This window comes from Apodemus sylvaticus, chromosome 8 (genome assembly GCF_947179515.1).
Source record: "Apodemus sylvaticus chromosome 8, mApoSyl1.1, whole genome shotgun sequence".
NCBI lineage: Eukaryota > Metazoa > Chordata > Mammalia > Rodentia > Muridae > Apodemus > Apodemus sylvaticus.
In genome coordinates this window covers 30417151-30489239 of record NC_067479.1, presented here as the reverse complement: position 1 = coordinate 30489239, position 72089 = coordinate 30417151, and positions in this window count along the sequence as shown.

The window sequence follows — 72089 nt, the reverse complement described above, 5'->3', positions numbered from 1 at the left end:
AATTATGAAAACTCATATAAGATTTATTATTTAAAAGAAGGGATGTTTCTGATTTTTATCAATTCTATAAGTGATCACTAAGAAATTCAACTTGTATTTGCACAGCAACACAGTATAGCTGGTTTGAATATTCATGTATTTTATAAAAAAATCTGTGCAATCTGAAATGATAAGCAAATTCTGACAATGAGCTATAATAAATGAGTATGTCAATAAATAAACTGGTAGAAATAAAAGGGGCTTGAAGTAACTATAGAAGAAAGAATATTACTTTAATGTGAAGATGATAAGTTGATAGACTAGCTTGATATTATTATAGGGAGTAGCCACCTTAAATAAGTGTACATTTTCATGAACACTTGTGTAATAATGACAGGTAACTTCATTAAGTCATTATGGAAGCAGAAGTTCTATGAGATTCTGTCTGAGGATAATAAAGGCTCATCAATGAAATTGAAGAACTCTATGCCCACATATGACTACATCCATTGTAAATGGTGCCCAGAATGACAGTCTAATTTTTAATTTGTTTGATAGGAAAAATATACTGTATATTTAGTTTCCAAGTGTACTCTGTTCTCTAGATTTTGCTGTGTTAACGATTACAATACATAGTACTGAAAGAAGTTAGCATATGAGTAGTCACTGATCAAAAAGAATAAAAATACTGCACAAACAAGATCCAAACAGTGGAAATTTCAATAGAAATGTTAATGCAAGAAGAAAAAATTCCCATGGAATCATATCCCTGGTCAAAAGCCTCCAGGAAACTGCTGGCTGCTGAGAGAGGAAGAAGACCTTTCCCAAAGATAAGGCCCTAACTGAATGTGCAGTTCAAAGTCCTCAGCAGTGAAGCTATATATACATCAAATAACAAAAGTAGTTTCAATTGGCATATTTATATAACAAACATTATTACAAAAAAAGAGGATCTCAATTTGAGAGTGACAGGGGATATGGAAAAAGCTTGAGAGACAGTTCTTGGGAGGGGCTAGATGGATGGGGAGATTGTGGTAATTATATTTCAATCAAAAGTGAATAAAGTAAAAATAAAAATATTTATACAAGAGGAAGACTGTCTACACAGAATACAAAGAAACTGCTGTCTTATTTAGACATTCTAGTACGTTTGTATCATGTCTGAAGTAAATTGCTGTTTATGTAGCCTATTAAATAAAATATGTACATTTGTGATGGCTATTCTTGGCTGTCATCTTCACTGAAGCTGGTATTAACTAAAGGTAATTCTGTGAAGAAATTATATTAATTCCCAATCAGTTGAAGTGGCAAGACTAGCTTTATCTGGGTCTTATGCAAAGATCCACATTTAGTATTGGCCACATCTCATGGAAGCCAATTTAAAATACACAAACAAAGCGTTTGCTCTTTGTCAGCTTGCTCTCAAGTGAAGTCCATTCCTTCACAGGCATTAAGGCCTATATCTTGACGGTTTTAGGATATACTGAATAGTAACAGAAATATCAGTTTCTAGGACTGAACTACTATTGTATTCTTGGGCATTCTCTTGGTAGACAGAATAGCTGGAGTATCTTATGTAAGCCATTACAACAAGTCTTATATATGTATATATATATACACATATATAGAATATACCATATATAATAGATAATAGATATTCATTGCATCAGTTTTATTTCTCTAGAGAACATTAGCAAAACAATATTATGAACAAAACTTGACCTTTAATATAACTCTAGTAACATCATGTATTTTATGTATTCTGTCATAGCATGTTACTACATGACAGGTAGTGCCCAGTCAACAGTGCTTTTCAAAGGAAACATACTTCACATGTTTGTTGAAGAGAAATACTGCAATGTCTGAGTATCTTAACCTATATAACAACCACCAGCTAGGGTAGCTTTTGAAAAATCTTGGGATTTGCACATTTTCTTTCTATCTCTTCCACATGCTTAAAAGCATAGGTTCTTAGTTTGTCTTCTGTTATTAAGTCTGTTTTTTAATAGAAAAATACACACCAGTGGTATAGAATCACAGTGCCAGGAGATTAAATTCCTCTGAGTGCTCTCTCTCTGTGGTCTGATCATGAGCATCTCTGTGTTCTCAACAGACCTTCCTTAACACTTGCTCGTGAACAATTTTTTCATATAAATATATTAATTTCATTTAATTAAGACCAAAAATAATGATGTAATTTTAATGTAGGATCATGGCATTTGAATTATTTTAGTCTTAGTATTTGAACTTATATATTTTGCAGAACAGGGGTCAGCTTGTAACAGTTGGTGATCCATCACATATGACAGTTGGACTTTTCAAAAGATAAAAGTAGTAAATTATGCTTTGTGTCTTGGGCTTATATATAGATAGGATGATTTTTTAAAGATTAACTTATTTTATGTATATGTGTACACCATTGCTCTCTTCAGACAAACCAGAAGAGGGCATCAGATCCCATCACAGATGGTTGTGAGCCACCATGTGGTTGCTAAGAATTGAACTCCGCAAGAACATTTGGTGCTTTTAACTACTGAGCCATGGCCTCAGTCAAACAGCATGATTTTTAAAAGAGTATGAAAAACTTAAAAATAAGATATATTTATATTTATAAATATATACCCATATATGTCATGTATATATGAAAGAAAAATAAAAAGTAGAAATGCTTGTGAATATCTGTAGAACTTCTCTCAAATAGCAAAGGTTGTGTTATAATTTATCAGAACAGAAAAAAATATCATGAGGATTTATAGCGTTATAGAAAGGTAGAAAATACAATTTGAAAAGAAGTTGTATTTCTTTTTATTTTTAAGGTTCTATATATAAAGTTAGGCCAACAATCATTATAATTCCAAGTCCAGAACACTAAGTTAAACATTAGACTTACAAATCATCTATACAGAAAATTCATTGTTTCCATGAATGAAAACAATTCAACAAACCACATTCAATATTAACTATATATGCAACTGAATATATATCCCTACAGCTAAGTATTAGGCAGGGAGAGAAACTACTCATCAAATTATAATTGCATGAGACAAAATACATGCAAGGTACTAAGAATGAAGCAGTAAGGATTTAAAGAAAGGTGACACTTTCCTCCTTTACAATAGCATCTATTCACTCAATCATATATTTTTTCATGCATTCATTCATTTGTTTGTTTATTGATTTATAATCTACTTCCTTTATTTGAAAATAGTACTGGCTGCACATCCTCCTATTAACTGAAGCAATTGATTGTTCTAGTATTCTATTTTCTTGCTTGAGGACATCATATATTCTAATAACAGATTTTCATCAAACCCATCCTTAGATTTCTTTTTCAAAAACTACCCTAACTACTAGTTTTTATATAAGCTGATATATAAGATATTGAGTAGTGATGTGTCTCTCTGTTAATCACTATCTACTTCAAAACAACTTCTCTACAGAGTCTTGAGAGAAGTATTAATTTATGGTGTATTGGTAAAGGAACCTGACTCCAAAAAACCAAATCCATATATTCCCTCTTCTCTCTCATATGTAGAGATTAACAACTGAATCTTGAGTTATGCTCTTTTAAAGTGAAGTGCCAATAGGATTATGAATATAATATTCAGATAGTGTGAAAGCAAAAAGGGAGATAATGAATGTAGAAAGGTCAAACAGAGTAACAAATGGGAAAGCAGGGTACAGCAAGGACTATAGGGAGCTTTGATTGACAGTAAAGTCCTTTGAAAAATGTCATATATAAGTCTTCTGCTGTGAAAACTTTATATATGCACCATAGGATTTCAAATAAAAATTCCAGTTTTAAGAACTGGTTACCTATATTCAAAATGTTGGTAGTCCCATAGGTAGGGTCCCATAGACTCCTTCAAAACTATTCCAAGATGATTTTGTCACTTATAATCCTGATTCTAATGACCAGGCACCACAAACTGGAGTCGTAGGACACAGAGAGATATAACTAGTTCAGGTCTATAACTTTCCTTCCTATGGGGTAGCATTATTATGCTGGAAGGTTTTATGTATTATACCAAATAAGAAAAGTAATGAACCTTATCCAGCTGTGAGCCCTGTGAGTTATAGAAATAACAGGCTTGGCAAGACACGTCACTTACAAAATAGTTGCATGAGCACTATAAGAGTTACCCACTATTCTCTGATAAAATAAAGTACCCAGTCCACGAGAAGAAACTCGTGCCTGGTACTTAACTTTAACAGACTCAAAATTCATGCATAGGTAGGACATAGGCCCTAGGAAAGAATTCAATAGCATATTATTTTGTAAAAAGGTAAAGGACTTATTTATTTAAAGAAGAGTCCATGAATTTGAAGGATAGGGAAAGGGAAAATATAGGAGGATTTGAAGAAAGGAATGACATTGGAAAAGGTAACTATGTGGGTGAAAGGTGGAGAAGCACCCTCTTAGAGACAAAGGGAAGGGGAGAAGGGGTGGGGTTGATAGAGGTATAACCAGGAAGGGTTACATTATTTGAAATGTAAATTAATAAAATGAATAATACGTTATTTTTTAAAATAAAAAATATAAAAGTTAAACAAGTATAGAAGAAATCATTTTAATTTCTTCTTCTTTAAAGCAGTTATCTAAGAATACTGGAACCTAAAATATACAAGGAAAGATCATAACTATTTAAAATAATAATTATTTCTTCTAACAGATAAAACAAAAGCCTGATAAAATTTGGGGGAATAGTTCTGTTTATTATTTTGCAAGGGCTGATTATGCTTTAAGAAACTCTGATTTAGAGAGTTTGTCTTAATTTTCCTTATTCTTATAAAGTTACAATGTTTATGTGAAAACCAAAACAGGTTGCTCTTTATATATTATATACTTCACATGTAATAGAAGTAGAGGATCAAACTGAATGAAAAGGTTCTAAGCACATTGTTTTATATCATGTGTGTCAGAAATGGATGGCATGCCATCAGAAGCTGATGCTAGAGATAAAATATTATTGGAAAAATATAATATGATATGATTTCTTGATAATAAGTTTTTAATAGTAGTAAGAATATTTTCTTAAAGGATATTTAGAGAAAATTCTATAATCTATACTCAGACTGCTTAGTCCATATTGTACAGTAATGTAATTTGCTCAACATTTACTTGTAGGCTTAAAGAAATAAAGCTTTCATTTACTTAGAATATTACTATTGAAACTTAATAGGTAGAAATTACTATGAAGAAATATGTGATCGAAATTACCTTGGTTGATGTATGATATTATGACTTTCACTTAACCTGTAATATTTTTACTATGTATAAATGAACATTAATGTTTCAAGAAAACCAACATGAAGTAAGAGGAATTTGGGATATTAGAGATCCAAATAACTTATATGTCTGTAGTGTATTTAAGCTAGTAATTTCGAATCTGATGACTAGGTAATGCTAACATGAAATTATTAATGAAAAATTACTAAAATCTCAAAACTACTTAATGTGTACTTTTGTTGAACATGATTTCGTGGTATTTCTCACTTCTCAAATATTCAGTTAAATTTCTGTCCTATAACATATTCAGTCTTAGGAAAAAGAGTGTATGCTCCACCCACCCGTGTCTCCCTGATCAGAATTCTTTGTGCTACTACCATTACCAGTTGCCTGAAACTTCCATGCCAGAATTCTCAATGGTATTGTCTGCACTCTTTCCTAGAGTCTATACCCAGGGCCATTATAAATACATACTTTTAATGCCAAATCTGTGGACCTGTTATTTCTAATTTTATTCTCTTTAGATTTTTGTTTTACACACACACAGAGAGAGAGAGAGAGAGAGAGAGAGAGAGAGAGAGAGAGAGAGAGAGAGAGAGACCCTGTTGAATTCATTCATTTTTGTTGTACACATTTATTTTTCTTTAGTGTTGGCTTCAGGCATGAGATCTAAGGGAGTTTATCCCTTAGAAGATTGATTCTCCCTCTTTTAGCAGGCATTAATTATCTGTCTATTTTCATCTATGGATAGGGAGTTGTGAGATTTCTCCAACCCACACTACAATGGATGCTTGTATTGTCATATATGTCTCGTTTTATTATTACCAAGTCATGAACGTCAATACCTGTTGTATATAAAAGACACAATCTTGTAACAGATTTGTTGGTCCTGTGGACCTAATAATCATTATTCCTTCTCTTCTATGATTTTCCTTAGCGTGATGTTGGGAGGTTGTCTTGTAGATGTACCCTGTGGAGTTGGGCACCTGACAATCAATTCTTCCCTGAATTTGACAAGTTGTATCTTTCTATCACAGCCTTCATCTGCTACAAAATGAAAAATGCTTTGTAAATAAGTGATAATATGCTTACAATGTTACACTAGATCTTGTATTGATGTTTTCTTATTTTAATTATGGTTTTGCATGCAGAGATTTGCCTATGTGCAAACATAAACTTGAACACGAGTCCAAGGGCTGTAATATTTTACTAGTAGCTCATTAGTGTTTAGATGAGAAAGAACCTGATAATCTTCATGGAACAACTACTGAACAATAGAGAATGATACATTTGAATAGTGTCAGGTTTACGAAACCCTGTCTAAATGAAGTCAGTGTCAAAACTAAGGTACCATTCCCACCCTATTGCACATACTATCTATATAGCTTTCCTGGTACTACCTTTATCTGAGACATGTCAGAGACATTTTAAAAGTCAAATACCCTTATTGCTCCTGTGAGTATTTTGTTCCCTTTCTTAGAGGAACCAATGCACCCTTACTTAAGTTCTCCTTCTTCTTGAGTTTCCTGTGCTGGGTGAATTGTAAGTTGTTTATTTTGAGATTTTGTGCTAACTTCTGCTTGTTAGTGAGTGCATACCATGTGTGATCTTTTGTGATTAGGTTGCCTCACTCAGGATGACACTTTCTAGTTCCGTCCATTTGCCTAAGAATTAAGCAGAGAGTGAAGTAAAGGCCACCCAGAGACTGCCTTACCCAGGGAATCATCCTATAAACTGTCAACAAACCCTGACACTACTAAGGATGACAAGAAGTGTATTCCAAAAGGAGCATGCAGTGGTTGTCTCCAGAGGGGCCCTGCCAGAGACTTACAAATACAGAGGCAGATGCTAGCAACCAACTATTGGACAGGGCATGGGATCCCCAATGGAGGAGCTGGAGGGTGGTCCAGAAGAGCTGAATGGGGCTTACAACCCCATGGGAAGAACAATGATTTCAGCCACCTAGATACCCCAAGACTCCCAGGGACTGAACCTTCAACCAAGGGGTACACATGGTTCCAGCCAAAAATATGTCAGAGGAAGGCCTTGTTGGGCATCAGTGGGAGGAATGGTCCTTGGTCAGTTAAAGGCTCAACAGAGGCCCCAACAAAGGGAATCTGAGAGGGGGAGGTGGAAGTGTGTCAGGTGCAGGGGCATATACATGGAGGCAGGGGGAGGGAGGAGAGATTTGGAGTCTTTGGAGAGGGGGGAAATTGGAAAAGGTTTTACCATGGCAATGTAAATGAAGATGATATTCAATTTAAAAAGAGAGAGAGAAAATTCAGATACAGTAGTTCTTGTCTGATTGGGATTTTCTTTATTCAAATATACAAGTAATCTCTCAGCAAATGTCATCTTCTTTGTATGATTTTATTTATTTACATTACTGTTGTTGTTTGACTCTGTCAGTCCCCCTCCCACAGTTCCTCATGCCATTATTCCTCCCCCTTGCTTCTGAAAGGGTGCTCCCCTCCATTAGGCCTCTCCGTTTCAGGTGGCCTCAAGTCTCTTGAGCACTAAGCACATCTTCTCCCACTGAGGCCTGAGCAGGAAAACCTCTACTATATTTGTCCCAAGGGCCTCAGACTTGTCAGTGCATGCTACTTGGTTTGTGGCTCGGTCTCTGGGAGCTGCATGGGGTCTATGTGAGTTAAAACTGAGGGCCTTCCTATTGGGTCACTCTTCCCCTTTAGCTTCCTCAATCCTAAATCTACCATGTGATCATGACTTCAGTTCAATGATTGTGTGCAAGCATCTGCTTCTGTCTCAGTTAGCAGCTGGTAGGGACTCCAGAGGACAGCCAAGCCTGTAATAGGGTCAAGCTTTGGTGCCCTTCCATGAGATGGATCCCAAGTTGGTTTTGTCATCGGACTGCCTTGCGTTCAGTCTCTTCTCCATTTTTGTCCCTGCAGTTCTTTTACAAAGGAACAGTTCTGGGTTAGAAAAATTGAATGTGGGCTAGTAACATTGTGCTTCTGACTAAGGCTCTGTGTATCTCCTGGAGGTGGACTCCTCTAGTTCCCTCTCCCCATTGTTGGTTATTTTGGCTAATATCACCCCTTTTGAGTACTCACAATCTATCACCTCCCAGGTCTCTGGTACTTTCTAGAGGGTTCCCCCACATCCACACCTCCAGTGCTGTTATCTCCACTCATTCTATTGACTTCTCTCCTGCCACCCACAACTGAACCTATTCCTCTTTTCCCCCTCCTACTCCCATATTCAAACTGGTTCCCTCTGTTCCCCTTGAATTGAAACATCCTCACTTGGGCCTTTCTACTTGTTACACTTTGTATGGTCTTTGGGTTGTATCCTAGGAACCCTGTACTTTGTTAGCTAAAGTCCACTATCAGTGAGTAAATACCACGTATGTCATTTTGGGTCTGAGTTACCTAACGCAGGATGATATTTTTAGTTCCTTTTATTTGCTTGCAAAATTCATGATGTCCTCGTTTTTAATAGCTGAATAGTATTCCAATGTGTAAATGAACCACATTTTATGTATCTGTTCTTCTGTTGAGGGATATCTATATTCTTTCCAGCTTCTGGCTATTACATATAAGTATGCTATGAACACAATGGAGCATATGTCCTTGGAGAATGGTGGGGAACAATTTTTGAGTATATGCCCAAGCTGGGTCTTCAGGTAGGTCTTTATAATTTTTGGAGGAACTATTAGATTTATTTCAAAAGTGGTTATGCCAGCTTGCAATCCCACCAGCATCACACATATAGACACTTGATCTTTGACAAAGTAGTCAAAAACATACAGTGGGAAAAAGAAAGCATCTTCAATAAAATGTGCTGGTCTAACTGGTGGCCTCGCCTGCATATAAAAGAATGAGAATAGATCCATATTTACACCATGTACAAAGCTCAAGTCCAATTGAATCAAGGAACTCCACATAAACCCAGATACACTGAATCTAATACAAGAGAAAGTGGTAATGAGTCTTGAACTCATTGGCACAAGGGAAAATTTCCTGAACAGAATACCAATGGCTCAGGCTCTAAGTTCAACAATTGATAAATGGGACCTCCTTAAGTGAAAAATTTCTGTAAGCCAAAGGATCCCTTCAATAAGACAAATTGGCCACCTACAGATTGGGAGATATCTTCACTAATCCTCCATCCAGCAGAGGGCTAATATCCAAAATATATAAAGAAATCAAGAAGTTAACCGCCAATAAATCAAATAACCCAGTCAAAAAATGAAGTACAGAGCTAAACAGACAATTCACAGCAGAGCAGTCTTGAATGCCTGAGAATCACTTAAAGAAATGTTCAAATCCAGTATTCATCAGAGAAATGCAAATTATAATGACCTTGAGTGAGATTTAACATTACACTGACCAAAATGGCTAAGATTAAAAAACTCAAGTAACAATACTTGCTGAATCTATGATTCTAAAGGGGCTCAGATCTTTAGAATCACAAATATTTTCTAGTTCAAGAAGTTCTTGTATAAATGGCCATTAATTTTATTCATAATCTTCAACAGCTTTATAGATACAACACACACACACACACACACACACACACACACACACGTATATATATATATATATATATATGTTTGTATGTGAGGATAGATAGATAGATAGATAGATAGATAGATAGATTGATAGATAGATAGATAGATTTGTGATTGTGGATTATCTGTTTGCGCCTACCAAATATAACACCCTAAAGAAAGACATCTGTGTTTTCTAGATTCTAAATTTTTACCAAATATGTTATAAAAATTAAAACCACTAAATTCAAAGTTTTCTACTTAACGCATTAGGTATTAACTTCATTTGTTCTTTTTTCATGGAAATTTATAGTGCTCATCTTGCTAGCTCGAGTGAAAAGGATGGCAGCTTATCTCCTTCATATATGTTGTTGTTACATAATACTAAAATATATATATATCCTCAATTATTTGCTTGCTTAGTGTACTTTCTGTGTGAAGATGAATGTATTAAAGATTATTACAAACTTTTACATGTTCAACTTCCTAATGAGCAGTAGTGTAGGTGATACAAAGATTAAAGCAAGAGGATCATTAACTTCTTAAATAAATAGGATTAGAACCCAAGCCCACTCATCCATTCTTCATAATATTTAGGGCTTAACATGTCCTATTAGAGTTGTCTCATGTCTTCACATTTACATATTTATATCTCAGTAAAACAGTACAATGTAGGTCATTACTTCTACAGCAGGGAACATGAGTCTGGATATTGGAGACTGATTAGCTGCTAGGCTATGCTTGTTAACATGCAGACCCCTGAGTGAAGATTACATTTGCATATTTCTTTTCTTGTCCTGGATGACACACATTTCTCTTTGCCTGCCTAATACTATTATCATGTTTGAACATTCTTGTCCTGGGAATTAATTTTTCACAGGTCTTTCTGTTTTGCTCCAATTCTTCATTCTACTTTTTATTCTTTTTAAATGTATGCCTATATAATTCTGTCATTAGCCAATTAATTGTTCAAAAACTACTGTCTTTTGATGTTCTTTTTATAAGTTTTAGCTTTGGGTTTAACTCCTCAGAGAGGATATAGTTAGGATTTGACCATGGTGTGCATTTCTCTCTTTAATATTTATGAATTTCACTGTTCCCAAGTTCCATTTCATAAGGCGTGTTTATTGTCTTAAACATTTAAAACTTTATTTTCTACACTTTAGGCTTTTGTGCTGCTTAGAGAAAATGTAACTTGCAAGCCATCAATCACAAGTATTGTACTACAGTGATGGTTTTAAAGTAAACAACAAGCACAGGAAGTGAAAAAAGAAGGATAACGATTCAAAACTAAGATTCATTTTAAGTAACAGAGAAGAGCAAATACAGCATTAAAGAATTCCCGCCCTTCTTGCTCAGTTGGGGTTTCAATATAGCTAGTGACTTACTCTTTCTTTTCACCACATTCATAACAAAATCTATGAAAATGATCTATGAAAGAACTCATAGATTCTCTCTAAAACAATATATTTAGACCTTTTATCCACTATGTTCAATGGAAACTAAAAACAATAAACACAGCATAAAGGGTGCTAGACACTTTTGTTTTGGATACTATGCCTGATTGTAATAATCTTTAATTCTTATCACTTTGAGTACAAAGAAATGTTACTTTCCAAAGATTATTCAGAAGAAGAAAGAAAGTGGAAAAACTCTCTGTCCACAGATATTAACAATAGATTGAGAGATATCAAGACAAATCAAGATACCTTGAAGAAAGATAAGAATAATTGTAGACTTGCAGAAATCATTACTGTGACTTTCCAGAGAACTCAGTTACAAAAGTCATGAGAACAAGAAGAAATTATGTGAAGTGTCTTAATAACTATGAAACATCAAACATAAGAGAAACCCTATAGGCTATACAATGAGGAAAATATTGATTGCAAGAATAGTGAACAGAAAACAACTTTAACAGCAGTACATGCCTGACACAATAGAATTGTATTTGTTTATTAGCAATCTTTGAGCTTTTATCCTTTCTCCTTTAACCTCTTTAGCGCCGGACACACAGACTATATTGTTTACTTAGTAAATGTTGTTCCAAAAATTCAGTTCCAACTGTTTAAAAAAGATAGTGTCACCGAGTTCAGGATACTATGAGGCATGTTAACTATTGAAATGAGACTAGTGTTTCTGGTGAAACATTCAGATATTGGGTGACTTCTATCTGTGAACTGTCCCTTAACCCTTGTCCTTGCTTATGCTTTGGTGGTAGATGACAATTTGCTCTGGGAATTTATCAAGCAAATCAGGAGAGATGGACAGGAAATGTCAAGGTTATGTTATATTTTCTATGTATCATGGGACATACTAATGAACTATATTTCTTATCTGAAGAAAGTAATAGTTATTTATGTGAAAATGTCATTCCAGCTATAACAATATATATTTCTGGCATATTTTTTGGCCTCATCTTGATAACTTGCTGGATTCTCCTGGGAGACAGTGCATTCTTTGGGTTTTCAAGCCTGATTTATTAGAAATACAGAAAAGGAAATCCATAAATCAACTATCCTTAATGCCTAGACTTTAAATTACTAGACCTGAAATATCTGTAGATAGAACTTTTGAGTCAAAGAACAGCTAAAAAATTAGTTATGATCATAAGAATATGGAATTGTAAGAAAAATTATTTCTTGGCTTTAGTAATTCCTAAGCTATAATGATGTACTCTTAATAATTTTGGATATTGAGTATTCATTTAAATACAAATATATTTATGCATTGTAAGAGGTGACTTTTCTAGCACTGATTTCCTTGTCATATGATTAAGGGTACCTTTATTATATATTTCAGTAGATAAATTGCTGACAATATCACTAGAAATATGTACCCTCTGGAAGTGCTGTGGTTAGAAACCCAGCCATCTAGGTATGGAAAATATTCTATTCTCCAATAGAGTTCCACTGAGGCTGCTTCTCCACTCCATTTCTATTTATGTCTCTGAACTCTTCAAAAGCCTCCCAGTTTCCAAACAAGTCTGAGAATATATATGTACAATATGCCTTTCAGAAATACTAAGACAAACTCAAAAGAGCAAGAATTGAAAAGAGAGCTAATAGCCACATAACATAAATAGAAATTCCTAGTAAAAAAAAATACTATAGAAATAAAAGTCTAAAACAAATCACAATTTGAAGATTATTCTTATACTTTTTTCTAGCAGAAATAGTCTTTCAGTATGCCAATAGAAGACATCCAAATACTATATACATTAAGCAATGATTGCATTTTGTTTATCATATCCCTAGTAAGGTATGTGTGTATGATGCTAATGGGAAAGCTTTGTTTTCTAATTCTTTCTATTTTTTTCTTAACAAGTGGCCTTCATTTTGTAATTATGCCCCTTGAAATAACTTATTCTATGGTCTGTACTTTGATGCTACATATTTTCTTACCTTTGTATCTCTCATATTTAGATACATTAAAATTTACTTCTGATGTTTCATGGGAAACCCCATGGAAAGAACAACAATAACAACAAGCCAGATGCCCCAGAGCTCCAGTGCACTAAGCCACCAACCAAAGAGTACACATGGAGGGACCCATGACTCCAGCTGCATATGTAGCAGAGGATGGCCTTGTCTTATTGGGCATCAATGAGAGGAAAGCCCCTTGGTCCTGTGAAGGCTCAAAGCTCTAGTGTAGGGGAGTGTGAGGGCAGGGAGTCAGGGGTGGATTGTTGGTTAGGGAACATCCTTATGGAGGCCAGAGGAGGAGGATGGGATAGGGGAATACTGGGGGGGGGGACCTGAAAAGGAGATAACATTTGAAATGTAAATGAAATATCGAATAAAAATGTATTGCATCATGCTGTACATCAGCCTATTGTCCTTCCTTAGATTTTCTTTATGATCACTACTAACAATTTTTTTCATTAAAAAAATTAATGAAATTTTTTATTTTTTTAGACTTCAGAGAGCCAAATAATCCTTTTAAAAATGGGGTACAGAGATAAACAAAGAATTTTCACCTGAGAAATAAATGGCTAAGAAGCACCTAAAGAAATGTTCAACGCCCCTAGTCATCAGGGAAATGCAAATCAAAATAACCCTGAGATTTCACCTCACACCAGTCAGAATGGCTAAGAGCAAAACTCAGGAGAAAACAGGTGCTGGTAAGGATGTGGAGAAAGAGGAATATTCCTCCACCGCTGGTGGGTAAAACTATTCTGGAAATCAGTCTGGCTGTTCCTCAGAAAACTGGGCATAATACTACCAGGGGACCCCACTATACCACTCCTGAGCATATACCCAGAGGATTCCCCAGCAGGTAATAAGACACATGCTCCACTATGTTCATAGCAGCCCTATTTATAATAGCCAGAAGCTGGAAAGAAGCCAGATATCCCTCAATGAAGGAATGGACACAGAAAATGTGGTATATATACAAATATATACACACTATTCAGCCATTAAAAACAATGAATTCATGAAATTCTTTGACAAATGGATGAGACTGGAGAATGTCATCCTGAGTGAGGTAACCTAATCACAAAAGAACACTGATGGTATGCACTCACTGATAAGTGGATATTAGCTGAGAAACTTAGAATACCCAAAACACAATTCACATGTCAAATGATGTCCAAGAAGGAAGCAGTAGCCCCTGGTCCTGGAAAGGCTCAGTGCAGCAGTGTAGGGGAATACCAGGACAGGGAAGCAGGAAGGGGCAGATTGGGGAAAAGGGGGAGGGAAGAGGGCTTATTGGACTTTTGGGGATGGAGACCCAGGAAAGTGGAAATCATTTGAAATGTAAATAAAGAATATATTGAATACAAAAAATGAAAAATAAACAAATATGATATTTTGTACAAAATTATAGGTATTGATTTTAAATATCTTGAATAGTTTTGCATGCAACTGATATTTGAATAAAATTCATGGCATAGGGATATAATCTATGAAAATATGAAACAAATGCAAAAATCACAAATATTGAATAAAGTACATTAAATTCCCACATAGTATGAAACCTTGCATAAATGATGGATGAATTCAAAATTATTTTAAACTTTCCTTTGTATCTTTTGCATGAAATACTAGATGCCAAAAGCAAGAATATACTTAATAATGTTATTCATATTAAAAATTACTGTAAACTTGATGACTAAAAGCACACAGGAGACCGGTTTGTGCAGTTTATTTTCCAAATGGAAAGTAGCACTGCTATTTGTTTATTTATTTAATTACTTACTTAAGTACTTATTTGTTTATTTAATATATATTTTGGTTGTTAGATGATCTTTTATTGAATTTATTCCCTAATGGCATATTAGCACCCAGCTACATCACTGTTGCTGTGTAGCACATCAGTAAGATGTCAGAGTTCCACGTTTCTGTCCACACACTGTACAATACTCAGGATTTCCTTAGGAATTCCAGATAGTTCCCTAGATAGCAACCAGTACTAAGTCTTCTGAGCAATGTTTACAATATCACTTAAAGTGATGCTCCACCGTGTCAATGTTTTTCTTTTGCCTTCTTTCTTTGGGGCTGTCCCTGGGGACTATGTAACAACAGAAACGGAGGAAATTCAAAAAAACCATCAGATCCTACTACAAAAGTCTATACGCAACACAACTGGAAAATCTGGAGGAAATGGACAATCTCCTATACAGATACCAAATACCAAAACTAAATCAGGATCAAATAGATTAACTAAACAGTCCCATAACCCCTAATGAAATTAAAGGGGTCATAGAAAGTCTTCCAACCAAAAAATGCACAGAACCAGAAGGTTTTAGTGCAGAATTCTATCAGACCTTCAAAGAAGACCTAACACCAATACTCTTCAAACTATTCCACAAAATAGAAACAGAAGGAACACTACCCAACTCGTTCTACAAAGACACAATTACGCTGATCCCCAAACTACACAAAGATCCAACAAAGAAAGAGAACTACAGGCCAATATCCAGTATGAATATCTACACAAAAATACTCAATAAAATTCTTGCCAATTGAATCCAAGAAAACATCAAAATGATTATTCACCATGATCAAGTAGGCTTCATCCCAGGGATGCAGGGATGGTTCTATATATGGAAATCAATCAATGTGATCCACTACATAAACAAACTCAAACTAAAAAACCACATGGTCATTTCATTAGATGCTGAAAAAGCATTTGACAAAATTCAGTATCCTTTCATGCTAAAAGTCTTGGAAAGAACAGGAATTTATACCTAAACGTAGTACAAGCAATATATAGCAAACCAGTAGCCAACATCAAAGTAAATGGAGAAAAACTTGAAGCAGTCCAACTAAAATCAGGGATTAAACAAGGCTACCCCCTCTCTCCATATCTTTTTAATATAGAAACTGAAGTTCTAGCTAGAGCAATTAGACTACATAAGGAGGTCAAATGGATACAAATTGGAAAGGAAGAAGTCAAATTATCACTATTTGCAGATGATATGATAGTATACATAAGTGACCAAAAAAATTCCACCAGAGAACTCCTATAGCTGATAAACAACTTCATCAAAGTGGCTGGTTATAAAATTAACCCAAGCAAATCAGTATCCTTACTATGCACAAAGGATAAGCAGGCTGAGAAGGAAATTAGGGAAATGACACCCTTCACAATAGCCACAAACAATATAAAGTATCTTGGGGTGACTCTAACCAAACAAGTGAAAGATCTGTATGACAATAACTTCAGGTCTCTGAAGAAGGAAAACAAAGAACTCAGAAAATGGAAAAATCTTCCATGCTCGTGGATTGGCAGGATTAATATAGTAAAAATGTCCATCTTACCAAAAGCAATCTACAGATTCAATGCAATCCCCATCAAAATCCCAACTCAGTTCTTCATAGAGTTAGAAAGAGCAATTCTCAAATTCATCTGGAACAGCAAAAAATCCAGGATAGATTTGGATAGAGACAGAAAGAACCATTTCATTTTTAATAGAGTTATTTGAGTCTTTGGAGTCTAACTTTGTGATTTCTTTGCATATATTGGATATTAGCCCTCTGTCAGATATAGGATTGGTAAAGATCTTTTCCCAATTTGTTGGTTGCCATTTTGTTCTACTGATAGTGTCTTTTTCATTACAGAAACTTTGTAATTTTATGAGGTCTTATTTGTCAGTTCTTGATCTTAAGTGCATAAGCTATTTGTGTTCTGTTCAGAAAATTTTCCCCTGTGCCATGTGCTTAACACTCTTTCCCAGTTTCTTTTCTATTAGTTTCAGTGTGTCTGGTTTCATGTGGAGGTCCTTGATCCACTTCAACTTGATCTTTGTACAAGGAGATACAAATGGATCAATTTGCATTCTTCTGCATGCTAACCTCCAGTTGAACCCTCACCATTTGCTGAAAAGGGTATCTTTTTTCCACTGGATAGTTTTAGCTTCTTTGTCAAAGATCAGGTGACAATAGGTGTGTGGATTAATTTTGGGGTCTTCAATTCTATTCTATTGATCTACCTGTTTGTCACTGTACAAATACCATGCAGTTTTTAACACAATTGCTCTGTAGTACTGCTTGACGTCCAGGATACTGATTCCACCAGAAGTTCTTTTACTGTTGAAAATAGTTTTAGCTATCCTGGGTATTTGTTATTCCAGATGAATTTGAGAATTGATTTTTCTCACTCTATAAAGAATTGAGTTGAAATTTTGATGGGGATTGCATTGAATCTGTACATTGCTTTTGGCAATATAGCCCTTTTTACTATATTAATCCTGCCAATCCATGAGCATAGGAGACCTTTCATCTTCTAAGATCTTCTTCCATTTTTTTCTTCAGAGACTCGAAGGAACCAAATAACTGTATTAAAAAAATAGGGTACAGAACTAAACAAAGAATTTTCAGCTGAGGAATATCGAATGACTGAGAAACACCTCAATAAATGTTCAACATCCTTAGTCATCAGGGAAATGCAAATCAAAACAACTATGAAATTTTACCTCACATCAGTCAGAATGGCTAAGATAAAAAAAATCAGGAGAAAACAGGTGCTGTTGAGGATGTGGAGAAAGAAGAACACTCCTCCACTGCTGGTGGGATTGCAAGCTGTTACAACCACTATGGAAATCAGTTTGGTGGTTACTCAGAAAACTGGGTATAATACTACCAGAGGACCCTGTTATACCATTGCTGGGCATATACCCAGAGGATTCTCCAGCATTTAGTAAGGACACATGCTCCACTATGTTCATAGCAGCCTTATTTATAATAGCCAGAAGCTGAAAAGAATCCAGATGTCCCTCAGTGGATGACTGGATACAGAAAATGTGGTACATTTACACAATGGAATCCTACTCAGTTATTAAAAACAACGGATTCATGAAATTCTTATAAAAATGGATGGAATTAGAAAATGTCATCCTGAGTGAGGTAACCCTATCATAAAAGAACACAAATGGTATATACTCATTGATAAGTGGATATTAGCACAGATTCTTGGAATACCCAAGACACAATTCACATATCAAATGAGGCTCAAGAAGAAGGAAGAACAGTGTATGGATACTATGGTCTTTCTTAGAAGTGGGAAAAAAATCCCCTAGAAGGAGATACAAAGTGTGGAGCAGAGTCTTAGGGAAGGACCATCCAGAGACTACACCACCTAGTGATCCATCCCATACACAGTCACAAAACCCAGACACTATTATTGATGCCCACAAGTACTTGCTGACTGGAGCTGGATATAGCTGGGAGGCTCTGCTAGTGCATGACAAATACAGAGGTGGGACACTCTCAGCTAGTCATTGAACTGAGCACAGGGTGCCTAATGGGGAAGCTAGAGAAAGGACCCAAGGAGCTGAAGGGGTTGCAGTGCCATTGGAAGAACAACAATATGAGCCAACCAGTACTCCCAGTGTTCCCAGGGACAAAACCATCAACCAGAAAGTGCACATAGAGTTACCCAAGGCTCCAGACACATAGGCAGTAGAGGATGGCCTTGTTGGATATCAAAGGGAAAAGAGGTCCTTGGTCCTGGAAAGACTTGATGATGCAGTGTGGGATAATGCTGGGACAGGGAAGTGGGAGATGGGTGATTGGGGAACAGGGGAAGGGGATATGGGTTATGAGACTTTTGATTGGGGAGGACCAAGAAAGGGGACAGCATTTCTTATGTAAATGAAGAATATATCTAATAAAAAGAACCATCTCAAACCTGTTCTGTCTGCACTGAGTGCACAGTTTCATTGTCTGTCTCAGATCTTTCTAATCACAGGTTGCCTTGGCAATATCACCAATTCTTATGAAGCCTGACCCAGGGCAGTAGCATTGGGGTCTAAGGAAGATATGGAGCTACATCTCAGATGGACCTTAAATATGATTTGATCTACATGGTTTAGATCTGATCATCTAAATCATGATCATGATTTTGACTGATATCAAAACTTCTAATATTCTGAACTACTGAAGAAAGTTTCACTATCACATCCTCAGTGCTAAAACTTCAAAGCAGAACTCCTTTTAAAACATTTGTACAGTAGATGACAGACTCTCTTGTTTATGTGATTATTACAAAAGAATCTGCTAACTGTCTTACAATCAAACCTTATTTGGCTATTTTTTATATTTCTTTTTTTTTTAATTTTTTTATTCGATATAATTTATTTACATTTCAAATGATTTCCCCTTTTCTAGCCCCCCACTCCGCGAAAGTCTCGTAAGCCCCCTTCTCTTCCCCTGTCCTCCCACCCACCCCTTCCCACTTCCCCATTCTGGTTTTGTCGAATACTGCTTCACTGAGTATTTCCAGAACCAGGGGCCACTCCTCCTTTCTTCTTGTATCTCATTTGATGTGTGGATTATGTTTTGGGTATTCCAGTTTCTAGGTTAATATCCACTTATTAGTGAGTGCATACCATGATTCACCTTTTGAGTCTGGGTTACCTCACTTAGTATGATGTTCTCTAGCTCCATCCATTTGCCTAAGAATTTCATGAATTCATTGTTTCTAATGGCTGAATAGTACTCCATTGTGTAGATATACCACATTTTTTGCATCCACTCTTCTGTTGAGGGATACCTGGGTTCTTTGCAGCATCTGGCAATTATAAATAGGGCTGCTATGAACATAGTAGAGCATGTATCCTTATTACATGGTGGGGAATCCTCTGGGTATATGCCCAGGAGTGGTATAGCAGGATCTTCTGGAAGTGAGGTTCCCAGTTTTCGGAGGAACCGCCAGATTGCTTTCCAGAGTGGTTGTACCAATTTGCAAGCCCACCAGCAGTGGAGGAGTGTTCCTCTTTCTCCACACCCTCTCCAACACCTGCTGTCTCCTGAATTTTTAATCTTAGCCATTCTGACTGGTGTAAGATGAAATCTCAGGGTTGTTTTGATTTGCATTTCCCTAATGACTAATGAAGTTGAGCATTTTTTAAGATGCTTCTCCACCATCCGAAGTTCTTCAGGTGAGAATTCTTTGTTTAACTCTGTACCCCATTTTTTAATAGGGTTGTTTGGTTTTCTGGAGTCTAACTTCTTGAGTTCTTTATATATATTGGATATTAGCCCTCTATCTGATGTAGGATTGGTGAAGATCTTTTCCCAATGTGTTGGTTGCCGATTTGTCCTCTTGATGGTGTCCTTTGCCTTACAGAAACTTTGTAATTTTATGAGGTCCCATTTGTCAATTCTTGCTCTTAGAGCATATGCTATTGGTGTTCTGTTCAGAAACTTTCTCCCTGTACCGATGTCCTCAAGGGTCTTCCCCAGTTTCTTTTCTATTAGCTTCAGAGTGTCTGGCTTTATGTGGAGGTCCTTGATCCATTTGGATTTGAGCTTAGTACAAGGAGACAAGAATGGATCAATTCGCATTCTTCTGCATGCTGCCCTCCAGTTGAACCAGCACCATTTGTTGAAAAGGCTATCTTTTTTCCATTGGATGTTTTTAGCCTCTTTGTCGAGGATCAAGTGGCCATAGGTGTGTGGGTTCATTTCTGGATCTTCAATCCTGTTCCATTGATCCTCCTGCCTGTCACTGTACCAATACCATGCAGTTTTTAACACTATTGCTCTGTTGTATTGCTTGAGGTCAGGGATACTGATTCCCCCAGATTTTCTTTTGTTGCTGAGAATAGTTTTAGCTATCCTGTGTTTTTTGTTGTCCAGATGAATTTGATAATTGCTCTTTCTAACTCTGTGAAATATTGAGTTGGGATTTTGATGGGTATTGCATTGAATCTGTATATTGCTTTTGGCCGAATGGCCATTTTAACTATATTGATTCTACCGATCCATGAGCATGGGAGGTTTTCCCATTTTTTGAGGTCTTCTTCCATTTCCTTCTTCAGAGTCTTGAAGTTCTTGTCATACAGATCTTTCACATGTTTGGTAAGAGTCACCCCAAGATACTTTATACTGTTTGTGGCTATTGTGAAGGGGGTCATTTCCCTAATTTCTTTCTCAGCCTGCTTATCCTTTGAGTATAGGAAGGCCACTGATTTGCTTGTGTTGATTTTATAACCTGCCACTTTGCTGAAGTTGTTTATCAGCTGTAGGAGCTCTCTAGTGGAGTTTTTTGGATCACTTAGGTAGACTATCATGTCGTCTGCAAATAATGATAGTTTGACTTCTTCCTTTCCAATTTGTATCCCTTTGACCTCCTTATGTTGTCGAATTGCCCTAGCTAGTACCTAGGCAGTCTCAATTTTCTTCAGCCCTCTGAGATTTGCATCAGTTTAAATAAAAAAACATGACCTACACTTATGTAATGAAAAATAATATAGCTTATTAATGACCTTTGTTTCTAGAAATGGGAAGACTGGAAACTTTTGATATGTGTATTCTCATATTTAATAAAAAGTGATTGTGAGACTATTTTTTGTTTTTGTTTTTGTTTTTTGTTTGTTTGGTTTTTGAGACAAGGTTTCTCTGTGTAGCCCTGGCTGTCCTGGAACTCACTCTGTAGACCAGGCTGGCCTCGAACTCAAGAGATCTACCTGCCTCTACCTCCCAAGTGCTGGGATGAAAGGCATGCACCACCACTGCCACGCTGAGATACAGAGTGTTTTTATAGTGATGAATAGAATATATCTATGAAAAATTGGTATCACATTTTTGGTGATTTTATTCCTTATAATTGTGAAAGTTTCATATAAATACAGTTAAAATACAAATTTAGAAAACTGTGAAAAATACTTTAAGACTTGCATTACACCAATTTTCAAATAAAATATTTACTTAAGGCAAATAATTTATACTTTCACAAATAGTTTCTAAATGACAATATTAAATGCTTGTTAAGTACATGATTGTAGGTTATGAAATCTGAAACTCTAGGTTTGCTAATTTTAAGGCCATTTTTATTTTACTCTGAAGCAGAGGAGAAAATAATCATTTCCTTTAACTTGATTGTATTCAACACTTCTCTGATGTGCAATAGATAGAGTATAAAAGCATGATTACTCATGTACTAAATAAAGTGTGTTTAATTACAAATTTTAGTTACTGACCTCAAAACAATTATAGTACTCAGTTGAATGTAATTTTCTTGCTAATTACCTGAATAAATTGCTATGCATACTCCACAGTGCTTTCTGATTTCACTTTCCTATTGTTTGTTCTCAAACCTGACAGTCAGCACTCTGAACAAGCTTTTCATCTTAACAGTTCAGTTTCCTTGATGGAAATGAATAGTTGGATGTGATTTCATTCTGTTCACTGACAAGTGGTAAAATAAAAAATGACCATCACTCTCCAGAAGCCATTATTGCCTATCTATATTTTTTCTTGAACAAATATCCAGAAATAAGATTTTAAAAATAAGAATTTATTTAAAAGTTTAGCAAACAAGTATAAACCAAAGAACTTATATGTTGGTTTTGTACTTAGAGTGTAGGCACATACTTCTATTCAAGTATATTTTTCTAAAATGTGGTAGATATTTGACAGTCATTTAGTTTAAGAGTGATAGTAACATTCATTTAAAAGAATTTAGGGGATTATTCTTTGGGGAATCTTAGAAGCATTTATCTCTAAAATCCCTGGCTCAAAAGATAAAAAATATTAGTTGTAGCAATGTGGATTACTTCTTAGGGGTCTGCTTGTTATTTCTTAATATAGAAGTGAGAAAATAATGACAGATTATTGGCCTCTAAGTAGACATTTTTAGTACAAAAATGGAAGACATTTTATTCTATGGAATTTTGTATTATAATTTTTTAATTATTTGAAAAATTCACATACGCAAAATAAAGATTTTGATCTTATCCACTCTCCATTAATTCCCCCTAATTCATCCACAATCCATCCATCCCCCTTTCTTCTTCTCCTACCAAATACATTTTAAAAAAATCCCCATAAAACTCAATTTGTGAGTATAGGACCATGCACAGATTGCAGTATCTACCAGTATTTCATAAAGAAAATTGACTCTCACTATTGAAAAGATTTTCTACTATTAATGACTGTTTAAATAGGGGAATTAGGATGTTGGTTCATTTAATCTTGGTCAAGTCTCACTGGGGATATCACACGTATCATGTTTTCATGAGGACATATGTTTTCTCATACAAAGGACATTGTTTATATTTATCCCTCCAAATGTCTGGCTCTTAGAATATTTCTGGACTCTTTTCCATGATGGTCTTGAGCTTAGTGTGGAGAGGTATGATAAAGATACGTATGATTCAGCACACTGAAGACAATTACTTTCATCATACTGAGTAATCATGAGTGTTGTGTAAAATACCATTTGTTGCAAGACATTTCTCTGATGGAGCTTAAAAGCTACAGTCTATAATAACAAAGAACTGAACTTAGAGCTAATTTTATACAGTGTGCGTTTTGGAAAATAATAGTAATAGATTCATGACAAGGTCTATTTCCTCAACAGTGATGGTTTCTTTTTTGTATAAATTTAGTGTACCATATCTAACACTGGTAATAAATTTTCTCCCCACACAAAGTATAACACCCTATATTATATCTAGCATTCATGATGGAAGCTTCGTGCCTAATACAAATTTGATTGCTTCATCTCCTGTGACTAATGCTGGTGGTATCTTCAGTAATAGTGTCTTATAATCAAATTTTGGTGGTTAACATATACCAATAACAGAAACCAATGTTACTCGGGTGTTTTGGGACATCTTGACCATCAAGAACTGTTGTATTTCTTTGATCAACTTCATGATCATGTTTTTTTATCTGATCATTATCTATGAACAACTGATCCCTTTGTTAAATGTATAAATTTGCTTCATTTTCATTAATCAAATTAAGATCTACTACTTTTCATTATTAAAACATACGCTGCACCGTAACCACATATCAAATCATTGAAGAGCACCCAGTCTTATAATTTAATGAATGCCTATATGCACTTATTCTTAGTTTCAAACTTACTAAAATAACTTAGTAAAATAAGACTAATGCTTATAATTAATAAAATATGACCAGTGTTATAATTTCTTTCCTGTGTTAGGTTTACACATCTTATCTTTTTACTCTTATCATCTTTTTCTTCTGGAATCAAATATATTTATTGCATTACAATTATGCCTTCGAGAATACAGATTTAAAATACATCAAGTGAAATACATAAAACAATTATTTGTTTTACTTATCTTATGTTCTTTCTGAATTACTTTCAGGTTCTTTCTTTCTGTCTGTCTGTCTTTCTTGCTTTCTTTCTGCTCCCTGCTTTTGAGATTATACTATAGTTATGATACTTCCTCCTTTCTTTTCTTCCCTTCAAACTCTCCCATGCATCTCTCTTAGCTTTACTTCAAATTTGTCATCTATTTTCTCACTAATTTTTATGCCATGCATATATGCCAGGCACTCTTTCTTACAGCGTCCATTGTGGTGTTTGTTAACTGTATAGCATGTCCCTAGAGTAAGGTTTCACAAGCCAAAATCACCAGTGGTCTAACTCTTTTTAATTATTTCAGTAGAAAAATATTTGTTTTGCATTTAATATGTATAATCAATTTTTCTAAATCTGGACCCAAGAATAAATAAAATACAGTTTTTAACAGAGCAGAAGTCAACGCCTGAACAACAAAGGATGTGAACTTGTTCTTCTTTCTGACATTCCCATTCATCTTTCTCTTTATTACAGAAACCCTTTGATAACTCCCTGCAGTTTATTTATTCTTAAAAGTATTCTAGGAGGCTTTAACTTGCTAAAGGCTTATAAGCTCAATAGTTGTAATATAATTCTTGTTGTTCACAGTAAATGGACCTAACAGACAAGTTTCAGTGTTGTAACAGAACGGATGCTTGTGATCCTGATGGATCCTGATGGACGCATCAAGTTCTTTTGATGTTCCTGAGGTACTAAGTGAGATATCTGAACTTTATGCTTCTTGTACCAGGAAAGTGCTTTGTTTCCAACAATCCAAAAGCTGCCTGACCCTTTGACTTGGGGGTATTCTACAGTTCCTAGTTTGTACTATCTCTTTGGACTGATAGATCTTATAAGTGTACTAATAAACTAACTCAGGGTTACTTCCCAGCTAACCTATGAACTCACTAAGGATAGTCTTTTCTTTCTCGTGTTTTTAGCATGAAAATTCATCATAGGTCTTACCAAAGCATGAAACAAGACATTACTTTTATTGAAATGCTGGGAAATTACAGGAACTGAATTGTGGAATTAGTTATCTACCTTTCTTCTCCATTTTGACAGCTTCATTTGACAAACTCAGATGCAATTTGTTGTTGAATTTCAAAAGCATGCCAGAGTATACAACTATTTTCTATATTATTGTATTATTTCTATATTATTTATTATTTTCCTTCAGTTTGTCTTTTCTTCAATTAATACACACAATTTTAGTTTTGTGGGGGTTTTTTGTATCTAATGTTAAAAAGTTAAATCAGGGATCATGATGATAAGATCAAAGTATTATGATGGTAGTGGTGGTAGGAATGGATATTGTACTGTGAAATGAAGGAATTCTAATATTGATGCCTGAAGATGTTTGAGAACATAGAATGAAAACAGAAAATTTTGACTGTATGAAATGGTATTTTCTAGTTGGACAGAAAAAAATAGCTGTTTTCTCTGTGAGACAATATTCACATATATGAGAAAGAAGATTGACCACATGGAGCAGTAATTATTATTCACTGATTGCACTGCTGAAATCATTCTGGAAAAGATCACGGGATAAAATTGTCAATGAAGTTGATTCTGTGAAAAAGCTGTTGTAATACAGGAATGGGCTTATATCCTTTAGCAAATTCTTTTATTAGGAGAAATTACTCAAGTCCTTTCAATGTTTCTCAAAAGCATGACTCATGTTCCTCTGATAGTGGACCTGAGTAAAACAGCAATGAGCCAATGATTCTAATTAGACGATGACACTGCTTCAGAACAAACCGCAGTGCTGTAGGTTTGAATTAGGACAGTAAGGAAAACTGTAATCTTAGTAACATTTATTCCTTATTTGAGGAGCTTCTGAAAGCAATCAAGTACTCTTTTACTAATTTGTTCAATAATTAGGTAAGTGAATCAAGCAAAATGCTTTATGTTATAACATCAATAACCACAAAACCTGACAAGGTTTTGGTTCCACTGTTTCTAGCAGAAGATGCAATAAATAAACACATACACAAAATAAATATAATTAGAAAAAATTAGAAATAAAATCCTCTAAATGGAGACTTGCATTTCAGAGGTCAAGGGAATACTTAGAGATGAATTCAGAGACTAAAGAGATATATAAAAGGTGCCTTTTGTTTTTTGTTGTTGTTTTTGTTTTTTTGAGAAAGTATAATAATTTCCTATATAAGAAGCATGGATACACAGGTTTCGCTTCTTCTTTAGTATGGACTATAGTGAATAAATGCAAATTCACAGGGCTATGTTGGTTTTCATGGGTGACAATTTGTTAATTAATCCCAGTTTTCACTCATATCCAGGCAGGATATTCAAATTCTTTTATCCCAGTCTTAACTCTCATGGTTAAGTCTCAGATCACACATTATATATCACACTGTATATGTCCATTTATTTGTAAATGCACTTAGGTTTATACATTGGTTACAGAGTATATATTAAGATTTAAGGGGCCCAAGCATGGCTGAAATAACATTGAAGTGGCTGAACTGAAGCCCAAAAGAAGTCTGAGGAGCACTTGGAGTGTGTCATTGTGTGAATAAGAGAGTGAAAGCCATTGAATTTTCCTGTAGGCTTTGCTGGAAAGTCAAAGGAGAGAGTCAATGTTGAGCCAAATATAGGCTCCAGCTCAGACAGACAACTGAGATCAGGGAATATAGAGACCATAGCATTTGATATTTGGGTCAGATCCAGACAGGCAGAAAGGCAACTGAAAGCATAGCAGGTCCAGGTGTACAAATGGGCAGATGATGGGTGTCAAGTTCAGATGTATGAACTGGCAAACAGACCAATTGCAATTTTAGTAGGCCACATCAACAGTGGAGACTGAGACATGATTACACCCAAGAGACAGTCCACCATTTTCTACCTTTCAAACGCTTGATGCACATACCCAGTGGGTCAGAGGACAGGGCAGTGAAGGCCATTGTCGAGACATTAATCTAACTTTTCCTCCTCATAGTGTTCAAGAGTATGTATTGCACTTTTTCTTCAAACTAGTGATTTTAGCTAGTTCTCCACATGGTTCTAACATGTATATGTGCTCTTATGGCCCTAATTTACATTGAAAAACTTAAAGAACAGATATTTCTTATGACAAGAATAAGTTATTTCCTAGCTATTCCTATGGCTCAGTGAACACATACATGTAGAGACAGATAGTCAGAGACAGAGGGTATGAATGACTACTATTGAGATAGGTTTTTCTATATATGAAAGGGAATTTATGCTCATGGAGATATCAATAATATGACCAAACAAATGAGATCTGCTTAAGGACAATGCTGAGATGTCACATGCAGGTGAGAAAAAAATCTCACATGGTCTTACCTGTAGATGAAGAGCTACAAGCAGGCTATGACTAATAAAAGCTCAAGACAAGCCCTGGTAAATTATACAGGTGGTCAGTACTAAGCACATATATATGCATGCAATAAGCAGATCTAACAAGTTAATATACCTATATTAGTCATATATATGTTATATATTATATGTGTTATATATTAGTCATATATAATATATATTACATATATATAGTTTATATACATATGTGTAGTCATATATATATATATGACTACATATGGATATATAGGGGAACAAGTATGTTCAAGAATAATATGTAGAGATAAGGATGTAATTAACTTCAAAAAAGATGTGGAAGACATGGAAAAATTAAAGAAAGGAGATGGTGAGGTAGACGTGATTGAAATTTAGTACTCTTGCACAAATTTTACCCAAACTTTAAAACTTAATTTAGAGTATATTATTTATAATTGGTGTTGCTCACTGGATGATTGCTCATTATTATTATTTGCACTCCATATGGAGTCAAAAGATACAATCTTGAGGCAAGACACTGCAAAAATCGACATTTTACTTATGATGAGAAGATTTAGAGGCATTCACATCCTGATGTCAGCACTCAGGTATACTTTACCATACCAGAAAGTAGATGTAAAATCTTGATTTCAAGCAGAAATTTGGACAGAATTTACTTGGCTAAAGAAATTTGCAGAGAAACACAAACCAAACACAGGAAGTAATGGCACCCATGCCACCACTGTACCAGGGGCGTAGGGCCTGGGGGATTGACAGAAAACACAGATAGGGGTCATTCTGTAAGGAGAATGCCAAAGCTTTACTGAGAGACCAGCAATATATATACTAGAGGCCAGGGAAAGATCAGGAAAAAGCAATTATAGTCATAGGACAGGCACCTTGGAAGTCCCTACCACACCAGGAGGGGTGAGGGAGGGGGGGTCAGGCACTAATCAGTCTAAGCCACAGGATGTTTTGCTCTCAAGAAACCTCTGCAAACAGCTCAGCTGGGGCCATTGAGCTAAGCTCTCTGGTTTTCAACAAGGAGGGACTAACTTGTCAACTAGGAATCCAGAGAGTGGATACTGCATTAATTTCTCATATGGTTCCAGTGACAAAATACCTGTACAAAAATACTTAACAGTCAGTCTGTATGTAGAAAAATGCAAATATTTGTCACTTTGCACAAAGCTCAAGTACAAGCAAATCAAATACCTTACCATAAAACTGGATACACTGAATCTAGTAGAAGAGAACATGGGAAAGAGTCTTGTACTCATTGATATAGAGGGCAATTTCCTAAACAGAACTCCAAAGGCTCTAAGATCAAGAATTAATAAATGTAGCCGGGTGGTGATGGTGCAAGCCTGTAATCCCAGCACTCTGGGAGGCAGAGGCAGGCGGATTTCTGAGTTCGAGGCCAGCCTGGTCTACAGAGTGAGTTCCAGGTTAGCCAGGGCTATACAGAGAAACCCTGTCTCAAAAAAAAAAAAAATCCAAAAAAAAAAAAAAAAAAGAATTGATAAATGGGATGGGACCCCATGAAACTAGAAAGCTTCTGTAAGGCAAAGGACTTAGCCAATAGGACAAATAAGCAACCTCCAAATTGGGAAAAAGAATCTTTACTAACCCCACATCTAATAGTGGGCTAATATCCAAAATATATAAAGAATTCAAGAAGATAACCACTAAGAAACCAAGCAACCCAATTAAAAAAATGGGGTATAAAACTAAATAGACAATTCATTGTTGAAGAATCTCAAATATCTGAGAAGCCCTTAAAGAATGTTAAAAAATAACTTGCTATAAAAAGGTCTTGTTTTGGCTCACAGCTCTTGGGTACTGTCCTTGTTGCTATGGAGGGCATGAAAACAGGATTTTTACAGCTTCTCTCATTGTACCTACAGATACCAGGGGGAAGTGAATGGGTGTACTTGGCTATTTTCACATTGTTATCAAGTTTGAAGGCCACAGCCCATCAAATTTTATCCCAAGAAGTATGCTCTTCCCAACTCAATTAATATAACCCACTGGGATAGGACATAAACCCAATCTGAAGCACTTGTTTATTCCCATGATGTTCGCGCCACTATTTCAGCAATGGGCATGTCTTGCCATGGAAGTCAATATCTTAGTTCACCTGATTTAAAGATATATAAGATTGATTTGATTTTTATCTTCCAGTATCATGCATTACACTATTCAACACTATGAAAACCATCCAGTAGTGATGAAGCCCCCATGGCAGTATTGGTTTGACTTTTTCATGTTCTATGTTTCCATGATATGATTTGTTCTGCAATATCATATTATGATTAAGTTAAGGGTGACCAAGAACACTGGTAACTGCAAATAATGTTCGGGGATTTATGGGACCCTACAGGCAAGCAACACCAAAGAAATAGCCCATTCTTTTTTTTTCTTTTTTTTTATTTTAATTGATATATTTATTTACATTTCAAATGATTTCCCCTTTTCTGGACCCCCACTCCCCAAAAGTCCCATCAGTCCCCTTCCCTCCCCCTGCTTTCCCACCCAACCCTTCCCACTTCCCTGTTCTGATTTTGCTCCATACTGCTTCACTGAGTCTTTTCAGAACAAGGGGCCACTCCTCCGTTCTTCTTGTACCTCATTTGATGTGTGGATTATGTTTTGGGTATTCCAGTTTTCTAGGTTAATATCCACTTATTAGTGAGTGCATACCATGATTCATCTTCTGAGTCTGGGTTACCTCACTTAGTACGATATTCTCCAGCTCCATTCATTTGCCTAAGAATTTCATGAATTCATTGTTTCTAATGGCTGAATAGTACTCCATTGTGTATATATGCCACATTTTTGCATCCACTCCTCTGTGGAGGGATACCTGGGTTCTTTCCAACTTCTGGCAATTATACATAGGGCTGCTATGAACATAGTGGAACATGTATCCTTATTACATGCTGGGGAATTTTTTGGGTATATGCCCAGGAGTGGTACAGCAGGATCTTCTGGAAGTGAGGTGCCCAGTTTTCGGAGGAACCGCCAGACTGATTTCCAGAGTGGTTGTACTAATTTGCAACCCCACCAGCAGTGGAGGAGTGTTCCTCTTTCTCCACATCCTCGCCAACACCTCCTGTCTCCTGAGTTTTTAATCTTAGCCATTCTGACTGGTATAAGGTGAAATCTCAGGGTTGTTTTGATTTGCATTTCCCTAATGACTAATGAAGTTGAGCATTTTTTAAGGTGTTTCTCTGCCATCCGAAGTTCTTCAGGTGAGAATTATTTGTTTAACTCTGTACCCCATTTATTAATAGGGTTGTTTGGTTTTCTGGAGTCTAACTTCTTGAGTTCTTTATATATATTGGATATTAGCCCTCTATCTGATGTAGGATTGGTGAAGATCTTTTCCCAATTTGTTCGTTGCCGATTTGTCCTTTTGATGGTGTCCTTTGCCGTACAGAAACATTGTAATTTTATGAGGTCCAATTTGTCAATTCTTGATCTTAGAGCATATGCTATTGGTGTTCTGTTCAGAAACTTTCTCCCTATACCAATGTCCTCAAGGGTCTTCCCCAGTTTCTTTTCTATTAGCTTCAGAGTGTCTGGCTTTATGTGGAGGTCCTTGATCCATTTGGATTTGAGCTTAGTACAAGGAGACAAGGATGGATCAATTCGCATCCTTCTGCATGCTGACCTCCATTTGTTGAAAAGGCTATCTTTTTTTCCATTGGATGTTTTCAGCCCCTTTGTCGAGGATCAAGTGGCCATAGGTGTATGGGTTCATTTCTGGATCTTCAATCCAGGACCAAATAGATCATCTAAACTGTCCCATAATCCCTAAAGAAATAGAAGGGGTCATAGAAAGTCTTCCAACCAAAAAAAGCACAGGACCAGATGGTTTCAGTGCAGAATTCTATCAGACCTTCAAAGAAGACCTAACACCAATACTCTTCAAACTATTCCACAAAATAGAAACAGAAGGAACCCTACCCAATTCCTTCTACGAAGCCACAATTACGCTGATACCAAAACCACACAAAGATCCAACAAAGAAAGAAAACTTCAGACCAATCTCCCTTATGAACATCGATGCAAAAATACTCAAAAAAATTCTTGCCAACTGAATCCAAGAACACATCAAAACGATCATCCACCATGATCAAGTAGGCTTTATCCCAGGGATGCAGGGTTGGTTCAATATACGGAAATCCATCAATACAATCCACTACATGAACAAACTCAAAGAAAAAAACCACATGGTCATTTCATTGGATGCTGAAAAAGCATTTGACAAAATTCAGCATCCTTTCATGCTTAAAGTCTTGGAAAGAACAGGAATTCAAGGCCCATACCTAAACATAGTAAAAGCAATATACAGCAAACCGGTAGCCAGCATCAAACTAAATGGAGAGAAACTTGAAACAATCCCACTAAAATCAGGGACTAGACAGGGCTGCCCCCTTTCTCCTTATCTTTTCAATATTGTACTTGAGGTACTAGCTTTGGCAATTCGACAACATAAGGAGGTCAAAGGGATACAAATTGGAAAGGAAGAAGTCAAACTATCATTATTTGCAGATGACATGATAGTCTACCTAAGTGACCCAAAATACTCCACTAGAGAGCTCCTACAGCTGATAAACAACTTCAGCAAAGTGGCAGGTTATAAAATAAACTCAAGCAAATCAGTGGCCTTCCTATACTCAAAGGATAAGCAGGCTGAGAAAGAAATTAGGGAAATGACCCCCTTCACAATAGCCACAAACAGTATAAAGTACCTTGGGGTGACTCTTACCAAACATGTGAAAGATCTGTATGACAAAAACTTCAAGACTCTGAAGAAGGAAATGGAAGAAGACCTCAAAAAATGGGAAAACCTCCCATGCTCATGGATCGGCAGGATCAATATAGTTAAAATGGCCATTTTGCCAAAAGCAATATACAGATTCAATGCAATACCCATCAAAATCCCAACTCAATGCTTCACAGAGTTAGAAAGAGCAATGATCAAATTCATCTGGAATAACAAGAAACCCAGGATAGCTAAAACTATTCTCAGCAACAAAAGAAATTCTGGGGGAATCAGTATCCCTGACCTCAAGCAATACTACAGAGCAATAGTGTTAAAAACTGCATGGTATTGGTACAGTGACAGGCAGGCAGATCAATGAAATAGCCCATTCTTAGCAATGGAAATCTCATTTGTTAGTCTACTTGTCTAATAAAGGGCATTATTGCCTCACCTTAAAGCAACTTTTTTTAAACTCTTCATATTCATAAGTGTATGTGAAAATGACAAGAATTTATGGCTTCCTGCCCATAAACCAGACCAAAGACCTAGGGGAGAAACTCTCAAAATTATGCAACATATTATTAAATGTAGTATTTAATAAATATTAAATTTAGCATGATTATGAATCCTAATGACTTCTCATTATACTTCTAGACCATCACATTATTCTTCCTTCAACAGAGAAGATTCTTCTTGCAGTAGATTGTAATTAAGAGAGAAAACCACATCTAGATAACAAGAGAATAAGAAATAATGGAGATGGAGTACTCCTACTTAAATATTTTTAAATTTTTAAATTTAAATTTTTGACCTTTAAATTTTTCAATTTTAAATTTTGACCTTCACTCAAACTCCTCTTCCGAAGACTCAGGAATCATTGTAAAAGTTATGGTAGAAATATTGAAACATCTAGAGTAGTATAGAATGATTTTTAAAAAATTTTGTCTGGAAACATCAGGGCAGATACACTTCTGAACTCAAAGTTATTGTGTCAGCATCTACTAGACATGAAAAATCTCCAAGCTAAACAAAATCCTATCATGAGGGAGACAGGTGAGCATGAAGCTACAACCCAACTTGAGGAGCTGTTGCCAAGTGATTACTGCTCATAAAGTAAGAGTCACTTTAATAATGGTTGTTACCCCAGATAGGTTAATGTGTTCCAGGGAATAGGGAAATATATACAATTATATAGCCAGACTAAACAGGGATTTAGTTTTTTGCTTTTAACAAATGAGGATACTGAGTTTTGTGTGTAGAAAAAAATAAATGAACCTAAGACAAATTATGGAAAGTATCACTATGTCCAAAATAAATAACATGAAATTTGAATAAAAGCAATAATTTAAAAATATTAACCATAATCACTATACTCATCAAACACACTACATTTAAGCTATAACCCCCTCTCAGTCTGCTCCATAGAACCAGCGTCATCTCAAATGTAAAGGCAGTCCGGCACAATTTCAGTCCCCATAATCTTTACTAATTCCAACTATATTTAAAAGTGAAGTCTATTCCCAAACTGAAGGGGACTCTCCCCTAACTGTGAGTTCCAAATGAAATCGACTTGTGAGCATATAATACAAATGACATAGAATAAAGGTTTTTCTTTAAAAATGGATGAATGAGAATGTAGCAATGATAGAACCGATGATAAATCAGAACTCTGCAAGAAAAACATCAAAGTTTTGGTATTGAATCAGTTTTTTTTTCTCCTTAGAAACCACATGACCTAGGTCTCTCCTGGTCCTGTTTTTACAAGCTTTTTTTTTTCTTTTTGTCTATTAACTCACAAGAAATGACCTATATCATTCTATCTAGAACATACTTTGGGGACTTTTACTGGGAGAGAAGACTCTTTGCTAGCCCAGACTTCCAAAGTCTTTCAAAGTAGTTCCACAGACCAGTTGCAATGGCTTAAGAACTACACAGAGGGAGGGAGGGAGGATGGGTTGGGGGTTTTCTGTGAGAGGGGGAACCTGGAAAGGGAATAACATTTGAAATGTAAATGAACAACATATTCAATAAAAAAGAACTACAATGAAAGAGTCATCACAGTTTATGAGAATCACAGTTTATTGTGTCAGTTCCTTATGTTTGTTATGACAGAATCCTCTGACAAAAGCAATTTAAGGCAGGACATCAATTTGCTCTCTCAGTTGAGGGTGACAAACATTGTGGCACTGAAAGCAAGACAGCAGAAAGTTATGGTGTGGGTCAGTCTGAATCTGCAGTCAGTGAATGGATGCAAAAGAGTCTTTGTTCTCAGCACACATCTTTCTTTTTAGTTAGCAATGGACTGTAACTGATAGGACTGTATCTCCTATATTTAGAGTGAGTTGTCCCACTTCAATTAATACATTATCTATGAAATCTATCATATTTGCTGAGAATTTTTTTTACAATCATTGTAAATTCCAGCAAGTTTGCCATTATTTTCAGTTGTATCTAACAATTTACTTAAGATTTAAGAGAAAACATACTACATTTGACACTTAGGATCTTAACATCTAAGCAGAGACTTTAGAAACTGCATACAAGAAAATATGGAACACATCAGCATTTGAGATATACAGAAATGGACATCAAGTGTTGAGGATTTTCAGTTGTAAATATCTGAGAAAAATATGTTTCTTCTGGCAGGCTTTCTTTTTCCAGTGCTAAGGGTCAAACCTAAAGCCCTGTAATGCAAAATCAGTACTACATAATGGAAGGACAGCCCCTGGGTTTGATAATTTTAAACTGTGTTAAATACAATTTGGGTAGTTAAATAAATTTTCAATTTACATTTGTTGTTCTTATTAAATTAAATACAAACACCTTCAAGGAACCTACAGCAGGTCATATCACCATAAAAATAGTGAACGTGTTTGACAATTGAATGTGAAGATAAAAAGCAGAATCTGAAGTAAAACATTCAAACACAGGATTCAGATCTTATTTGGGCCAAGAGTAACAGCTACCATGTCAAACCTCATTAGTATGTATGTTAAGGATATTTACCTTGAGACTGTTGACAAACTTTAGTCAACTATACCACACACACACACACACACACACACACACACTGCAATCAATCTCTGCTGACAGTTTCAGAAAATAAATTCTCCTTTTTTATTGCATATTTTATTTACTTACATTTCAAATGTTATCTCCTTTCTGGATCCCTCTCCCCCACTCCCTCTAAAATCCCTATCCTATCTCCCTCCTCCTACTTCTATGAGGCTATGCCCCTACCCACCTGACCACTCCTGCCTCCCTGCCCTTGCATTCCCGTATACTAGGGGCCTCAAGTATTAATAGGAACAAAGGCCTCTTCTCCCATTGATGCCTGACAAGGCTATCCTCTGCTATATAGACTGCTGGAGCTAGGTGTCCCTCTATATGTACTTGTTGGTTGGTGGTTTAGACACTGGTAGCTCTGGTTTGTTGCATTGTTGCTCTTCCTATGCGGTTGCAAACCCCTTCAGCTCCTTCAGTCCTTCGCCTACCTCCTCTACTGATGGTTGGCTGCAAGCATCTGCCTCTGTATTTGCCAGTCTCTGGCAGAGTCTCTCAGGAGACAGCTGTATCAGGTTCCTGTCAGCATGCACGTCTAGGTATCCACAATAGTGTCTGCATTTGATGACTCTATACAGGATGGATCCCCAGGTGGGGCAGTCCTAAGAATCAAACAGTTTCTATGACTAACCATGAAAAGTATTAATATTAATCAATGTAAATGCAAATATCGTGTTGCCAATGCTAATATTAATTATCTTAGAATAAAATTCAGTTTTAATTGTTCTTTATACAGAAAATTTTCTTTTCAAATTATAAAACACCACTTGCATAAGATATAAATACTATAAATACTTATAGCTTTGTATCATCCTGGTCAGATTTCAGTATGTGATTCAATTAGCTTTCACCTGTACCTGTCAGTGTGTGTGTGTGTGTGTGTGTGTGTGTGTGTGTGACAAATAGAGTATGGAGGACTTTGATGTTCTTCATAAGATCATCTTCTGTATCATTTGAATTGAATGCCTTATGTCACTTTCATGTTGCCCTTTGAAACTCCCTTTCTGATCCCTTTAAGATCAAATAATGTAGAAAACCTAAAGTGGCTTCACAGTAGAGCCCTCCAGGGATTCCAGAACAAAACCTAACAGCTCAGTATGTTCGGCTGCTGCACATTTTGGCACATAATTTATTGGGAAATAAATAAATAAATAAGAACAGGTCACATGCACATTGACAAACATCCCTAGTGTTCAGAGCAAGCACCTTCTAACATCTTTTAAGAGCAGAATTTAATTCAAAGGTAGACATCATTTCAAAATATATATCTTTTTTATCTATATGTTTGATGTTCCAAGACATCACTAAACCAAAATAACTACACTTGTAAATATTTCCCAAATATTAACTTAATTGTATTATTAGTTTCTACTAAAAATGTAGGTGAGTGAATGAATGCTGAGACGGAAGTGGTGTATTCACTAACCTTAAGAAAATTAACTGTAATCTTGGCACTTAGTTTTTATAGATATTGAAAGATAAGTTTTACCTTCCACTATTAGTTAAACCTGAGCAAAACATCTTACTTCTTTCCCTTATATTTTCTGCATCCAAGTTTTAACTTTGTTTTTAGTATGGTACAGGCTGAGGGAGTAAAGATATTCTTTCATTAATGATGCGTGTATGTGAATATAAATATTGGTACCTTTTGAGCAATTTACTTACCATATAGTTCTATTCAGGAGAATGGGAGAATAAATAGCTTACTCTTCTTGCCTATTAATTATTCACTAACTAAATACAGTAAAACATTTTCTTATGCAACATAAAATGTTCGCTGAATGGCTTATTTTTTATATATTTTTATTTTCTATATTCTTTGTTTACATTCCAAATGATTTCCACTTTCCCGGATCCCCCCCTCCCCATATGTCCCATAAACCTTCTTCTCTCCATCCATTCTCCAATCACCTCCCTCCTTTTTTTCTCTGTCCTTATATTCCCCTCCAACGCTAGATCAATCCTTTCGAGAATCAGGACCTTCTCCATACTTCTTCATGGGAGTCATTTGTTATGCGATTTGTGCCTTGGGTATTCAGGGCTTCTGGGCTAATTAATATCCACTTATGTGCTACATTATAGGTCATCATGTAAATGTAAATTACCTCAAAGTTTAATGGAATTAGGTAGCATTGAAAATATTTAGCCAAAATCTGTTAAGGAACGCAGTGAAGGTGAAGATATGCACAATTCTAATGGTTGTAACACAGATGTTCTTCCATAGTGTGGGACTTTAGAACATTGCTATGCAAATTGTTTGGTTGTTTGTTAACTTGATCTTCATGATGCTTACCATGTTCAAATATTTATTTGGGTAACTTTCTGGGAAATGCTTTGGTGGAAATGCAACAATTATATTTTACCATGAATATAGGCACTGAGAACATGTTCTCTCTCTTTTTTTAAATTTGATATATTCTTTATTTACATTTCAAATGATTTCCCCTTTCCTGGATTCCCCCATCCCTGAAAGTCCTATAAGCCCTCTTCCCTGCCCCTGTTTCCCCATCCACCCCTTCCCACTTCCCTGTTCTGGTATTCCCCTACACTGCTGCACTGAGCCTTTCCAGAACCAGGGGCCACTCCTTACTTCTTCTTGGGCATCATTTGATATGTGAATTGTGTTCCTGGGTATTCCAAGCTTCTAGTCTAATATCTGCTTATCAGTGAGTGCATACCATGAGTGTTCTTTTGAGACTGGGTTACTTCACTTAGGATGATGTTCTCCAGCTCCATCCATTTGTCTAAGAATTTCATGAATTCATTGTTTCTAATGGCTGAATAGTAATCCATTGTATATACCATCCTACATAGAAATAAATGGATGTAATTATAATGAAAAATAGCTCTTTTATATATGACAGTGAAGTTTTACTGAGGACATCTCAACAATATGGCAGCCTAAACAAGAGCAAAACGAGACATCAATTGATATCCTAATATATGCAGGCAACTCTTAAATACATCACTCCTGGAATAAGAGATATAGCCAATTGATAGGCAAGGAAGTGAGAACTGGTCTTTTCCAGCAAATAGCCCCTGGATGGCCAATCCCAAGAGGTCAGCCCTAATCACATGAGGTACATACAATATCTGGAGGATGCATTTGTAAATCATATAGTTATGTATGTAACAATTTAATTAAGGAAAAAGAAGTCATGAATTTGAAAAGGGGGAAGAATGTGGACACAAATGGGGGTACTGAAGGGAGGAGAAAATTATGGAAAAAGAATACTGACAACAAATCCTGCAAAACTAATATTTAAGTCAGACATTAAACATAAAAAAATAATTTTTTTGGCTAAAGCATTTCAATCTACTCTTACCCGCAGAAAAATTCTATTTCAGATTCCATACTTTTGGCCACATTTTATATTTTTCTGTGACAGTCTGCTTACAAAACTTTAGAAGTAACTTTACAAAGACAAATGATAACATATATATTTTCTACAAAACATTCTTGAGTTGAAATTCTTAGGCAAATGGTTGTAAGTGGAAAATATCATCCTAAGTGAGGTAACCCAATCACAAAATAACACACATGGCATGCAGTCACTGATAAGTGGATATTAGCCCAGAAGCTCTGAATACCCAAGACATAATTCACATATCAAATAATTCCCAAGAAGAAGGAAGGAGAGGGCCCTGGTCCTGGAAAGGCTTGATGTGGCAATGTAGGGGATTACCAAGACAGAGAAGTGGGAGGGGTTTGACTGGGGAATGGGAGGATGGAAGAGGGTTTATGGGACTTATGGGTAGGGGGAAACTGGAAAAGAGGAAATCATTTGGAATATAAACAAAGAATATACAAAATAAAAATTATAATTATTAAAATAACATTCTTAGTGTTTGAATACTTACAGAAACATACCCTTAATGATGCTACATTATTTAAAACATTGTAAGATTGTGCAACAATGGAATGCATTTTATATAATGAACCATTGTGTTTTACATATGTATATGATAGAATGCACAATAAACTATAATTTTTGTAAATACTTCTAAAATTCAAATCAATTGTATTATTTTAAATATGTTTCTTAGAATTTCTACTAATTCTGAGATCTCTGTTATAGGCAAAAGTGAAGTTATTTTAGGTAATTAAATATGTTTACAGACTTATTTTAATAAACGTTTTATGTAAATTGTGTTAAGTTATATGGTAATATATTTCTTCTGAAACATTTTCTAAAATGTACATAATTGTTCACCTTTGTTTGCCTAACAGTTCTTAACCACATATACACAGTGGGATGATGTCAAGTGCACCAAACATGCATGTCCTCAGAGATTTTCAATGACTGAGTTTAGATTTAAGTTTGAAGTATAATTTTTACAGCCTTGCATTGACATCTTCTGGGGAATTTGGTGATGGCAGAAAGTCCTGTAACTGTGAATAGAAAAGAACCTTTCACATTTTCTAATATATATGCCATCTCACAACATGCTTAATGCTATTACTTAGCATATATCTCTGGGGTAGCAACATTGGATACTTTCAGTTAATATTAGCAAAGTTTTATTTTTTTATTCACCAAAATAACAATCATCCTAGATAAAACATATGGTGAAAATTCAACAGATTAAAATTTTAAATAAAATGTAAACCTTATTTTTTTTAAATACTTTGCTCCTGTCACTCCAAGTGGTGTTCTAATTTTTTCAAATGTATGTATTGATATAAGTTACCTAGTTTACTATAATTATCATAAAGTATTTGAAACTACTTGTGAATTACAATTTTAAAACTACAAATACATTAGGATCTATAGTGATGAGTTCTTTGTAAAGCTGCATTTTATATTCTTTGCTCTACATTAAGGAATGACTTCAAGAAAGTGGTTTCTTTTGCACAGAAGTGTTATAAAGCAAGAAGGACAGCTGTAACATGCCATTAACTATAACTAAACTAACTGGTTATAGTTTGAAAAACATTTACTTCCATTAATGCTATATATATATATATTTTTATTGAAATTCATTATGTTGAGGAAAGTATTAGAGATACTATCCCTTTGAAATGAAAGCATATAAATTTATAATATGCTTTTAGAGTCAATATGGTGTTTATAGGCATGGGAAATATAGTACTCAATGGTTTAATCATGACAGTACAAATTACAGAAAACTGTAAAATATTCTCAAAATAATTTAAGTTTCAGAATAATATCTGTAATTTAGCTCTCTTAATGTTTCATAATCAAGTTTTTCTAAAATATTGTTTTAAAGAGAAATGAAATGTATCATATTATAAGCAAAATGTAAGGTTTCTCATCATGACAAATTTTTCTTTTAAAGAATATACTACTATTTCATCTTTCATGGTCAAAGTGTGAATTAGATCCCTTTCCAATATCTGTTGGCAGTAGCAGCCCCTGTGACTGTGTATGGGTCCTGGTGTCTAGGATGATTTCACATGTTTTAGGTGTTGATTGGAGGATGTTTCATTGTCTGAGCCAGCATTTCGTTTGCTTCCAAGGGAAACTGAAACATGCTTCAAGAATAGTGCTAAAAGAATATTACAAGATAAGTAAAATTACATCTGGCTTATAAAACTGCCACTGGCCAGGCTCTCTATGCCAGATATACTTGCATTATTAGTTTACTGTTTGTCTTAACATTTCTTTTTAGTAAATGTTCATCCCATAGTTTCTAAACACTCAATTACACTTGTTATTTATAATTAGTAAAATGGATTTTGACAAATGGAGAAAAGGTACTGAATGAGTAGTTTAGGAAGCTGTAGACCAATCAAAGGATTCAGTGGATGGACTTTCATAAGATCATGAACTAAGTCAGATAAAAGAAACAACTAAGAGGAGAGTTATCAAGAGAAATGTGTCTATATTCCTTATTAAACATGCCTCATATAAACCTTATCCAAATATATGAGAAGAGATGTTCAAAAACAGAAATTTACCTAGGACTATGAAACAAGTAGGCAGATCAAGGATTGCTCAAACTGCAATTTGATGTAATTAGTGTTCAGAGGAGTAACATGAGATGGAATAACACAGGCTGCTCACATGATCATGTGGGAAATTGGGGAATTACATTGCAAAGTGGACAAAAGTATGTCTTGGTGAAGATAATGTATCTGAAATCTTATCAAAAACCTGTTTATATGTCCAACATCAAGAAGAAACATTCCTTAAGAATCAGTGGCTAACACAATGGTTGTTTCATTGTCTTGATTTGAACACATTGTTGAAAACTGGTGAGCAAAATGGAGGCTCTAACAAAGAAGACTGAAGACATGTCAAGCGCGATTTGTACACCTTAATTGTTAAGATATTGAACATTCCCTATCTATAGTATCAAAGGAAAAATAATACTATAACCCAACTTACTTCAAACATTGAATCATCTCTTATGTCAAGATAGCATTTGATTCCTTTTATCTTACAGTAAAAAATAAATGTTCTTGAAATGATTTTTTTCTTAATTGTTCTTTATTTATTGCTATTTTATATATTTATTTACATATATGTTCATTTTGTTTAGAGGTTTATAGGAATACACAACTGCAGTCTGTATTTATCAAAATCACTTAATTAAGAAATGATAAATAGGTAGATAGATACACAAATAGATGATTGATTGATTGACTGACTGATATAAGAACAAAAGAAAGAGAACAGCTGGAAGGATATATGAAAAAATCATAGACGAGGATAAATCAGTCTGATGGATAGTTATGATTTTATTTATGGGGTATTATATTTTAGTAATTTAAGATTAAAACTATTACAACATATTTTAATATGAAAATCATTATAGTTATAAAATGGGACAACTAAGAAACACAAAAATAAGGAATTCTAAAACCTCAGGGGTGAATGAGTTCCTAATTTTTTAGTAGTGTCTTAGTCAGGGTTTCTATTCCTGCACAAACATCATGACCAAGAAGCAAGTTGAGGAGGAAAGGATTTATTGAGCTTACACTTCCATGTTGCAGTTCATCACTAAAGGAATTCAGGACTGGAACTCAAGCATGTCAGGAAGCAGGAGCTGATGCAGAGGCCATGGAGGGATGTTTCTTACTGGCTTGATTCCCCTGGCTTGCTCAGCCTGCTCTCTTATAGAACCCAAGAATACCAGCCCAGAGATGGTACCACCCACCCTCCCCACTTGATCACTAATTGAGAAAATGCCCCACAGTCAGATCCCATGGAGGCACTTCCCCAACTGAAACTCCTTTCTCTGTGTTAACTCCAGCCTGTGTCAAGTTGACACACAAAACCAGCCAATACAATTGACCCCTTGTCAACTTGACACACAAACACATCACTATTAAGCCTCAACCCTTACTTTCTTATTCATCCCCAAGATCTAAATTACTTTAAAAGTCCCACAGTCTTTACAGAAGGGGTGGGTGGGAGGACAGGGGGAGAGAAGGGGGCTTGCGGGACTTTCGGGGAGTGGGGGGCTATAAAAGGGGAAATCATTTGAAATGTAAATAAAAAATATATCGAATAAAAAATGCTCAAAAAAAAGTTCAATCACCTTAAAATGTCCAATATCTTTAAAATACAACGTCTTTTAAAAATTCAAAATCTTTTAACTGAGGGCTCCACTAAAATACTTTCTTCCTTCAAGAGGGAAACATATCAGGGCACAGTCACAACCAAAAGCAAAACTCAAACTCCCATGGTTCAATATCTTGGATCCAACTCACAATCTTCCAGGCTCCTCCAAGGGTGTGGGTTACTTCTCCAGCTCTGACCTTTGTAGCACACAGCTTGTCTTCTAGGCTCCAGTTGCCTATACTCCACTGCTGCTGCTGTTCTTGGTGGTCATCTCATGGCACTGGCATCTCCAAAACACTGCTGACTTCTACTGTAATTAGGCTTCACCAATAGCCTCTGATAGGCTCTCTTCATGGTGACAAGCCTCTGCTCCTATGCATGACCCCTTCAAGTCCTGAGCCATCAATTGCAACTAAGGCTGCACCTTCACCAATGGCCTTCCGTGGCCTCTCACTGTGCCAAGAGCCTCAGATGTTCTTCATGACCCCTTCATGCTTTCAAAACCAGTACCATCTGGGTGACTCTTACACAGTACCAAGTCCAGGAACAGCACAAAATACAACTGTGTCTATCTCTGGAACACACTCTGTGTGCTCTCAGAAAACACTTCCAAGAAGATTTCATCTCAGTGATGCTGGTATCTTCTTAATCTGCTAATTTCTTAGCTCCAGCTAACCAGCATCAATATTCCCAGTAACACAAAGGTTTGCTTTAGTGGTTCTGGTATCTTGTTACTCACAGCTGATTCTTCAGCCCCAGCTAACCAAAACCACAGAATCCTCACAATCAAAACATGGCCACTGTAAGAGTCTTTAATCTTCCCTATGAAATTTCACAAGCCTGGCCTCCATCTTTTGCACTGTTCTTAACATTGTCTTCCAAGCTCCTACAGAACTTTCCACGGAGCTCTTAATATTCTAATGGCTTTTCTAGCTCAAAGTTCCAAAGTCCTTCCACAGTCCTCTCCAAAACATGGTCAGGTTGTCACAGGAATACCCCACTATGCTGGTATCAATTTGTCTTCTCCAGAGTTTCTATTCCTGCACAAACATCATGACCAAGAAGGAAGTTGGGGAGGAAAGGGTTTATTGAGCTTAAACTTCCACATTGCAGTTCATCACTAAAGGAAGTCAGGACTGGAACTCAAGCAGGTCAGGAAGTAGGAGCTGATGCAGAGGCCATGGAGGGATGTTTCTTAGTGGCTTGCTTCCCCTGGCTTGCTCAGCCTGCTCTCTAATAGAACCCAAGACTACCAGTCCAGGGATGGTACCACCCACAAGGGGCCCTCCCCCCTTGATCACTAATTGAGAAAATGCCGCACAGCCCAGCCTGATCCCATGGAGGCATTTCCCCAACTGAAACTCCTTTCTCTGTGATAATTCCAACCTGTGTCAAGTTGACACACAAAACCAGCCAGTACAAATAGTAAAGTGAAAAACAACCACCAAAAAGCAAAAACAAACTAAACTAAAGAAAACAAACAACAATAACCATAACAACAACTACAATAAGAAAACCCACAGTGTAAATGACAATAAGGCTGGAAGATTCTCGTATTCAAGGTTATGTCTTGAGAAGATTGCTTCTTTCTTTACAGTATTGTACCTTACCCTGCCGGTCCTCCAGGAGCTGCAGGAATCCATCTACAAAAAGTTCTGTAGACAAGGCTTCTTCTTTTTTTCCTTTTTGCTGTTTATTCTTATTAATCATTCCATTCATTTACATCTCAAATAATGTCCTCTTTCTCGGTTACCCTTCCACAAACCCCTCATCCCACATCTGACCTCTCCTTCTTCCCCTTTGCCTCTATGAGGGTGCTCCCACACTCACCCAACTACTCCTTCTCCACTGCTCCAGCATTCCTCTAAGTGGGCTATCAAACCTCCACAAGACAAAGGGCCTCTCCTTCCATTGACAACCGACAAGGTCATTCTCTGTTATCTATGTATCTGGAGCCACGGAGCACATCCTTTACCACATAGTGCTCCCAAGGCTTGTTCTATAAAACCTGCTCTTTCCCCTTGAGCATCACTATCTTTCCAGTATCTAAATACACGATAAAAGATCTTCAGATTGAGAAGCAGATCTAAACTGAGAACGGCCATTATGAATACAGTTTTGGTGACATCTTGCACTGAGGCACTTGTCTCAATTTAAATGATTATCGGTTCTGGCAATTTTGACTCAGAGAAGAATTTCCTGCAGCCTGAAAACTTTCTTACTATTTCTTACCAAGCAACGTAAAATATGATTATAGTAAATAGTCTAGGCATAAACAAATTATCATTTAACATATGGTACTCTTAATGTTCTAGCCTATCAAATCATTCCTTAACTGACTAGGATATCTATTAATTTTAAACATGTATTCATATTGTAGGCAAAAAATTTAAATCTAGACAAATTAAATAGCCTTCTAAGAAAGCAGGCAAAGGCAGAAAAACAAGATATTTCTTAAATGTGTAAGTTTGGAGACATTGATATTTGTGCCTAGAAATAACTTTATTGTATATTTTAAAAACTTAGAAAAGTAATGATCAATTTTGTGTCAAATACTTTATACAATAATACAAGTTATTGGATATACTTAATATGTCAAAAATTTGTGATGTTTGTCCTACTTTTCATATTTTTTAATTTCTTCCATAATTTATGAATATAATTAGAGCATGCTAAAATATTGTTACATTTTAGACTTAATTTTAATTATGAGAAATGAGAAATTATGACTCCACAATGTCAAAGCACTTGCAATGTAAAGAAACATATACCAACTCTCTTATTAAAATTTCTTAACAAGAACAATGCCAGTAATTTATTACTCAAATACCCAAAGATTCAATCTGAGAAATTGTTATTTATTATTAACCTGTACCAGTGAAAACTCAAATATATCTCGAAACAATGTACTTAAAATAAAACGTTGAGAAAATCTGAAATAAAATACTACAATGTCAACATAGTCACTTTGAGGTGAAGAAATTAGAAAAGAAAAACTCTCTCTGCTTTTACAGCCTTCAAATTTCACCTAGGATATTGATTCTAGTGAGCTGTAAAGGGGAATTAAGAAGTAACGAACATAGATATGCTATAAATTTCGAACCTCTGAAAATATTTCTAATACATTCAGAAGTAAAACAGTGTGTGTGGGAGAAAGGCAGCTGAAAATATTCATGTTTAAGAGTTGAAGGCAAACAACCAAGGAGTAAGTGTTTAATGTTTGTATAATAAAAATACCACAGGGGGAAAATCAGGGCCAAAAAATAGGCGCCAGATAGTTCTGTTGATAAGCAAGTATCCTGAGATATTAAGATAAATTAATGCCTGTATATGGTACTCACTAAGTAAAGCTCATATTAGTTTATTCAAATGTTACTATAATGTGGGCCAGCCATTGTGGATCACACCTTTTATCCTAGCAATGAGTTGGAGGCCAAGTTTGTTCACAGAGCGAATTTAAGGAAAGCCAAGACTAGGCAGAGAAACCCTGCCTCAAACAAAACAAAACAAAAAAATGAAAACAAAAATAAAAACAAAACAAACAAAAAACAAAACAAACAAAAAACAAACAAAAAAGACAGTATTACTAATAATTAGAATCTAATAAGTCTTCCATGAGATTCATTATTCAGATACATTTGCAAAAGTGAAGTCATTTAGTATTCAATTTAGGATAATTACCCATTAATAACCCATAGCCTACAATGTCATATTTTTGATGAATGTCTGTTCTATTATAAAGTTATACAAAATAAATTAAGGTGTTTGTTCTTCAGACCATCCTATCAGATATATGTGACAATCATAGATACAGTGGATGTTCTTGACTTCTCAGGTTCACAGATTGAGATAAATAATTTTAGGCATAGAAATAATCAAACTGAACAAGCAAGCAATCTTTTTATGAGAGCCCTATTCTTAAATCCTTGTGCTGTATCCATGTTCTACTGTTCACACTGCTAGGGCATGCTAAGAGAATTCCATACATTCTAGTCATAACACCTCCTACCATACAGGAACTATTGCAAAAGAAGAAGTAGGAGAAGAATAAGGAGGAGAAGGAAGAGGAGGAGGAGGAGGAGGAGGAGGAGGAAGAAGAAGAAGAAGAAGAAGAAGAAGAAGAAGAAGAAGAAGAAGAAGAAGAAGAAGAAGAAGAAGAAGAAGAAGAAGAAGAAGAAGAAGGACAAAGAAGAAAAGAAGAAAGAAAGAAAATAACATGTTGTAAACTATGTGTATACCAGATGTTTGTTATATCTGTAATTACATCAATTCTTTTAAGCTTTAGCAGTGAATAAAATTGAAAATGACATTAAGATCTATTTTACAGACAGCTGGGTTACCTTTACCTATAGGATGCCACTAGAAAATTACTGACTAGGTGAACATTAGGTTTTGCTTTCCTAGTATTAAAACTTTTATATTTTATAAAGTATAGAGTCCTTAAAATATGACAGTATAAGCAAGTATGTCTGAAGAAAAAAAAACGAACAAAAAGCTATTGTAAACAGCATTTTCAGGATCCAGGATTCTAGGGTAGGAAACAAACAACCTTGCTGAACATACACATTTAAATGGATAACTGAGAGAGATAAGACTTGGAATTGGTTTTACTTTTACTTGAGAAAATTCTTCCTGGATCTATCAAGTAGCCAATAAAATGACATGATTTACTACATCAACAGCTGCCAAAAGGTCCAACAAAATCACGAAAGACAACATCCTTGTTGTAATCAAATGGCCATTATTTTTTTTCAATACAGCAGTCTCAGCACTATGATGAGGATGAAATCCTGATTGAAATTGCTCAATTGAGTCAAATTGCATCATGTGTTAATGTAATTGATTACAACCTCCAACACGTTAAGCAGAGCCTAAATTAAAAAATGAATGATGGTGTTGCATTTTTATCCAGCAGTAATGAAGCTTTCTTCAGCACTTCTGTCTCAGAATAAATTCATGGACATTTAAGAACTGATCCAAAGCCAAAACAGGGGAAAATTTCATATCTTTAAGTCCGTCAATGACAATCAGATACAGGTATAAACCATAGTGGGACTCCTTCTTTGAATGCATCTCTGATTCAGATCCCTGATGTACAACTAAAGAAGTGATTACAGAGATTATTTTTTAATCTATTTGATAGGTAAAATAATTAGGAGCCTTGCCTTAATTATCACATTCAGATTTTGTGTCTCAACCCTTTGCTACTATGGAACATACTAAGGGCAAAAGCTATTTCCATATTGTTAGATCTTAATGGAACTAACTCCCTTTGATGTCTCTCATGGATGAGGAGAAACTACATCAGTGTCCATGATTTCAAGGACAATGTTGATACAAGGACATACCAAGAATATCCCATGGTGAACTACACAAAGAAAGGATAAATTATGGAAAGAATACAAATATTGCATATAAATACACTGAAAATGGTTGTTTTGTCATAAATGCATATATTCTTAGGAAAAAAGTATATTAAAATTAACTGCTGCAGTTGTGGCTAAAACTTACAGAGACATTTCTCCTGAAATGAGAATAATATAGTGACCTGTATACAAACAAAATTTTTATTTGTACTAAGGTAATGAACTATTTCCTCAATACTCAGAATAATCCATGATCCCCAAAATGAATAACATGATATTATATTTGATTAAAAATTAATGTTAGGATTGATTTTTGCCTAATAGTATCCTGGTGTCATTTGCTCTAGCATTTCATGATATCTTTACAGTTAGTGACACTGGAAAGCAATCCAGCAATTCAGTGCAAGACTCCACTTTTCTTTTCAACAATTATATTTCTCAATATGAACCTAGCTTTACTAAGACAGACCTTGAAAGGCATCATAGGTCTGGGGAGATAGTTTACACATAGAGTGCTTGCTTTGAATTCATAAGCCTTAGGTCCAATAACGGCAGAAATGCTGAAACAAACAAACAATAAGCAGATTTAGGGATGAGGAATGGCTTAGTAAACTGTGTCTCATCAATCGATCTCTAGATTTTATTTTTTATTATAATATCTCCCTTCACTTTCCTGCCTTCAAACTGTCATATAACCTTCTTTGTTGTCTTGCAAATATACAGACACTTTTGGTTTCCCTACACACACACACACACACACACACACACACAGTCAGTTAAAAACATATGTTTTCATTTAATATACATATGAATATATATTCCTAAATATATAATTATAACCTGCTCTGTCTACACCCAGTAATGTCAAAAGCTACACCCATAAAGTCTCACCAACAGGACTCCCTAATCATCACCTGATTTCTGAAGTAGCAAAGTGACCTAGCAAATCACATCTAGTGACAACAGAGTGACTGTAATTAAAATCCATCCCAGGGCAAAAGCTAATAACTGACAAATGAAGAGAAAGCATTAAAGTTATGTTAAAAGGTGAATTAATAGCCTAGGATGCAGTAGTAACACTCTAGTGACTAAACTTATCTGACAGGGCTTCAGATTCTGAAGTCAATCATTTTTAAATCAAGTGTCCAACCATCCCAAGGCTGATTAAGAAATGCTAACTTCCATTTAGTCACAGCAATTTCAAATCCTTCCAGTTGTAGATATTGCATTTTAATTTTTTCTAACATTGATTGCAGATTCAGATCTTCTTGCTGTTTTCTTTCACACTTTTCCACTTTTCATGGTTCTGCTTCCTTATTTAGCCAAACCGGAGGGTATAAAACTGTGTTAGGTTCAGAAGACTGCTGAACTTAGCAGAGATTTTAACTTATATGGGGTCACAACTTTGGTTGAATTTTTATCTTAACACTTCCTATATGAGAAATGCTAAAGTTGACCACTGCTTAAGAAACATCTGCTTTCTCGCTTTATGTAAGTTTCCCCATCTTCAGACTAATCATTAGAAATGCATGTGCCAAAATAAATGAGATTTTTAGTTACAAACATGTAATGTGTTCATTTAATGATAACAGAAGAGAATGGACAATGACGCACGCAGCTTGGATGGTGAGAAATGTAAACTAAAGTAACTTATTGAACCGACTTTACATTTTTCTTTCCATATAATCATCTGTTTCGGTTTTGCAGCCGATGCCCACATGTGCTTGCTGACTAGAGCCAGATATAGCTGTCACCTGGGAGGCTTTCCCAGTGTCTGACAAACACAGAGGGGGACACTCTCAGCTAGCCATTGAACTGAGCACAGGTTCTGCAATGGCAGAGCTGTAGAAAGGACCGAAGGAGCTGAAGGGGTTTGCAGCACCATAGGAGGAAAAACAATGTGAGCTACCCAGTACTCCCAGAGCTCCCAGGGACAAAACCATCAACCAGGGACATGGAGGGACCCATTGCTCCCGCAGCATGAGTCGGAAAGAATGGCATTGTTGGGCATCAATGAGAGGAGAGGACCTTGGTCCGGAAAAGACTTGATGCAGGGGAATACCAGGACAGGGAAGCCACAGAGGGTTGACTGGGGAATAGGTGGAGGGGAGATGAGTTATGGGATTTTCAGGGGGGAAACCAGGAAAGGGGACAACATTTGAAATGTAAACAAAGAATATATCTAATAAAAAATGAACGAATAATAGAAAAAAGAAAAAAGAAAGAAAACAAACAGTATCTGAAATGCATTTTATGATCATTTCTATGAAATGTATTTTGTTTAATCAGATAAGCTAACAAGTGGATTGGTTATATCATGTGTATTTTTGAGCATTCTGGGCCACTGAGCCAGGTGCACCAGCTTTTAATAAATACTCATTGCCTAAGGCATTCTTTTTTTTTATTCGATATATTCTTTATTTACATTTCAAATGATTTCCCCTTTCCTGGATCCCCCCTCCCCGAAAGTCCCATAAGCCCTCTTCCCTCCCCCTGTCCTCAGTCAACCCTTTCCCACTTCCCTGTCCTTGTATTCCCCTACACTGCTGCACGGAGCCTTTCTAGGACCGTGGGCCACTCCTTCCTTCTTCTTGGACATCATTTTATATGTGAATTGTGTCTTGGATATTCTAAGCTAATATCCATTTATTAGTGAGTGCATACCATAAGTGTTATTTTGAGTCTGGGTTATCTCACTTAGGATGATGTTCTTCAGGTCCATCCATTTGTCGAAGAATTTCATGAATTCATTGTTTCTAATGGCTGAATAGTACTCCATATACCACATTTTCTGTATCCATTCCTCTGATGAGGGACATCTGGGTTCTCTCCTGCTTCTGGCTATTATACATAGGGCTGCTATGAACATAGTGGAGCATGTATTCTTATTACATGCTGGGGAATCCTCTGGGCCCAGGAGTCGTATAGCAGGGTCCTCCGGAACTGTCGTGCCCAGTTTTCTGAGGAACCAACAGACTGATTTCCAGAGTGGTTGTACCAACTTGCAATCCCACCAGCAGTGGAGGAGTGTTCCTCTTTCTCCACATCCTCACCAACACCTGCTGTCTCCTGAGTTTTTAACCTTATCCATTCTGATTGGTATGGGGTGAAATTTCAGGGTTTGCTTGTTTATTTTATTTTTTTTAAAGATTTATTTATTTATTATATGTAAGCACACTGTAGCTATCTTCAGACACCAGAAGAAGGTGTCAGATCTCTTTACAGATGGTTGTGAGCCACCATGTGGGTGCTGGGATTCAAACTCATGACCTTCAGAAGAGCAGTCAGTGCTCTTACCTGCTGAGCCATCTCTCCAGCCCCCCTATTTTATTTTATTTTATTTTATTTTATTTTATTTTATTTTATTTTTTCCGATACAGGGTTTCCTCTGTTTAGCCCTGGCTGTCCTGGAACTCACTCTGTAGACCAGGCTGGCCTCGAACTCAGAAATACACCTGCCACTGCGTCCCAAGTGCTGGGATTAAAGGCATGTGCTAACACTGCCTGGCTCAGGGTTGTTTTGGTTTGCATTTCTCTAATGACTAATGATGTTGAACTTTTATTAAGGTGCTTCTCAGCCATTTGAAGTTCTTCAGGTGAAAATTCTTTGTTTAGCTCTGTACCCCATTTTTTTAAATAGGGTTAGGCATTCTTGAAAAATAAAAAGAATCACCTGTTTTTAAGGGCTCACAAAAATTTTTCTTCTACATGGAGACAGGGTAGAGAAGGAGGTATGGGATGAAGAACAGTCAGGGTGGACCAGGAGAGGAATAAAGATTAGACTCAAAGGAAGGATTAAAAAATAAAAATATCAATTTCCTATATATGCTACCTTACATTTGACAAAAGAGGAACAGTTATAGGTGCCTGTTTTCATGCAAACTTGTGCAGTTGTGATGAAAATCCATGTGCATGTCTCTCAAAATATTTACGACAGAACACTCTCGGATACATGCTCAAATGACTCCCTCTCCTACTACAGAGATAGCTACTTATCAACATTTATTGCTATTCTATTCACATAAATCTGTAAGTGGCAACAGTCTAGATGTCCATCAAGTGATTATTAGTTAAATAATGAAACTGTGATACATATTTTTAGATACTCAATATATACCAATATGTGAAATGCATATATATATATATATATATACATACATACATACATACACATACATATGTGTGAGTTCAATGATGTTATTAGTGAGAAATATCTAAAGACTGTAGTACTAATTGCATGGTTTTCATTTAAAAACTACAAAATTTGAAGAAAGTTATTGTATTGAATCTATTTCTCATTCAAATTAATCTAATTCCTATTTACTGTCAAATTGCAACTTCTCTTGCCAATTAAAGTAAAATATTACATTTTATATCTAATAGTATTACACGCAAACATATATAGTACCATACTGAAAAACAAAGGAGTGTCAGATTCCATTATAATGAGTCTTTAAGGTTTTCTTTAGTTCTTATTGGCAAATACATTTTTGTAGTAATCGAAAAAAGGTCCTAATGAAATGTATATAATTTTCATGCAATTATGCACAAAATAGTTGCTAAAAGCTTCAATTCGCCTTTAAACTTCAAAGTAATGTAATTTAATTTATTTCGAACTAGTTTTAAAACTACATGATAGTTTTAAAACTTACAGAACAAAATGCTATGTGTATTTATTCTTATCTTACCAGAAAATGGAGAAGTGAACTCTAAGAGTGTTTGTTTCATTGTCAATGCCTATGTCTCATGGTCCTTTTATTATTACCATCTTTACATTTTTGAATTTTTATTGAATTGTGCAGTATTTTTTTTTTTGACTGGATAGTCAAAAAAAAGACTGGATAGTCTTTCTGGAATCGTGCCAATGTTTACTTCCTACTTTAGTGCGATTTACTTCATGTTCCAAATTGTTCCAAATTGTTTTGCTTATACTGAGTTACAGAAGACATTATGTACATGTATTCAAAACATATATTTGTTAAAGCCATACAGCTGCAACCATAAAGTGTCTAGAAAGTATCCAGGACATGAAACTTATTGTCAATTAAGTTAAAATCATGTCTGAGAGGAAAAAAACAAAAATATGTAAAATACATCAGACTTCTCCAAAAACTTAGTTCAGCAAGCACAAAAATAACAGGAAGCTAAGCCGATTTCATTTTTGTTTTCATAAGAGGATGCATGCTCGTATGTCTTTGTTGATGAAACTGGTGTTTCACAAAGTTGACTTTTATTTACTTTTGGTGCATGGATTTACATAAGTGTAGTAAGCGAGGGGCAGAGAACACCAGGAGAATCGGGTGCACAGAATCACTTAAGCAGGGCTGTTAGGCACCCACAGAGGATGAAGCTACAACCACAGAGTCTACATGGGTCTGTGTGGGTCCATACATGCCTTAGGTTTGGGGGTTTGATAGACTCCTAAAAGTGAGAATGTGTGTCTCTGTAACTCTTTTGCCTGATCCTGGGATCTTTTTCCCCCTACTGGGCTGCTCAATCAAATCTCTATATGATGGTTTATGTCAACTCTTAAGAGTATTTATTTTGATTGATACTGGTGGGAGGCCTGCTCTTTTATTTATTTATTTATTTGTTTGTTTGTTTGTTTGTTTAAAGGGACCTAGAAGAGCAGTGAATCTGGGAGAGTAGGGAGGTGGGTCCAGGCTGGAAGAGTGTAAGGAGGGAAACTGTGGTTGAGATCCATTGTATGAGAGAAGAATACATTTTAAAAAAAGGAAGAAAACATAAGACACTTAGAAAACTATTTATTTTAATGTAGGCAGAATGAAAAAGGCATTCTGAAAGGAAGAATATAAAATGATTTAAAGTTTCCTTCTTAGCATTATAAACCTGCCTTGAAAACAAAACTTGAAGAAAGAAAACATCTGTCACAAGAACTTTAACCCAAGTGGCCATGCCTTCCTTTCCTCAGGAGCCCACCAGTTTCTAGACAGGTTAAGCAACTGACTCAAGGTCACCTCCCTAGTATGGTACAGGCTAGAGCAGACGCTAGACTTGTTTTTACATTAGAGCTCATGTTCCACAGTTAGTGTCCTGTTACCTCATGCACCTAAAGAGAAAACAATACAGAAATTGCTCTGGGAATGAGTGAAATATGTAGTGTAATGAGGAGAAATTAGATTTTGTTTTGTCAAAGTGCTTTGCCACATCTGCAGGACAGCTTCTCAAATTGCATTTATATTTTTAAGCTATGTGAATTTCTAATGCTGTTTATTCCTAAAATCTTCCCTTTTCAAACTACTTACTTTTCTGCTCTATTTTACATTTGGATCCCTGTCCCCATCCATGTGTGTTTGTAATGCAGGCATAGCAATTCTTAACTATGCTTGGTTAACTAAGATTCCATTATCTGGATATTAAGGTCAAAATTAAAGAGCATAATCAGATTGTTTGAATATAATATAATAAAACTGCATTATATTGCATGTGTTTATTTGCAATATACATTTGAATAAACAGTGAATTTTAACATTACAATAACCTTTTTATATTCCTACATTCTATGCTATGATTTTCAATTTCTATCACCAAGATAATCAAAGCCATCAAGTGACAGGTGCATAGGAATGACATTTTCATTTTATTTGAATGTGAATTCACTGAAAGAAAATTATTTTTCTTTAAATCTGTATTGAGTCATCGGTGAAACATGATTTTTTTGTGCACTAATTTCCCAAGAAATTCACCATGTGTTTTCTGAAGAAAATGTCTCAGATATATACTGAATGAAATAATTCCATAATCTCTCAAGATATTAAGTTAATAAGTTTATTTTAGAGAATATAATGTTGCTATGTGCACAGTATACTTAATTACATGTGCTCATGTATATATATCAAAATTTTTTGTGTGCTTGTCAGTGTGTGTGTGTGTGTGTGTGTGTGTGTGTAGAGAGAGAAAAGGAGGGCAAAATCTGATATCTGAAGTGCTAAGAAATTTTCACAACAGAATGATAGAACAAGAGTGCCACCTCCTGGAACATTCTACACTTAACAATTTTTCTTTTCTTTTCTTTTTTTTTTAAATTTAATTTTATTTTTTTTATTTACTGGAAAGAACCTAGATGTCCTTCAGTGGAGGAATGGATACAAAAAATGTGGTATATTTATACAATGGATTACTATTCAGCCATTAGAAACAATTTTTCTTTTTTGTTTTTTTTTAAATTAGTTATTTTCTTTCTTTACACTTCAAATGTAAATCCCCTTTCCTCCTGTCTGCTCCGAAAACCCCCTATCCCATCCTCCCTCCACCTGCTCACCAACCTACCCACTCCTGCTTCCTGGTCCTGGCATTCCCCTACACTGGAGTATTGGGCCTTCACAGGACCAATGGCCTCTCCTCTCATGAATTTCTGAAAGCACCATCCTCTTCTACATATGCAGCTGGAGCCATTAATCCTCCATGTGTGCTCTTTTGTGGGTGGTTTAGTCCCTGGGAGCTCTGAGGGTACTAGTTGGTTCATATTGTTCCTCCTATGGAAATGCAAACTAACCCCTTTAGCTCCTTGGGTCCTTTCTCTAGCTCCTCCATTTGAGACCCTGTGCTCTTTACAATGGTTGGCTGTGAGCATCCCCCTCTGTATTCACTGGCAGAGCCTCTCATGAGAAAGCTCTATCAGGCTCCTGTCAGCAAGAACTTGTTGCATTGACAATAGTGTCTGGAGTGTTTGATAACTGTATATGGGACAGATGCCCAGGTGGGGTAGTCTCTGGATGGCCTTTCCTTCAGCTTCTGCTACACGCTTTTGTCTCTGTATCTCCTCCCATGGGTATTTTGTTCCCCCTTCTAAGAAAGACTGAAGAATCCACATTTTTTTATCTTCCTTCTTCTAGAGCTTCATGTGGTTTGTGAATTGTGTCTTGGGTATTCCAAGGCTCTGGACTAATATCCACTTATTAGTGAGTGTATGCCCAGTGTGTTCTTTTGGGATTGGGTCACCTCACTCAGGATGACATCAGAACAAAAAGAAGCGAATAGACCCAAGAAGAGCAGACTACTGGAAATAATCAAACTCAGGGCTGAAATCAACAAAGTAGAAACAAAAAGAACTATAGAAAGAATCAACCAAAACAGGAGCTGCTTCTTTGAGAAAATCTGAATAATAAGGTCTTGGCCAGGTTAACCAGGAGCCATAGAGACAGTATCCAAATTAATAAAATCAGAAATAAAAAGGGAGACATAACAACAGAAACAGGAAATTCAAAATGTCATCTGATCTACTTTGAAAGCCTTTACTCAACAATGCTGGAAAATCTGGATGAAATGGACAATTTTCTAGGCAGATACCAGGTACCAAAGTTAAATAAGAATCAGATAAAGTATCTAAACAGTCCCATAGCCCTTAGAGAAATAAAAAGTAGTCATTAATAGTTTCCCAACAACAACAACAACAACAACAACAGCAACAACAACAACAACAACAAAAGCCCAGGACCCAATGGGTTTAGGGCACTGCTCAGTCAGACCTTCAAAATTTTTTTTTATAATCCCCTCGAATTTCAAATGGATTTAGATTATGGATGTTTCTTGATTGACATTCTCCCCAGTATTTTCCTATTCATTATCACATAGTGTTTTAAATCTTACTATAAAGTTGTTTAAAATCCAATGTGTATATGTGGAGATATTCTAAATAATACAGGATTCATTTTCTTTTTGTTAGCAGCTTTTTTTATTTGTGATAAACAAAACCAAGTCCCCAAATCACAGAACAATGAATCTCATGTTGAATAGGGGGTGTTTTATTTTTTTTCTACTTAAAGTCACTTATAAATCAGAAACACAAGTGAGTTTCCAATATCTTGTCCAAAATCATAATGACAGGCATATTTTTGGTGTGTGTTATCAAAATCTGGATTCATTTATGTATAGGTTTCCTATCACAAGTGAAAAATAAAATTCATTTTAAAATGTGTAACAATACTGGTTGAATTAGGAAAAGGCTGGAAGAAGCTAAGGAGGAGAGACCATGAAAAGACCAGGAGTCTAAACGAACCTGGACCCTTGAGATCTCTCAGTGAACCACCAACCAGGCCCCTGACACATATACAGCAGAGGACTGCCTGGTCTGGGCTTGGGGCAAGATGTGCCTAACCCTTGAGAGAGACTTGAGGCGCCAGAGAGTGGAAGGCCTCACTGAGTGTTGAAGGGATGGGGACATCCCCTTGGAGACAAGGGGTAGGAGGAATGGGATGAGGAACTGTGGGCAGATGGACCAGGAAGGGAGTAACCACTGGATTGTAAAATAAATAAATGAAAAAAGTAATATAAAAAAGAAAACAGGTAAATACAAGAGAATACTATTAATAGCAAAAAACAAAAATGTAACAGTACAGAACTATATCTCTACAAGAATTCTTGTTCAGGTTGGAGAATGAGGATACCAGATCCTTCCTCAGGAGGCAGAACTATAGTTTCCATTCTTGCATAGGACCTCCCTCATCTCATCGCAAGTAGAATTGGTTCTGAAATCTTACTAAATATTTTCAAACCTGATTAACTGAGAATGATAATTTGTAAGTTTTAGTTTTAATTCTGTGTTATACAGCAATTGCAGACCTGCATTCAATTACAAATTATTAAGGTCCTGGGAATCAATAAATAACCTGAACAATGAAGACAGCCTCTGCACTTCTCAGCCACCATTTCTTTCTCTCTGCCTCATCTCCCCATCTCTCTTAGTCTGCCTCTCTCTTCTCTTTAACCCCTCCCCCTTTTGTTCTCCTCCTCCTTTGACCTCTCTTGTTTTTCCTCATTCTCTCTTTCTGAACATTCTTTCCCTATGTCCTTGTCATTTAAGATATATGGAGGTCTATGCGTGTGCGTGCGGGTGTGCGTGCCTATGCATGTGCTTGTGCATGAGCATGTATGTGTATGTGTACATGTATGTATATGTATGTATATGATGTATATGTATGTGTATGTGTATGTATATGTATATTTTATATATGTACATGTGCATGTGCATATGCATGTTCATATGGTATATATGTATATGTGTATATGTATGTGTACATATATGTATATGATGTATATATGTATGCCCAAACTTGCATAATAATCTCCTAACTTTACAAAGATTACTTATTTTTAATATTTCTATACCCATATGAGTAAGAGTAAATGCATATAAATCCATTAAGTGCTCATTAGAACCTCAAATATTTCCAGAGAAATATACTTGGCACAGTGGGTAATATTTTATATCATAATGCGAATGCTCCCAGTCACTCCAACAGTAATAGAAATTTAATATGACCAATTTTAAAGTCTTTTAAGGAACTTCTAATTTACTCTTCTTTTGAGGAGGATTGAGAGTCCACGAATCATAATACCTCCCCATTATCTTTGCAAAGTCTGATAAGACATTATTTTAAACATGGAATAATATCCTTGTCCAGATATTTGCCCTTCAAACATCATTCGCTCTTAAATCCCCTAAGATAAATTCTTAAGAATATTGAGCTGAAAGAAATTTCGAGAGCACTGAAACACAATGAAAATATGAACAGTGACATGATTCATTTTAAGAGAAGAGGATTTTAAATGCTTATAACATAGTGATCTTTATGCAACTCAAATAACCAGAGTCTTGAGGAAGTGAACATTCCTATCTTATGAGTAAAGCAGCAGGGACATGTTTGAGGCTTTTGCATTAGATTCTTCTATTAGCTCCAATGATGTCAGCTATGTACTAAATGCAAAACGAGGGCAGTCTGTGCATCAGGGATTTGCACCTTGTAATGCTTTATGATTTGCTTTCTATATATAAGAGCTTAAAAATTGTTGAGCCTAATAACAAACAACTTCAGAACTGTGTGGTAAGCTCTCTTTAGAAGCCCACATAACTACCATGAAAGTCACAGACAGGTAAACATACTATTCAAAGGATAACAAATTTTTCCAAATCTCTTTCTAGGTTATTTGCTAAGAGTGTCAGTTAAATTAAGGTCAACACAAATCTCTTTGATAACTCTATACATTCTGAAGACAAATGTGTATTTTCTAAGTAATTTCCTAAGTAAAATCTTGTACTTTAAGGCAAAACAGTATAGAGGGAACTTTTTACAAAATATACCATCCATTCAGTGGTACTGAGAGATAATCTGGAGTTCTTTGATGAAAGTGTTTTATTGCACACAAATATAAATTTGTGTAAATTCATACACGAAGTTTCTTTTGGAATATATTAGAGAATATATATGTACTATTAAGAGATCTCATAAAATTACCTTATAACTATGAAAGAATATGTGGTTCATATAAATCTACTGCAAGAATCCAAATTTGAGTGGTGCCTTGTAATTGTAGCCCAACAAAGTCCAACAATTAAGATATTTGACCTTCCAGCATTCTTCTAATATACAAAGAATGTGGTACTATTCTAGAAATATGCTCAGATATGTTTTTAAAAAATCATCACCTACTGAAAGGCAGAGCCTGGAGAGTTTGATATGACATTCCAAAATGCTTGAGTCAATTGTCCCAATTAAATACAAGGGTATTTCATATTGGAATACCTGGCTGTTGATTTACCATTTTGGCTATAGGGAAATGTCTGCAGTAACCAGGACCCAGTCATTACATAAGAAAAGGTCTAGGAAAAAATACATGGGGAGGAAATAACTGACTTACAGTTCAAGTGCCTGGTCACCAGCACATGTTAGAGATCCTGAAGTAATATAACCTAATTGTGATGCATACTTTGGATGGTTATTCCTTAAAGAAATATGGCTTCAGTGCCATATTTATAGTAAGTCAAAGGGAAAAACCCAGAAAAAATAAAACCATTCATAAAATAAAGCCATTCTTTGAAAGCAGTTATTTATAAAATAGTTTAATCTTTTGAAGTTAGAATGACATTAGAGTACAAAATAAGCAATTAAAGATCTCTCTGTGGGCTTATAAGACTTATGGTGGGTGGGAACTGGAAAGGGAAAATCATTTGGAATGTAAGCAAAGAATATAGAAAATAAAAAAAGAAAAGAAAATACAGATTAAAAAAAAGATCTCTCTGTTATATGCTTAATGTTGTAAAAGAAAGAGAAGAAAAAATTGCCCTAGTGTGACTAAGGCTATGGCTACAAACACCACCTACATTATAACATTCATGGAATATTTACAGGTATAAATCAGGTACCCTAAGTGAGTGGTGAATTTTCAGAGTATAAATTCTAAGGAAATATACTGACTAACAACTGCTTTCACTATTTGATTAATGGATAGACAGTGTTGGAGTCTTTTAGTAAAAAAAAAATATCAAAACCAATTATTTTTTGCAAAATTTGGACATGGTTTGATTCTATGTAAAAAAAATCAATAATGTTTAATTATCTTATTATAGGTGTTTAATGATTTTAATCAAAAAAATTGAGAAAAGTGATATGTTTTATAAAAGTTTTGATGATTTATGTCTTTACCATTCTAATTATAATAAAGATATTGATGATTTTCTTAACTGCACAGTAATAACACCGAAGTGGGCTTGAGTAGCCAGTATGTTTCCTTAAAAGGCCATACTTAAAACCATTAACAAATAAATAGATGCAATGTGTCCATATTAATATAAAAAGTATATTTAGTATATTTAGTGTATTTAGAGACAGCAATATGGAGTGCCCAAAGGCAATATTTGGTGTTCACTTTTTCCAAGCAAAACACCATTTCTCTCTTTTGAATCCTTTAGCATATCCTGCTTTATACTGCAATGTTCCAGGCTAAGAGACCGGGGTGTAATACCTCCTTATTCAGAATTTTCTAACAGATTTAAATGGACAGAGAATAATGAGTGGAATTACATGAATTTTGTGCATTTCCTGCTGCTATATAAGAGTAATTAAAACTTGTTTCTTTCTTTGTCCATTTAGTTTGTAGTTTAGCAAACTGCAAATCCTGGAGTGGGCACTCACAGCTGGAGAGAACCAGATGTATGCAGGATGATCCATGGTGAGCAAAAGAGGAGAAAGTTCTTGTGATTGAGGCCACAGCAAGTCATAAACTTACTCTGTAACAATCCATATTTGCATAATTTTCAGGTATGTGTGGGCAAGAACACATTCTTGGTACAAAGAACTAACTTTCCTGTGTTACCTGTACTGTGAATCAATGCTTTTTTTAAAACTTCACAATTAGGGACAATCCTCAACATGAACCATTCGGAAGAAAGATCCCAGGAAGTAGGACAGAAAACCAATTATATATTGGTGCATATCTGTAGACCCATGTGATTTTGTTTCTTAAAATAAAAATACACAGTTGATGAAGATATTATGAATTATATCTAAAGAAAAGTAAGATAAATAATAAATATTCTTGCATTTTTCAATATACCAATAAGAAATTGACTTGTTTGCACAATCATGACATAAGAATTTATGTCTATGACATATAGTAAAATATAATTTAACAATATTGACATCAGTTTACTAAACCAGCATAATCGCTGTGTTCTAAATATTTATTCTTATACCATAGATAAATGTAGCTCTCATACCTCATCAAAGAAACATCCTTATTAAACAGACACAGTTATAGAAAACCATATATGATCAAAATTCATAGAACAAGTGTCCCTATGGTTCACAGCCCAAACAGATTCATTTACAACAAAGCTCCTACTACTAACACTCAGGTAAGATCTTGGAGCGTGGACAGATAGATTGACTGAGAGGAACAGAAAATACACCGTGAGATTGCATTTCTTAGAAAAATCAGAGAGCTAAATTCATGAAGTCTCACCAACATGGATTCCTAAATAAGCCCTGAATAAAGAGGGTATCAATAAACATGCTAAGAAAAATGAGCGAAATATTACTATAACCCAACTATAGGGAAACAGCTGTGGCCGGCTAAGCATTACTGGAAGTGGGAGAAAGAATCTTGCCTAAGGAAGAGCCCAAACTTTGATATCTGACACCAAGTGAGCAGTCTAGAAATTACATATAGACTTCGGACATGTTTACTTATATCATTAGTACAGTATACATGTATGTGTGTATATACATATGATATATGTTAATTTTAAACTGGCCATGAATTTGAGAGAGGCCGACAGACAGACCAACCGACACATACAGAGAGAGAGAGAGAAAGAGAGAGAGAGAGAGAAAGAGAGAGAGAAAGAGAGAGAGAAAGAGAGAGAGAGAGAAAGAGAGTTGGTAATTAATTAAATGGGATGATTTGAAGTAGGAATGAAAATGAGGAAAAATAGGTTTTTGATTTCCAAAAGTTAAAAACTAAACAAAAATTTGATATACTTGCAAAATTATTTAGTGACCAATTATTGTAACAGTTATTTACACACACAAAAATGTCACTAAGTGCAAGTTGGTTTTTGGAGCAGAGAAAATGCTAAGCAGGCACTACAGGAAGGCACAGTCTCTATGTTGTTACAGGTCTTTTATTACCAAAGTTAAGATAGAAAATATTGATGGCCAAGTATTTTCAGTATGGAGATGAGTTTTAGATCTAGTCTACTCTTTTGCTAAAACCACAGAAAGAAAAAAAAGCTAACCTCATACCTACAAAACTGTGAAAGGCTCACTAGTCCACGCTTTCAATCAGAAGGAAGGATTCAACTGTTTCTTCCAAGGTCATGGTACAGTCATGGCCCAGCTCTTGCTATGGCTTTATTGATCCATCTGGGACTAGAAAGGTTTCCAGTGCATCATATTGATCTAAGCTTCTCTGAGAGCCTGCTTAAAATTTCCTCAGAGAAATAAGTGGTTTAGGGTATGAGATTACCTATCTTAAGGCATCCATTTGGGACGATTTTCATATATCTTTTAAAAAATTCAGATCCTGTGCTGATATATTGTCTGGAGCAGATGATCAGAAAAGCTTCCAAACTAGATTGACAACTGCACATTAGCCTACAAATGGAAAATAAAACCAATCTTCTCTAACATGGTAGATTTTTAGTGAAATAATTACACTTATTTCTTATTTCTGAGAGCAATTTGATAAATACATGAATTATATTTAAGATAAAAGGTATATAACCCATCTGTAATAACTAATTTAAGATAATTTTCAAATAATATACAAAAGTGCATTATACCTTTCCAGGATATTTTTCATTTTTAGAAAGAATTTTAAAGCAAAAGCAAAAAAAAAAACTTAAAATCAATCTGTATATAGAATCCTTCTGTATAATACATTCTTATTCTTCTCTTGAATTTTTTAAAACTCATTTTATTAAAACTAATATGACAGTGATTTTTTTTTTAAAAAATCATTTTCTTTTGCATTTTCAACATGCCTTGTTTACTGTATAAAATAAAGATAAATCTAATTCTCTTGCACTAATTGGTCATCCTTTGCATATTATTTAACTGAATGGCAAAAATAAAATACATGTTAAAGCTATCATAAACAGTCACTGGAGTGGTACTTTATTTTCTTGGCAAGTCTGAAAGTCTTTTTAAAAGCCTAATTGTTTTGGTTGTTGAAAAGAATATAAAACATTGGTGAATATATCACAAATGTCATGTAGAAATACATTGTGAAAAATCCCACTATATATCTGACCAATAATTAGCGTATGCATGAATATGAATTACAAAATACATTCCTAGGTAAAGCTGCTATTGCAACTGGGAGATCAAGATATGTAAAGAGGATCTTAAATATTTCAATAAGTATTTCTGAGTAGGATTTTTCCATTCAAATATTTCATAATCAGTCATATATATATGGATTTTAAATATTTCAGAAAATATTTCTGAGTAGGATTTTTCCATTCAAATATTTCATAATCAGTCATATATATAAATATATGTATATATATATATATGCATGTATATATATAACCACAATTTTACCCTAAGAAGGATTTACATTTTTCTATAGGTATTCTTTATAATAATTAACCAAAATTTCTTCATTATGAATTATATAATAAGACATAATCAATATTAAGAAAATGAATCAAATATTTCAAAACAAATGCAAATAAGTATTTTCACTTATAATGCCAACAAAATTTCTGTAGATATTATTGCTTGTTGTGTGGAGGGTCACACCTAGATTTTTAATCATTTCATACTTAGAGGGTGTATATGTGCGACACCATATATATGCGACACAATGCATGTATGGTGGTCAGAGGACAACTTGTGGGAGTCAGATTTTCACTTCCACAATATTGAATCCTGGGGATCAAACTCCAGTTGTCATGATTGGTGGCAAGTACCTTTAACTACTGAGCCCTTTTGCTCCTAGCTTTTAGTGTAGGGCCTCTCAAGCTGATTACACATGAGAAAATAATGAATGTATTCACTTTATTCTTGACAAGTTCCAGAGCTTCTAAGAAACTCTCAAAATAAAAATGAACACATCATACTAATGATTAAAAATCACCAAAGAACAAGAAGAAGACATTAGTGAAATGAAGCTTAAAAATAAATTATTGTTTGTTGTATAAAACTTAAATTCCACAGTATAGGTCTTTTCGTTCTCTGAACAGCCCCACGGTGGCTGGCCAGAGTAAGCATCTGAAAACAGGTTGCCAAAAAAAAGGTCCCAAGAAGAAAGTTCTGGAGCCATTCTTTAAGAAACATTGGCATAATGTTAAAACTCCAGCTGCATTTAGTATTATATACATTGGGAAAATACTAGTGTCAAAATCGCGTGGGTTTAAGGGTCAAGTGTTGGAAGTGAGCCTTGCTGGTCTACAGAACGACAAAGATGGATTTAGAGAAGTCACTATAGATTGTGAGGAGGTGAGACTTTCTGATAAACTTCCACTGGATAATTTTTGGTCATCCTATTTTGTAGTGGTATAATTAACATAGACAACAAATAGATATAAACCACATCTTATGTGCAAGATTGGTAGCCCTTCCTGATCCAGAACAAGGTTTTAGAAATCACAACCCATAATAAACAACTTGAGGGAAGTGGGAAAGAAACAGGAAAAAGAAAAGCCTTGCCAGCACATTTACCTTCTTCGTGAGATCTTCTTCGAAAAGTTAAATAATGAAGTTCAAGTGTGAATTGGCAAAAGTCGTGGAGCTCCATGATGGAGGTATCAGTTCTGGAAAGTCTACTAATGATAACTGGTGGTAAATGTGAATAAGCTGACATGTGTGAACTGTTATTCAAGAATCCACATAAAATCCATAATTTTAGTAGTACATATAAAAATTATATTTTGAAAAAGAAATACAAATTACAAATAGACAAGATTTTTATTTTGATATAGTGTTGTTATATATCCTTGGCTGGCCCGATACTCCTTATGTAGATCCAGCTGGTCTTGAACTCACAAAGCATCCACTTACCTCTGCTTCCCCAGTATAAGGATTAAAGGCATGGATCATCATGCCTACTGACAAACATTTTGATGACCTGATTTCAAAGTATAAAAAGGAGTATAGAGAGAATTGACCACAGTAGCCATTCAAATGCCAAAAAATATTCATGATCAGTAGTTGAACTTGGATCTTAGAATATTAAAGACCTTCACAAATGGTTCTTAGTTTTATTTCTCCTGCTTTCAAGACTTTTCTACAGTTGTCAATGACAGACCATGGAGGGGAAAACAAAATTCTTTCAAAGAAGGGAATATAAAAACATGTATACTAGGCAACCTGTTTGTGTTTATAGTCTATAAAAAGTAATTTCTTTGTGGCAGTAGTTAGGACCCAAAATATATCAACGAAAAAACTCTATTGGTAGAATTTTTCCATCAAGAAACAAGATCAGAAGGAGGTAAAGAAAAAGAACCTCCAGCTTAATTTTATTATTGACTGAAGAGGAGAAATTCCACTTCTGACTGTCATATCTGTAATATTCCTATTCTGGGAAAATTGTCATGGACTCTATTTATTTATTTACTTATATTTTTATCTACTGCTATGCTCCTAGGTTTCCAATGGTAAACTGAAAGATGATTTTTCAGTGTTGGTTTCGAAGCTTCCCCATTTCCTTTTGAGTCTGAGAAAGAGGTCTTAGGTGTTCTTTCGTTTCTTGGAAATGAGAAAATATTCTCAAAGTGGTTGTCAAAAATAAAATTGCTTTTTCTTGATGTTTCTTTAGATTCTATCATGCAGTATTTGTTCTTTCTCATTTATATATATATATATATATATATATATATATATATATATATATATATATATATATATATATATATATATTTCTCAGGCAGAATATTTCCAACCAGTGTATAGCTTTGATCTTTTCAATTGTGATGGAAAAGGCTACCTTTTCTTCCTTCTGTTTAAAGGTTGACCACAACTCTTATTATAGACCATTTTCCTCCTATTTTCTTTCTTATATTTGTCAGTCATAAAAGGAAATATTCAAATGTCTCTCTACAGTGCCTTAATAAAGTAAGGAAAAATTCTAATAAAAGAATTTAAATATATTGCATTTAATTTATACATACATTTATCCATCCATTATTTTCACTTTCTTAAGAGCTCAGGAGGATTACATCCATTCACAAATTGCTGCTATTCCCTTTGGAGAGTGACAAACTCAGTCTATTGTTCACCAGTCTTATTTTTCATTGCTGCCTTTGAGATTATTTTTTCTCCTGTGCTCTTTTGTTAGTGTTAGGCAAATTTGAGTGTTTTTTTTCTCTCATTCAGAAAGGTGACTTCCATGTAGTCACAAATCCACTTCTCTTTATCAATTAATGAAGTCAACATGATATTGACAACTTAGGTTTATCAGCTCTCAAAAGCAACCAAATATACAACTCTAAATTCGAAACTTTGGATGGATTCTCCATAAGATTTCAGAGAAATGACTACCATAGAGGGCCCTCTTTGGAATGCTGAATACTATTCTAAGAAGACTAAAGGAAGGAAATTTAAGATATTTCATAGACTCTTAATTGAAATGCATGGAACTAAGCCTTCCAGGAGCTAAATAAAGCATTCATACGAGATAGACTTTATCAGGTGTCCTGACCTTTACTTATGGAACCCTCATTAAATTACAAAATAAAAATCTTGAAACCTATGAAAAAATTTATAAAAATTCCATGTCAGAAGTTGGCTATATAGAACGTTACCTAACGTAATTACCGAAATATCTGAAAACTGAATTCGATGTACATAGGGATTATGATTTGTGCACTTATGCAATCATCTTTTCATGTGTTAATCATAAAAATGTTTACTAAATTATCATTGCAACTATTTTCTTAATGAGTTGGTTCTATAATAAATATATTAAAATATTAACGGTACTGTTGATATTCTAACACATTAGTAGCAATGGTATATAAGAGAAGTCCTGCATAGAACGTATATACATTTAGGAAAGCTTGAAACAGAATTAAAGGTTCAATTTTGCCGGGCAGTGGTGGCGCACGCCTGTAATCCCTGAACTCTGGGAGGCAGAGGCAGGCAGATTTCTGAGTTCGAGGCCAGCCTGGTCTACAGAGTGAACTCCAGGACAGCCAGAGCTATACAGAGAAACCCTGTCTCAAAAAAAAAAAAAAAAAATCCAAAACATCAAAAAAAAAAAAGATTCAATTTTATTTACTCAGTCACTGAACATATAGCAACATTTGATAGTAAGATTTTAAATTTACTCTTTAAACTTACTTGAATATTAGTAAGATAACCCTATCTTCCAAAAAGAATTAAAACAATATGGAAAGTATACAGAAGAATATACACGAGACAGTAAAGTGTCCAGAAAACAGTTTGTTTAATTTTCATGCCACTTAGAACAAAATTGTAGACAATGTAGACTGATTACTAGGGAAAGGCTGTTTATTATAATCCTTATCATTATATAAGCACTTTGTAAACCTTAATTAAATATCGCAATAGAGGATTCATCAAATTTTGTAAACATAGAAGTCAAATGACTTATATTCTATTAGAAAAAAATTAGCTTTGTTAAAACATTATATTTTATACTGAATCAAAGACCAATAAAAGGGGCACAAAGCTGTATATATATATAGTATATATATATATATATATATATATATATATATATATATATTAAAAACATACATGAAATTTTATTGAAACAATTTACATCATCATACTATCAACATACCCTTTGCTTATAATTAGAAATACCTATCCAAATTTAAAATTTAAAAGCAAGATATATCCTATAACAAAGTCTAACATTTATCCCATTGACTAGCTGGACACAAACTTCTAAAGTTTGACTTAAAAATTAACACAGATTTCACTTATTACCAAACTGGTTAGCATAGTATAAAATAGTATAAAACTAAATCCATCCGGTCCTGGATCTTTTTTGGTCAGTAGGTTTTTAATGAGATCTATTTCCTTGTGAGATGTGGGCCTGTTTTTATAGTTTACCTGCTCTTGATTTAACTTTGGTATGTGGTATATGTCTAGAATACCATTCATTTCATCTAGATTTTCCAGTTTTGTTGAGTATTGCCTTTTAAAAGATCTGATGATTTTGGAATTTCCTCCATTTCTGTTGTTACTTGTCCCTTTTCATTTCTGATTTTGTTAATTTGGATGCTGCTTCTTGGCCCTTTAGTTAGTTTGGCGAAGAGATGATCTATCTTGTTGATTCAAAGAACCAGGTTCTGGTTTTGTTGACTCTTTTTACTGTTTACTTTGTTTCTATTCGTAGATTTTGGCCTGAGTTTGATTATTTCCTGCCTTCTAGTCCTCTTGGGCTAGTTTCCTTCTTTTTGTTTTAGAGCTCTCATATTTGCTGTTAAATTGTTAGTGTAAGATCTCTCCAGTTTCTTTACCACTTTCCTGTTAGCACTGCTTTCATTTTGTCCCATAAGTTGGGCTATGATGTGTCCACATTTTCATTAAATTCCAGAGTCTTTAATTTTTTTCTTTATTTCTTCTTTGACTAAGTTATCATTGAGTAAAAAAGAGTTGTTCAGTTTCTATGTGTATATGGGCATTCTGAAGTTTTTACTGTTATTGAAGAACAGCCTTAGGCCATGGTGATCTAATAGGAAGCATGGGATTATTTCAATCTTCTAGTATTTGTTGCGGGTTGTTTTATGACCAATTATATGGTCAATTCTGGACAAGGTACCATGAGGTATTGAGAGGAAGGTGTATTCTTTTGTTTTAGTGTGAAATGATCTATAGACATCTGTTAAATCCATTGGATCATAATCTCTCCTTAGTTTCACTTTGTCTCTGTTTCGTTTCTGTTTCAATGACATGTCCATTGGTGAGAGTCAAGGGTTTTGAAGTCTCCCACCTGAGAGGTGAGATACTCTCAGGACTCAAATGGAGGGACCTTAGATGCAATACCAGGCCGTTGTGAGAGGGAAATTATAGAGCTATCCTTGAGCGGGAAGACAGGGTGTCAAATGAGGGAGAGGGAGGCCATCCCACAGTCACAACTCTGACCCATAATTGTTCTTGTCTGAAAGAATTAAGGGGATGGAAATGGAGAGGAGCCTGAGGAAAAGAAGGTTCAGCTAAAGGCCCAAAGTGGGATCCAGCTCAAGGGGAGGTCCCAAGTCCTGACACTATTACTGAGGCTATGGAGTGCTCATAAAAAGGGACCTAGCATGACAGCACTCCAGAAGACCCAACAAGCAGCTGAAAGAGTCAGATGAACATATTTGTACGCAACCAATGCACAGAAGTGGCTGACTCCTGTTGTTGAATTATCAATTAATTATCAATTAATCTGAACCCCCAAGATCTCTCAAACACTGGACCTCCAAATGGGCAGCACACACCAGCTGACATGAGGCCCCCAACACACATACAGTAGAGGACTTCCAGGTCTGTGTTCATTCAGAGATGATGCATCTAACCCTCAAGAGACTGGAGGCCCCAGGGAGTTTAGAGGGTGGGGTGGGGGATGGGAACATCCAAGTGGAGACAGGGGTTTGGGGAGAAGGTATGGGATATGGAACATTCAGAAGGTAAATGATGGGTGGGGGATAAAATATGGAGTGTAAATAAATAAATAAATTTAAAAAATAGCATAAAACTTCCCCAAATCATCAAGCATTATATTATTTTTTCTGTTACATATAAATCACTTTTATTCTGGTAGAAACACTTTCATTATTGATTTTGTGGAAGTCTACTTGGAATAAAATACTTTCCCCTTGCCTTTTCAAAAAATAAATTAATAAAAAGCCTGAATTTTCCCTGCCAAACCAACCAATTTTGTAGCAGAACAGTGCATTCTAAGGTGGCTAAATCATAGAAACTATTAGACGAATTTTCTTCTTAAAACCCATAGCACCATATAAGGGTTGTATTCTATATCTTTTAAAGATATTGGAAGAGTTGATTGTTTTAAACTTAGCATCTGACTTAATGTGTTCTCCTATGGCCTTTTCAGTCAATTATGCCTCTAGGTTTTGTTGTCTCTTTCCACTATCTCAAATGCTCTCATTCACATCAGGTTTTTTCCCTAAGTCAACCTTTTCTGCCTTCATTTCTCATGTTTCTATTATTGTCTTTTTCACAATACCTGTGTATTCCTTAAGATCTCTCCCTTTCCTGTCATAGTCTCCTATTTCTTCTCATGACCTGCATGCACACACTCACAAACACATATACACATATCACATATACACAGAGAGGGAGACGGAGAGAGAGAGAGAGAGAGAGAGAGAGAGAGAGAGAGAGAGAGAGAGAAAGAGAGAGAGACAGAGACAGAGACAGAGACAGAAGGAAAGAGAAACAAATAGAAATATACAATCAAACACATATAGACATATATTCTCATATACATGCATACATACATAGATAAAAATATAAATTAATACATAGAATACCACATATAAGAAAAATGTAAGTTGTTGTATTGGATGTTTCTGCATCCAGTTTAATTTACTAATATCGTGATAGTGTACTAAGTAGATATTAAAGAAAATATTTCACTTGAAAAATTACAATAAGTATTTAATCAACGCAATTTATTAAAACTTTGTCTAATTTTTCTGGTTTTTGATGGTTTCTATTCCTACTAAAGTTTTGCTCAGACATAAGACAATATATGAATTTTAATGTTGTCATTGTACATCCCTCATGTTTTGTAATAGCAAACTTCTTAATTTATTTGAAAGATGTGCTTCAAATAGGTTTTATGAAAATAATGCTATGTGAGATTCCTTTTACTCACCAGATCTGAGAAATGACAATTATAGTATATTAGAAATAATATGATAAAATTAATTAATGTTTTAATGAAATCATAATCATCACCATGATCATCATCATTATTATTAAAAAGATAGAGCAGAGATGGAGGAAATGGCAAGCTAATTAATGCTCCAAATTGACACCATACCTTGGGCAAGAACAAATCCCAAATAATATTAGTAATATTCTGTTATGCTTGCTGACAGAAACCTAGCATAAATGTCTCTGAGAGGCTCCATCCAGCAGCCAAAGAGTACTGGCTGGTTTTGTGTGTTAACTTGACACAAGCTAGAGTTATCACAGAGAAAGGAACCTCCCTTGAGGAATGCCTCTATAGATCCAGATGTAAAGCACTCTCTCTATTAGTAATCAAAGTGGAAGGGCACAATGTCGGTGTTACCATCCTTGGGCTAATAGTCCTGGATTCTATTAGAAGGCAAGCTCGACAAGTCAGGAGAAGCAAGCCCATAAGCAGCACCCCTTCATGGCCTCTGCATCAGATGTTGCTTTTAAGTTCCTGCCCTGTGTGAGTTCCTGTCCTGATTTCCTTTGGTGATGAACAGCAACGTGGAAGTATAAACTAGATAATCCTTTTCCTCCTCAACTTGTTTCTTGACCATAATGGTTTTTGCATACAGACCTTGACA